Source organism: Garra rufa, chromosome 25 (assembly GCF_049309525.1).
Source record: "Garra rufa chromosome 25, GarRuf1.0, whole genome shotgun sequence".
Taxonomy (NCBI): domain Eukaryota; kingdom Metazoa; phylum Chordata; class Actinopteri; order Cypriniformes; family Cyprinidae; genus Garra; species Garra rufa.
This window is the reverse complement of record NC_133385.1, coordinates 4,219,528-4,291,616: the sequence shown is the minus strand read 5'-3', so window position 1 is coordinate 4,291,616 and position 72,089 is coordinate 4,219,528. Positions and strand designations below refer to the sequence as shown.

Below are 72,089 nucleotides of genomic sequence, written 5' to 3'. Positions count from 1 at the left end.
ACCGATAACGATATATATCGCGATAGACAAGAGATCGATATCAATACAAAATTTGTTTGATAAAACGTTCGATATTTTGTATTCTTCGTCGGCCCGCCCAGCCCCCCTTTAACGTTCAGTTCATAGCGCCAGGTCACAACAGAAGTTAAGGTTATCTTTCCTACAGAACGGGTCCATGTTGTTGTATTAAACAAACTAAATAGCCTTATGTTATTTATCTTATTTACACGACGGCATTTGATTTCTGTCTCTACATGATCGCGCGTTTACAATGTCTCCTCACAGACGGGATCGCGGACTCCATTCATAAAAACGGACTTTACTATAGGGCGGAATGCCGGGGAATTCGTCGATTTTTTTTTGATGAATAAATTGAAAATGAATTGAAAATTGAAAAACTGAAATGCAAAAAGACCGTTTCAATAAGAATCCTGCATGTTCCGTTTGCCTCTATATGTATGAATGGAGGAGACACGTTTTATTTTCACTACACGCATACTGCACACGTGACGCTCCCGCTAATTTTTGGCCTTTGCATCTCACATGAACAGACAAACTCCAATAAATACATGTCCAAAGCTGCTGTGAGTGTCACTTTTTGTAAATTGTACCGTTTCATTAGTGAAACTAGCATCATTCATATACTGTATTACACACTGAAACTTCACGGCAACCTGTCAAAATAAAAGTACAATTTAACATGTAACAGAACAATATTAGTCTTGTATTACTGTACAGTATAATGTAGGTGTTTATATGTTCACATTTATATAATTTACATAAAACAATATATATGATAAAAAATAAAATAAAGTTACCACTTAATTGTTGAAAAAATACTATTATTATTAAACCTTTTTTTAACTGAATATAATTTTTCTTCTATGTATTAATTTTAACAGTAAAGCTCCGGTTTTTAAAAAAAATAAATCTGTGATTTTGCTTTCATTTGATTATCAGAAAAATTAAAACAAGAATTTCTGAAAAAAAGGCCCTATTGTTCAAAATGTTGAAAGTTTTGGACTTATTTTTTCACTTAAATAAATATTTTTGTTATTACACAAAGTATAGGCTAAAGTACCGGGAAAGAAGTAATGTTGGCTACTGGCAACCAGCAATCTGCAGAAAAAAAATATAATCAGCCAAGTACTTTGCAACAACCTCTGACCTGTGGTCAAGCCGTACTTCTGAGCCATACATTAGCTTGACCATTCACTTCATCGACTGTGAATGGGGTTTGAATTGAGGATTAAGAGATAATTAAGTGTATATTGTTACTGTAGACTTATATTTACAATTTAATTATTTGAGTTTTCCATGGTTGTTGACATTTCTGTCTAAATAACTGAGGGGATTATAATCAGAGGCAGGTTAAGTTTAAATAAAAAATGCTTGAGTGTAATATATTTTTCTCCTGGTCCTTATTTTAAATGGGTCATAAAAATATCAATAATTATCGATATCGACCGATATGAAACACTGATATCGTGATATAGTTTTCAGCCATATCGCCCAGCCCTATTGTGCGTGCAGGACTTTGTATTGTGCAGGATTCAGGATGTTATTAGACTGTGTTTGCTGGAGCCTGGCGGTTTGTAATGGTACAGTAGCTGATCTCACACATGGCTGAAGATCTCATGAATGCTGCATCTTCACGCACCGCTTTCTGTGCATTCAATTTCAAGAGATACGTGTGTGTTTGTGTTTCAGCGCAGTATTTTGCCACCACTATGGTGATTGTGGGTCTGTCTGTGATCGCTACGGTCCTGGTGCTGCAGTATCACTATCATGATCCGGACGGAGGAAAGATGCCACGATGGGTAAGACAAACTACATGACTGCAAAATTACAAATACTTGCATCTCAGAAAGCATGCATATGGTATTTTTATCGATTTTTAAAAAAAAATTCGGTAGCACTTTACAATAAGGTTCATTAGTTAAACATTAGTTAATGTATTAACTAACATGAACTAACCATGAGCAATACATTAGTTACTGTATTTACTAATCTTCATTAACGTTAGTTAACGAAAATACAGTTGTTCATTGTTTATTCATGTTAATTCAAGCTGCATTAACTAATGTTAACAAGATTTTAATAATGTATTAGTAAATGTTGAAATTAACATCAACAAAGATTAATAAATGCTGTATAAGTGCAGTTCATTATTAGTTCATGTTAACTAATGTGGCTAACTAACGTTAACTAAGGAACCTTATTGTAAAGTGTTACCAAAAATTCTATGGTTTTTTATTTTTATTTTATTGTTTAATTATATTTGCTACGAAAGCTGTGCGTTTTATTTAGTTTATTTTAAATATACATTATTAATGTTTATTCATGTTAAAAGCATTACATCACTTTATAATTTATTTAGTATTTTATTGTTTTATTCCATATATTATTTCTATATTTTAATTGTGTATTTATTTATTTTTTCTACACAATTTTATTTACATTACCAAAGCTTGTATTTATTTATTTGTTTGTTTGTTTGTATTTTAATTTGCTATGAAATATTTGTTTGTTAAATATTTTGTTTGTTTTAATGTTTTTAATTGTGAATTCTTTTATTTTTGCTACAAAAGCTTTACATTACCAATGAATGCATTTATTTATTTTTGATTGTTTGCTTATTTTCTTATTTATTTAGTATTTTATATTTTAATGGTGTTTATTTTTGTTTTCATTTTTTTTTACTAATCATTTATTTGTTTGTTTGTTTGTTTGTTTGTTTGTTTATTAATAATGTATATATGTTATTTTATTCAGTATACATTATTAATATATATATTTTAATTGTGTGTTTATTTTTAATTTATATTAAAAGGGTTTTACATTACCAATGCAAGCATTTATTAATTTTTAATTGTTTGTTTTACTTTTTATTTATTTTGTAGTTCATTATTTTAGTTAATATATTATTCATATATTTTAATTGTGTTTTTTTCTCCATCTTTTGTACACAAGCTTTACAAATCATTAATTTTTTTGTTTGTTTGTAATTTTAATTTAAGCTACGAAAGCACTGCGTTTGTTTATTTGTTTGTTTTGCTTTTTATTTAGTATTTTATTTGATATAATATACATTATTAATATATTTTAATTGTGTGTGTATTTTTAATTTAAATTAAAAGGGATTTACATTTATTTATTTTTGATTGTTTTACTTTTTTTAGTAGTTAATTAGTTTGGTTAATATATTATTCATATATTTTAAGTGTGGTTTTTTTTTTTCCATTTTTTGTACACAAGCTTCACAAAGCATTTATTTGTTTGTTTTGTTTGTATTTTTAATTTATACTACGAAAGCTTTGCATTTATTTGTTTTGCTTTTTATTTAGTATTTTATTTTATGTAATATACATTATTAATATATATTTAAATTGTTTGTGTATTTTTAATTTACTTTAAAAGGGTTTTACATTACCAATGCAAGCATTTATTTATTTTTGATTGTTTGTTCCTTTTACTTTTTATTTATCTAGTAGCTCATTATTTTAGTTAATATATTATTCATATATTCGTTTTTTTTTTTTGCATTTTTTGTACACAAGCTTTACAAATTATTTATTTATTTGTTTATTCGTGTTTTTAAATTTTGCTATGAAAATTTTGCATTTGTTTATTTGTTTGTTTTGCATTTTATTTAGTGTTTTTTTTAATTGTGTATGTATTTTTAATTTACATTAAAAGGGCTTTACATTACCAATGCATTCATTTATTTATTTTTGATTGTTTGTTTTACTTTTTATTTATTCAGTATTTTATTTGATATATTATTCGTATATTTTTGTTGTTGTTTTTTTGTACACAAGCCTTACAAATAATTGATTTATTTGTTTATTTCTATTTGAATTTTTTGCTATGAACTTTGCATTTGTTTATTTGTTTGTTTTGCATTTTATTTAGTATTTTTTATTAATATACATTAATAATGTGTTTTTAATTGAGTGTATTTTTAATTTTATGCATTTGTTTCACTTTTTATTTATTTAGTATTTCATTGTTTTATTCCATATATTATTTTATTATTTATAAGTTTTGCATTACCAAAGCTTGTATTTATTTATTTATTTAATTAATTATTTATCTGTTTATTTTTTTTTTTACAAAATTTTTTTTTGCTACAAAAGCTTTACACTGCCAATGAATGAATGCATTATTTATTTATTTATTTCTGGGGTTTTTTAGTATTTTATTATTAATATATTTTAATTGTGTTTATTTTTGTTTTCTTTTTTTAAATCAATTATTTATTCATTTATAACGTATATTATTTTATATAATATACATTAGTATATATTTTAATTGTGTGTATTTTTAACTTACATTAAAAGAAGTTTAAAAGGGCATTTATTTATTTTTGATAGTTTGTTTTACTTTCATTTTTTTTTAGTAATTCATTATTATTATTTAACTGTGTTTTTTCTCATTATTTGTACACAAGCTTTACAAAGCATTTATTTATTTATTTATTTATCTGTTTGTATTTTTAATTCTTGCTACAGAAGTCTTTGTTTATTTGTTTGTTTTGCTTTTTATATAGTATTTTATTTTATATAATATACATAATATATATATATATATATATATATTTTTTTTTTTTTTATTGTGAATGAATGCATTTATTTATTTTTCATTGTTTGTTTTTATTTGTTTAGTATTTTATTATTTTATTTCATATATCATTCATATCTTTTAACTGTGTTTATTTATTTATTTTATTTATTTATTTTTTGTACACAAGCTTTCAAATAATTTATTTGTTTATTTGTATTTTTCATGAATGGGTTTATTTAGTATTTTGTTTTTATTTTATACATTCATTAATATATTTTTAATTGTATGTGTATTTTACATTTTTGCTACAAAAGCATTTTTTATTTATTTATATCTATCTATCACATTTTATTTACATTAATTTATTTCTTCCAGTCTGTCAGACTCTGTATTTTCCCACTAAAGCGCTGAAGGTCAGCGTGTCTCTGGACGCGTGACGTGAATTAGATTGGACTGTATTCGGTCTGAACAAGACGACAGCTTTATACCAAATGCATGAGACGGGCCTAAGACTCGGCCTGTTTTCAAACAAACTTCGTCCAAATAACTCATTTGTCTTCTAGGCACAAGCTTAACACAGCCAACATCAAATATTAATTTCCATTTTTTGCTTGAAAAAGGCATCTTAGGCCTTCGTCGTCTAGAATTACAATAAATATTCCAGCAGCAATTAAGAGGAAGCAGCGAACGCCTCTGGGAAAGCCAACAGCTCTATGATGAGCTGCCATTGATTCAGTCATATTGACCGCTTCACTGACTTATGCAAATACATCATTAACAGCTTGTTAAGAGCTCAGCTCAGTCCAAACACACTAATTATTAGATACAAAAGTCTTTGTAGTGTTTGCATGGACTGCTGCATAGGTTTTCTGTCATCTCTCTTTATATCTAGCTATTATTTTATTTATTTATTTTTAATATTTAATTTTTTTAGTATTTTGTTTTTATTTCATACATTATTATTGATACATTTTTAATTTTGTCTGTCTATATTTTTATTTTTTATATTTGTATATTTTTGCTGCCATTACTTTACCAAAGCATTTGTATTATTTATTTATTTATTTATTTTTGTTTATTTAGTATTTTGTTTTTATTTCATACATTATTATTGATAAAAAATATTTTGTCTGTTATTTATTTATTTTTTATAATTTTATATGTTTGCTGCCATAACTTTACCAAAGCATTTATTTATTTTTGTTTTAGTATTTTGTTTTATTTCATACATTATTATTGATAAAAAAATATTTTGTCTGTTATATTGTTATTTTTTATATTTGTATGTGTTTGATGCCATAACTTTACCAAAGAATTTATTTATTTATTTAGTATTTTGTTTTTATTTGATAAATTATTATTGATACATTTCTAGTTTTGTCTGTTATGTTTTTTTATATTTGTATATTTTTGCTGCTATTTTATAGCAAAGGATTTATTTATTTTTTTAATTGTTTTGTTTTTATTTCATACATTATTATTTATATATTTCTAATTTTGTCTGTCTATATTTTTATTTTTTATATTTGTACATTTTTGCTGCCATAACTTTACCAAAGCATTTATTTATTTATTTTGTTTATTTAGTATTTTGTTTTTATTTCATTTATTATTATTGATACATTTTTATTTTTGTCTGTTATATTTTTATTTTTTATATTTGTATATGTTTGCTGCCATAACTTTACCAAAGCATTTATTTGTTTGTTTGTTTGTTTGTTTGTTTGTTTTAGTATTTTGTTTTTATTTCATGCATTATTATTAATATATTTTCAATTTTGTATTTTTGTATATTTTTGCTGCAATGGCTTTACATTACCAAAGCATTTATTTATTTAATTATTTATATTAATTTTTTTATTTTTTTACTTTTTATTTATTTAGTATTTTGTTTTTATTTCATACATTATTATTTTAAATGTTGTATATTTGTATACAACATAATTACAAATAATCACAAATTTGTATCTCACAATTCAGACTTTTTCCCCAAATGCAAGTTTCTATCTCACAATTCTTTTTCTCATAATTACGCATTTGTATCTGATTTGTATCACTGTTTATTTATTTAGTATTTTGTTTTTATTTCATGCATTTTTGATTTATACATTTATTGATATATTTCAAATGTTGTATGTTTGTATATTTTTGCTGCAATAACTTTATATTACCAAAACATTTATTTATTTTTTGTTTCATTTTACTTATTTATTTGTAACTTTTTATTTATTTAGTATTTTGTTTTTATTTCATACATTATTATTGATATATTTTACATTTTGTATGTTTGATATTTTTAATTTTGTATATTTGATAATTTTTCAGCAATAACTTTACCAAAACATTAATTTTTTTATTTTCATTTCATAATTGTATTTATTTTATTTTGTATATGTTTGCTGTAATAGCTTTACTTTACCAAAACATTTATCAATTTGGAATATTTAATGTTATTTATTTATTATTTATTTATTTTATTCATTTAGAACTTTTTATGATGGATGGATGCACTTTATTGGACTCCAAAATTTCAACACCCATTCACTGCCATTATAAAGCTTGGAAGAGCCAGGATATTTTTAATATCCAACTCCAATCGTCTTCATCTAAAAGAAGAAAGTCATGGGCTAATTTTCATGTTTGCCTGAACTATCGCTTTAAGTGTCCAAATACTTTTGGAGGCAGTGTATAAGTTTGTGTTTTGTCCTCCAGACTCGCGTTCTCCTCCTGAACTGGTGCGCTTGGTTCCTCCGCATGCGGCGGCCCGGCGAGGAGCGTATCCGTCTGGCATGCCACAACAAGCACACTCGGCGTGGGAGCATATCCAGCGTGGAGCTGTCCGTCAGCCAGGGGGCGCTACAGCCCAACAACATGCTCTACATCGGCTTCAGAGGCATGGAGGGCGTCCACTACGCTTCCTCCCACGACTCGCACAGCGTCCTCTGCAGCCGCCTCATGGCCTCCGCCGAGGAGGATGTGCTGTTGCCGGGGGCCACCGTGCCTACCCTTGGGGGCGGGGCTGCGATCGGGGGGCGGGTTAATGCTGGCCTTGTGGGCGGGGCTTCGGAAGTGGAACTGGCTAAAATCCTGGAGGAGGTGCGATACATCGCTAAAAGGTTTCGCGACCAGGACGAGGACGAGAACGTGTGCAACGAGTGGAAGTTTGCGGCGGCGGTGATCGATCGCTTGTGTCTGATGGCGTTCTCTATTTTCACCATCTTGTGCACCATCGGGATCCTGATGTCGGCGCCCAATTTCGTAGAAGCCATTTCCAAAGATTTCTTCACCTGATGCTCAGCGGTCTTGCCACAAGAACTTATTTTACTTCTTTCAAACATCGCTCAGCAGCTGCTGAGATTCTCTGCTTGGACCTGTTATGGTTGCACTAATAAAACATGCTAACTAGGGCTGAGCGATATATATCGAATTTGATTTAAGCCACATGATTTTATGCACTTTTTATTCATGTCTCACTATTTGCTACAGAGTTTAGTATGGAAGCCTGTTTCTGCCACTGAGTAAAAAACAAATAAAAAAGGTTGTTACGACTTTTTAATCTCACAATTCTGACTTTTTTCTCAGAACTGCATGATAAAAACGAACAATTCTCTCGCAGGTGCGATTTTGTATGTCACAATTCTGACTTTTTTCTCTCACTTGCGATATCGCAATTCTACCTTATTTCGCAAATGCGATTTTTTTATCTTGCAGTTCTGACTTTTTTACAATTGAGTTTGTATCACAATTTTTTTTCACAATTGCGAGTTTATATCTCGCAATTCTTTTTCAATATGACTTTTTTCGCAAATGCGATTTTATATCTTGCAGTTCTGACTTTTTTTACAATTCTGAGTTTGTATCGAAAAAAATTTTTCTCAAATGCGAGTTTATATCTCGAAATTCTGCTTTGCTTCGCAATAGCAATTTTATTTCTTGCAGTTATGACTTTTTTTTAATTCTGAGTTTGTATCAAAAAAAAAATTTCACAATTGCGAGTTTATCTCTCACAAAACAAAACTGGCAAATTGCCATGAGTTTGTGTTGCGGGTTTATATCTCACAATTCTTTTTTTCTCACAATTGTGAATTTGAATCTTACAATTCTGACTTTTTTGTCACAATTGCGTGTTTATATCTAGCTACTCTGACTTTTTTTCTCGCAAATGCGAGTTTATATCGCAATTCTGCCTTATTTCGCAAATGCGATTTTTTTTTATCTTGCAGTTCTGACTTTTTTACAATATTGAGGTTGTATTGCAATTTTTTTCACAATTGCGAGTTTGTCTCTCGCAATTCAGATTTTTTTCACAATTACAAGTTTATATCTTACAATTCTGACTTTTTTCTCACAAATACATGCTCATATTTTGCAACTCTGACTTTTTCTCTCAAATGCAATTTTATATATCGCAGTTCTGACTTTTTTTCACAATTGCGAGTTTGTATCTCGCAATTTGACTTTTTTGTCATAATTTTGAGTTTATATCTCAATTCTTTTTTCACAGTTGCAAGTGTATATCTCACGATTCTGACTTTTCTTCTTAAATTCTATAAAATTATTTTATATCTTGCATTTTTTTTTTTTTTTTTTTTACTGTTGCAAATTTCTCTCGCAATTCTGACTCTTTTTTTTCCTCACAATTGTGAGTTTTGAATCACAATTCTGCTGTCACATATATATAAAACATATATATACATATATATAAAAAAAGTTTGCATTTCACAATTCGGACTTCTTTTCACAATTCTTTATATATCACAGTTTTGACTTAACTAGAAATTGCATGTTATAAAGTCAAAATTTTGAGACATAAACTCGCAATTCTGAGAAAAAAATCACAATAGCCTCAGAATTGTCAGATAAAAAGTCGCAATTACCGTTTTTTTTTTTTTTTTTTTTTTATTCAGTGGCAAAAATGGGCTTCCACAGTTTAGTAATGTTTTACTACAGTGTTTTTATTTACAAATTGCTAGTTAAGTTTTACAAATAATTACAAAAAATTGTCAAGTAAGACCTTGAATTAAGTATACAATTTTGAAGTAAAATAAAATACTAAACAATTTATATATGTGACTCTGGACCACAAAACCAGTCATAAGGTTAAATTTTACAAAACTGAGAGATATACATCACATGAAAGCTCAATAAATAAGCTTTCTGTTGATGTATGGTTTGTTAGGATAGGACAATATTTGGCCAAGATACATCTATTCGAAAATCTGAAATCTAAGGGTACAAAAAAATCAAAATACTGAGAAAATCACCTTTAAAGTTGTCCAAATTAAGTTCTTAACAATGCATATTACTAATCAAAAATTACATTTGGATAGGTTTATAGTAGGAATTTTTCAAAAAATCTTCATGAACATGATCTTTACTTAATTTCCTAATGATTTTTGGCATAAAAGAAAAATCAATAATTTTGACCCATACAATATATTTTTGGCTATTGCTACAAATATACCCCAGCGACTTAAGACTGGTTTTGTGGTCCAGGGTCACATATTTTTTTTACATTGTGGCATTTCTGATTTATACAATTAGTGTTACTGTTAGTAGATTTGATTGATTGATTTATTAGTTTAAATGAGTTTCAATCAATAGAACACTAATTATTTATTTGTGCGCATTTTACTGAAGTCTCCGTGTGGCATTTGTACATTTATTAAAACGTTTTAATAAATGTGTAGTAAAAAGTATATGTAGGTCAGTATTGCTATTTAATATTTATTACATTTTGCATTGCAGGGTTATTATAATTAACAAAAATTAATACTATTATAAACAATTTTGTTAATTGAAAACTAAAAAAATAAATAAAATAGATTAAAAACTCAAACTTGAAGCACTAAAATGACTAACTGGAAATAACTTAAAACTAAAACTGGTATACAAATGTATTAAATATAAATAGAAAAATATAACAAACTAAAATGAGCTGAAATTAAACAAATTAGTTACAAATGAAAATTGAAAACTAAAAGTATTTTTTTTAAAAACATGCATACATATGAAAATCATTAAATGTCGTTGTTCTTCTAATTCGAGATTTTCATTGTATTTTAAACATGAAACATTTTTTAACCTGAGCAAACAATATTTTGTTAGCTATATTGCTCAGCCCTAATACTAAGTATGTTAACTTGTGGTTTTCATAAATGCATAAATGAACCAACAGGACTCAATAATGATAATCATAAATAATGATTCAGCAAGAGATCAACATGTCAGTTTGCGTTTGAGATCATTAAACTTAGATCTTTGCACAGTTAATGACTCATAAACCGCAATACAGGATTTAATTGTGATACGCGTTGTATGTTGGTTCTCTGTATAACTTTAGATGCACTTTCAATGACTGTTTTCATGTGAGTGTTGAAATGAAGTGTTTGTTGTGTTTTGTGTATAAATCTGAAACTGCTCCTAGTTTGAATTATTTTCTAAATTAATACAACTTTTTTATTATGCTTGTTTGCTTGTTTTTCAGGCCTGACAGACTCACAAATGTGCTGTTTTACAGGAAAACACTTAGTCATTTGACTCTGTGGTACATAAACACACTCTTAGATCAATATACACACACATACTAGAAGTATTTAAAGGGACAGTTCACACAATTTGCTAAAATGTCCTCTTCAAACCATTGCTTTTAGCTGAATTATGTCAAAATCCACTGTCAGATTTGTTTTATCTATTTTGGCTTTTAAATGGTTTTTGATCTATGCATATTCCTCTCCTGATTCAGACCAGATGAAACCATACAGGACTTTTTGCCGGAAACATTGATTTAAAAGTTAAAAACTTGTTAGCTTTTGACTTAACAAGATGTTAGTTGATGGACTGGAGTGCTTTGGATTGTTTGTGGATTATTGTGATGTTTTTATCAGCTGTTTGTGCACTCATTCCGAAGGCACCCATTCACATCCATTGGTGAGCAAGTGATGCAATGCTGCATTTCTCCAAATCTGATGAAGAAACAAAACTCATCTACATCTTGGATGCTCGTCTGCTCAGCTGTTTGTACTCTCATTCCGACGGCACCCATTCACATCCATTGGTGAGCAAGTGATGCAATGCTGCATTTCTCCAAATCTGATGAAGAAACAAAACTCATCTACATCTTGGATGCTTGTTTGCTCAGCTGTTTGGACTCTCATTCTGACGGCACCCATTCAGATCCATTGGTGAGCAAGTGATGCAATGCTGCATTTCTCTAAATCTGATGAAGAACCAAACTCATCTACATTTTTTGGGTGAACTATTCCTTTAAGTTTCAAACTTCTTATCATTCTGTCTTCTGGAAAGTAATTTTCCCAGTTTGAGCCTCGGTTTATTTTATGAATCTTTCCCAGCATCTCTTTTTCTTTCAGGTCTCCTGTGCCTGTACTCTTTGTGAACTCTGTATAAATAAATGTATTTTTCTATTAATACTCTGTGTTTTATGTGAGAGCCTTGGATAGGAGGCATTTCAGAAGCTTTTAGGTTATTGCATTTCATATCAAGTCCAAGTTTGTCAAATGCACAATATTGCAACTCACCAATGTTTAGGCTTAAAGGAGAAGTTCACTTCCAGAACTAAAATTTATGTTCATGTCTTTCTTTCTTCAGTCGTTAAAAAAAAAAAAAAAGTTTTTTGAGGAAAGCATTTCAGGATTCTCTCCATATAGTGGACTCCAATGGTGCCCCGAGTTTGAACTTCCAAAATGCAGTTTATATGCAGCTTCAGACGATCCCAGCCGAGGAAGAAGGGTATTATCTAGCAAAACCATCTTACTAATTATGCTAATAACATGTTAATCTTGTTAAAAACATGCTAGTAACTTCCATGTCATGTTAGTGACAGGTTTAGCATGTTAGCAATGTAGTAATCATGCTAGAATCATGCTAGCAAAACACGTTAATCATGCTAGAAACATGCTAGCAACACGCTAGTCATGTTAGAATCATGCTAGCAACACGCTAATCATGCTAGAAACATGCTAGCACCACGTTAATCATGTTAGAATAATGCTAGCAACACGTTAATCATGCTAGAAACATGCTACCACCACGCTAATCATGTTAGAATCATGCTAGCACCACGCTAATCATGCTAGAATCATGCTAGCAACACGCTAATCATGCTAGAAAAATGTTAGCACAACGCTAATTATGTTAGAGTCATGCTAGCACCACGTTAATCATGCTAGAATCATGCTAGCAACACGCTAATCATGCTAGAAACATGCTAGCAACACGCTAATCATGCTAGAATCATGCTAGCACCACGCTAATCATGCTAGAAACATGCTAGCACCACGTTAATTATGTTAGAATCATGCTAGCACCACGCTAATCATGTTAGAATCATGCTAGCAACATGCTAATCATGCTAGAAACATGCTAGCAAAACGCTAGTCATGCTAGAAACATGCTAGCAAAACGCTAGTCATGCTAGAAACATGCTAGCACCACGCTAATCATGTTAGAATCATGCTAGCACCACGTTAATCATGTTAGAATCATGCTAGAATCATGCTAGCAACACGCTAATCATGCTAGAAACATGCTAGCAACACATTAATCATGCTAGAAACAAGCTTTTAAAACTACTTTAAACTTCAAACTATTTCAGACTGAAAACCCTCAAACTTAACTTTTAAAACGTGGAAATGTTTTTTAACTTCTTAAACTTTTTCAAACTTTCTGGTCCAGCTTTCTCAAGCCAACTTAAAAGTTTGTCTTGACTAACTTTTTAAACTCAAACACTCTTTACAAAAAAAGGTAAAACAGCGATGTAGGGGGATTTTGAAGTTGAGGGAGAAAATGAGACACAACCTAACTGTCTTAAACCGGGAAAAAAACAGAGTTCAGGCAGAGCAAGACGAGTTTTTGAGGTTATAAGTATATAAATTGTAACTTTAGAAAAAAAAAATGATTGTTTCACTAGATAAGACCCTTCTTTCTCTGCTGGGATCATTTGAAGCTGCATTTTGGAAGATCAAACTCAGGGCACCATAGAAGTCCATTATATGGAGAGAAATCCTCAAATGTTTTCCTCAAAAAACAGAGTTTCCTTACGACTGAAGAAAGAAAGACATGAACATCTTGGATGACAAGGGGGTGAGTACATTATCTGTACATTTTTGTTCTGATGGTAAACCTCTCCCTTAAGTTTGAGCCTGTTTTCCTCACACAAATCTATCATGTGACACAGACTACTGTTATGATATTTAATGGTAAAGATGCAACCAAATTTATAACCATTCTGCATGATACACTCAGGACTCCTAAAGAATCTCACGGGGGAAAGAAAGCAGAGAGGATCCAGATTTTGAGGAAATCTGCCAGATGGAGCCGCGACGGTCGTCTGTTCTCCGGAATAATCCATCACAGCAGTTAAACAGGCGAGAAAGCTCACATTCACTCTGTTTGGCTCCATTAGCTCCTTCAGTTATTGTTCTGCACGACTCTGGTTTTATGGTCCTGCAGGAGAACGACAGAAACATTGAGAACGAGAGACTGGCAGGAGAACGAGTGATTGCTGAAACACTGAGATGGAGGAAAATCAAGGTCAGGGAACAGACTGGAAATATTGGCTCTGTCTGCTTGCCGGATGGATTCCAGGTTTTAGAAAAGCGTTTTTTTCTGCCGTATAAGCAGGTATCATTTTCAGCTGGCCAAGAATTTGTGCTCGGAAGAATAATTGTCGCTTAATTAAGTAGTTACGATTGGCATGAGGCCTGCAAAAATGGGCTCCACTAACAAAGTACCATAGTATTACCTTGTTTTACTCCACACAGGGGTGATATATATCGGATAAATCTAGAAAGATGGAGACATTACTGCTGTCTATTCAGCAAGGATGAGTTACAGTGATCAAAGGCGGCAGTAAAGACATCCGTAATGTAACAAAAGATTTCTGCTTCAAATAAATGCTGTTCTTTTGAGCTTTCTGTTCAAATAAAATGTGGCACACTTTACGTAAAAATACTCTGTTTTCAACTGATGATCAAATGTTTCTTGAGCAGCAAATCAATACTAGAATGATTTCTACTGATCATGTGACGCTGAAGACTGCAGGAATGTTGCTGAACATTCAGCTTTGATCACAGGAATAAATTTGATTTTACAATATATTCACAAAGAGAAAAGTCTTTTTAAATTGCAACTAGATAAAAAAAAGTTTGTCTGGACTTGAGAAATCCTGACCAGAAGGTTTAAAAAAAGGTGAAAAAGACTGAAGTTTAAAGTAGTTTTGAAGCTCAAAGCTTGATTGATTTGAAAGCAAAAGTCTGTCAGATAAATAGATACCTTAATGTTAGCATTTTATTAGCATGATTAGCATGTTGCTAGCAATTTTTACATGATTAGCATGTTGTTAGTATATGTTAACATGTAGTTGCCATGTTTCTAGCATGATTAGTAAGTAACTAGCACGTTTTAAAGTGATTAGCATGTTGCTAGCATGTTTAAACTAATTTATAATTTATAAATTTTCTCAATATATAATATAGAACAAAAAATTAATTAAAACAACACTATATATACAATGTACATATTTACAAAAAAACTGCTGAAAAATTAAAACAATAAAATTAATGAAACTGACTAAAATAAAAAAGAATACAGAATAATCTTATATGTAAAATAAAATAAAAAAGAAGAAAAACAATATTATACAGACATTTACAAAAAAACTGCTGGAAAAAATCACTAAAATAAAATTAAAACTTACTAAATTTAGAAAACGGTTAATAAAATTATTCAATTATTGTAATAGTATAATAATATTATATGAAATATTATTTGAATTACTACTACTACTACTACTTTATACTATTCTAATTATAATAGTAATATGATCATAAATATAAATATCTGAAATAAAATACTATACAATACTATATATACAATTTACATATTTACAAAAAAAAACCGTTGAAAAAAAAAGACAGACTTAAAAAAATAATATTATATATAAAAATATTAATTAATTTTAATAATAACAATCATAATAATATAAATTAATAAAAATAACGGAGAAAATGAATAAAAAGTATATATAAATGAAAATTTAGTTTTGGTTGTTTAGCAAGTTACTAACGTTGCTAGCATGTTTCTAGCATGATTAGTAAGTTACTAATGTGTTGCTAGCATGTTTTAACGTGATTAGCATGTTGTTAGCATATTAGTAACACGATTTTCATGTTGCTAGCATGTTTTAACATGATTAGCATGTTGCTAGCATATTACCAACACGATTTTCATGTTGCTAGCATGTTGTTGACATGATTAGCATGTTCTCGTAATGGTCTGAGTGGGGATCGAACCCGGGTCTACGGTGTTACTAGCAGCAGTTCTTACTGAATGAGCTGTGTCAGTGATTGAATACAGGTGAGCTTTAAGGAACAAGAGTCTCTAACGCCATCTAGTGTTGAGGAGTATAGGGCAATACCGCTGCGCCCCCTGGTGGCTTGGAGGACGTGATAAAGTGCTGAGACATTACAGGAATATTGTACAGCCTCAATAATAGAGATGTAGATCATAAATATTCTTCATGATTGTTCAGTGAGAGATCAATCCACACAAACCGTACGAACGGCAATATCCAGCTGTTGATCCTGATATGATTTCTCCTTCAGTTTTTCAGGCTTCATCAGGCTGTGGGAGACTCCAACAAACATGCTTGTGTTGCCATCCAGTGGATGATGGATGATCTACATTTGGAAACTTCTGCACTACTGAGTCTTACTCAGGTATAGTGTACAAAGAGATGGATGTTTTCAGCCGTAACACAAGATGGATGTCCTTATTAAGTATTAAGTAACATAAATGGCTTAGGATAAATTTAAACAGACCATGAACGAGTTCCAACTCACTTCAGTTGTTTTAAGTGTACAAACTATGCAAAACTGGCTTTTGTCTCTATATGGAGGACAGATGACTTAAGTATAATAAATAAATAAATGTAGTATAACACAAATGGCACACAAATAGCACAATTAAAAATGACACTTTTGACTAAATTATTCATTTATGCATATCTGCATTTATTTATTTATGCATGCATGTAATTATTAAATTAAAAAGTAAAAGTATTCAATAATTGTAATAATATAATAATATTATATATAAAAATAATAATTTATTTTAAAATTTTAAATAAGTTAATAAAAATATTACTAAAAATTAATTAAAACAATACTATATATACAATTTACATATTTATAAAAAAAAACTTCTGGAAATAAAAATGAAATAAAATGACTAAAACCGAAAAAAATAAAAAGAAGACATAATATAAAATTCCACGATAATTATAATAATATTGTATTTAAAAATAATAATTTTAATCTATAATTTGTATATTATTTTATTATTATTTTATTTATAATAATATAATTATAAGAATAAATATATTAAAGTAATAAAAATGTAGAACAAAAAATTAATTAAAACAATAATTTATATACAATTTACAATATGAAAATAATTGAATTAAATAATTTTATAATATTATTTAAAATAAATATAAATAACTTAAATACAAATAACTGGGAAAAAAGATTTGCAGCTCAAGAAATTAGTAAGAAAATACTATATATTATTATTATTATTATTATTTATTTAATTTTTTTACTTAAAGATACTTTTAAACAATTTTCTTTTTTTTCTTTTTTTTTTATTAAATATCACTTTCATAGGTTAAAATGTAATGGTTTGTGTTCAGGACAGCCACCTTCCAATTGAAAAAAAAACTAATAAATTATGATTTTATATATATTAAGCTCACTGATATTTTAAATATCATTATGGGTTTCAATAGATAATAAAAGGATCTTAATAAATATCTAAGATTTGAAATCTTAACTGCTTTTTAAATGCACAACAAAACATTCGATTTTCCACTTTATATTGCAAATTTTGTCTTTATATGGAGGACAAGAAATGACTTTAGTATAAATAAATAAATGCATAAATGTAGAAATGCATAAATAAATTTAAAACTAAATCAATGTAGTATAACACAAATGGTACAAAAATACCACAATTAAAAATGAAACTTTTGACTAAATTATTTATTTATGCATATCTGCAATTATTTATTTATTTATGCATGTGATTGTTTTTTTTTTTTTTTCACATTTATTTATTTCAGCATTTAATAATTTATTTATTTATTTATGCTTAAGTCATTTCTTGTCCTCCATACCTTTATACTATTTTACTTAATCTATGGAAGCCTATTTCTGCCACTGAATAAAACAAATTTATAATTTATAAATTTTCTCAATATATAATATATAACAAAAAATTAATTAAAACAACACTATATATACAATGTACATATTTACAAAAAACCTGCTGAAAAATTAAAACAATAAAATTACTGAAACTGACTAAAATAAAAAGAATACAGAATAATCTTATATATAAAATAAAATAAAAAAAGAAGAAAAACAATATTATACAGACATTTACAAAAAAAACTGCTGGAAAAAATCACTAAAATAAAATTAAAACTTACTAAATTTAGAAAACGGTTAATAAAATTATTCAATTATTTTAATAGTATAATAATATTATATGAAATATTATTTTAATTACTACTACTACTACTACTTTATACTATTCTATTTATTATAATAATAATATGATCATAAATATAAATATCTGAAATAAAATACTATACAATACTATATATACAATTTACATATTTACAAAAAAAACGTTGAAAAAAAAAAAGACAAAGACTTAAAAAAATAATATTATATATAAAAATATTAATTAATTTTAATAATAACAATCATAATAATAAAAATTAATAAAAATAACGGACAAAATGAATAAAAAGTATAAATAAATGAATGAATGAAAATTTAGTTTTGGTTGTGACAACTTTAGATACTTTTGAACCTAGCTCAAAGATTTTCAGCTCAAATATTTAGAATGAAAATACCAAATTGGAATTTTTTACTTTTTAAAAGAATCAAAAAAGATACTTTTAAAAACAAGTATAACGAATTGCAAGTACCCAATAAATTATGATTTTATATATATTAAGCTTAATGATATTTGAAATATTATTGTGGGTTTCAATCTTAACTGCTTTTTAAATGTGTTTTTTGATTGTGGGACAGCAGTTTGTTCCAATTCTGTAGAATGGCCCATAAATATAAATGAATATGAAATGTGACCCTGGACCACAAAACCAGTCTAAAGTCACTGGGGTATATTTGTAGCAATAGCCAAAAATACATTGTAGTGGTCAAAATTATTGATTTAAAGTTCTTAACAATGCATATTAATAAACAAAAAATTACATTTTGATATATTTATAGTAGGAATTTCACAAAAAAATCTTCATGGAACATGATCTTTACCTAATTTCCTAATGATTTTTGGCATAAAAGAAAAATCATATGAAAGCCTGATCAATAAGCTTTCTATTGATATATGTGACCCTGGACCACAAAACCAGTCTTAAGGTAAAATTTTACAAAACTGAGATATATACATCATATGAAAGCTCAATAAATAAGCTTTCTATTGATGTATGGTTTATTAGGATAGGACAATATTTGGCCGAGATACATCTATTTGAAAATCTGGAATCTGAGGGTGCAAAAAAATCAAAATACTGAGAAAATCACCTTTAAAGTTGTCCAAATTAAGTTCTTTACAATGCATATTACTAATCAAAAATTACATTTTGATAGGTTTACAGTAGGAATTTTACAAAAAATCTTCATGGAACATGATCTTTACTTAATATCCTAATGATTTTTGACATAAAAGAAAAATCAATAATTTTGACCCATACTATGTATTTTTGGCTATTGCTACAAATATACCCCAGCGACTTAAGACTGGTTTTGTGGTCCAGGGTCACATATGCTTATTTATCGAGCTTTCATGTGATGCATACATCCCAGTTTTGTAAAATTTAACCTTATGACTGGTTTTGTGGTCCAGGGTCACAAATGGTTCATGTCATCTTCAAGTTGTCTGTTTTCTTCAAGTCACAGTCTTAACTGGTTTTACATGTAAGTTCTTTAAAACATGTCGCATTGGAGGTTTTTGGAAATCACAAAAGTACAAAGGAGCTTAAGAGATTCATTTAACCCAGGTGAGTTTATTTCACACATGTCTGATGTTCATGAGGATCTTCAGTGGTTTCTCCGCTGTCATCTTCAACACCGCTGGACGAACTCTGACTCTGTCCTGACGTCCCTCCAGAGAACTTCACACACTTCGTAGACTTCTGTGACAGAAAAAAAACAGCCTTTTCATCCTAAATTCATTTTTGCTCTAATACATAATGCAGAACATTTTATTGTAAAGTTGTTATGAAAGAGAAGAGCGACTGATCTTATCAGACATAACAAAAAAGTTGGGCGGAGACTTAATTCTATTTGCCGATTGTTGATTGGATGTTGAGGTGTGGGCGTGGCACTCAGAAATAGAGGCGAACCTGAGCTTTCAGTAGATTGGGGAAAAATGGGGGCGGGGTTTAAGCAGAATAAATTATTGGAGAAGTCTGTCATTAAATGTTCAACTCTAACTCCTCCAAGAGCTTTAACGCTAAACTCCAACCTCAGCCCAGATCTTCAGACTGATCTGACTCCAGTTGCTGTATGTTTTCTAACTGATCGAACTTACAGTTTTCCTTAAAATGACGATTAAATCAAAGGAAAATCCCATAGACTTACACTGGCGGAATGTTCAAATGAGCCTCTGTCTATCTACCTCTCAGACTACAATCATGCTAATAGCTTGCTAATCATGCTAGTAACATGTTGATCATGCTAAAAACATAAGAACATGCTAGTAATATGCTAACATGCTAGTAACTTACAAATCATGCTAATAACATGTTAAATCTTAAAAATGATAACAAAATGCTAGTAACTAGTTAATCATGCAAATAGCATGCTAATCAGGTTAAAACATGCTAAGAACATGCTAGTAACATGCTAATCATGCTATTAAAATGCTTACATGCAAGTAACTTGGAAATCATGCTAACATGTTAAAATCTTAAAAATTATAACAAAATGCTAGTAACTAGTTCATCATGCAAATGACATGCTAATCAGGTTAAAACATGCTATCAACATGCTAGTAACATGCTAATCATGCTAGTAACTTGCAAATCATGTTAACATGTTAAAATCTTAAAAATGATAACAAAATGCTAGCAACTAGTTAATCATGCAAATAACATGCTAATCCGGTTAAAACGTGTTAAGAACATGCTAGTAACTAGTTAAATCATGCTATTAACATGCTAGCAACATGCTAATCATGTAAGAAACATGCTGACATGCTAGTAACTTTTTATCATACTAACAAAATGCTAGCACCATCCAAATTATGTTAGAAACGCGCTAGCAACATGTTAGTGTCATGCTAGTCATGTTAGAATAATGCTGTAAACATGCTTACATGCTAGCAACAAATGCTAACAACATGCTAGTAACTTGTTAATCATGCTAGAAACGTGCTATAATAATGCTGCAAATATGCTTACATGCTAGCAATATTCTAATGATGCTAGAAACGTGCTAACAACATGTTAGTAGCAAGCTAATAATGCTAGAAACATGCTAACAACATGTTAGTATCATGCTAGTCTTGCTAGAATAATGCTGTAAACATGCTTACATGCTAGTAACACGCCAATCATGCTAGAAACATGCTAACAACATGTTAGTAACTTGCTAATAATGCTAGAAACGTGCTAACAACATGTTAGTATCATACTAGTCATGCTAGAATAATGCTGTAAACATGCTTACATGTTAGCAACATGCTAATCATGCTAGAAACATGCTAAAAACATGCTAGTAACTTGCTAATCATGCTAGAAACGTGCTAACATGTTAGTATCATGCTAGTCATGCTAGAATAATGCTGTAAACATGCTTACATGTTAGCAACACGCTAATCATGCTAGAAACATGCTAACAACATGTTAGTAACTTGCTAATCATGCTAGAAACGTGCTAACAACATGTTAGTATCATGCTAGTCTTGCTAGAATAATGCTGTAAACATGCTTACATGCTAGCAACACGCTAATCATGCTAGAAACGTGCTAACAACATGTTAGTATCATGCTAGTCATGCTAGAATAATGCTGTAAACATGCTTACATATTAGCAACACGTTAAACATGTTAGAAACATGCTAACAACATGCTAGTACCTTGCTAATCATGCTAGAAACGTGCTAACAACATGTTAGTATCATGCTAGTCACGTTAGAATAATGCTGTAAACATGCTTACATGCTAGCAACATGCTAATCATGCTAGAAACATGCTAACAACATGCTAGTAACTTGTTAATCATGCTAGAAACATGCTAACAACATGCTAGTAACTTGTTAATCATGTTAGAAACATGCTAACAACATGCTAGTAACTTGTTAATAATGCTAGAAACGTGCTAACAACATGTTAGTAGCATGGTAGTCATGCTAGAATAATGCTGTAAACATGTTTACATGCTAGCAAAATGCTAATCATGCTAGAAACATGCTAACAACATGCTAGGAACTTGTTAATCATAATAGAAACATGCTAACAACATGCAAATCTTGCTTAAAACATGCTATCTATCTGACATACTGTTTGCCTTTAAAACAGTCAAGCTTTAAGCTTTAAAACTCCTTAAAACGTTTATCTATTTCAAAACGAAACCAGTCAAATCTTTTAAAATCTTTGAAAATTTTTCCAACTTTTAAAAACATTTCAAACTTTCTGGTCAGGCTTTCTCAAGCCAACTAGGTTTGTCTTGACAAGCTTTTTAATCTGGTTTGATTTTAAGACCATGTCTTTCCAAACCCGTATGACTGACTTTCTTTCATGTAGCTCCAAAGCAGATGTTTCCAAGAGCCACAGAGGTGAGTAAATGATGACAGATTGACATTTCTGTAAAAGTGGATTAGGATCTGACCTGTTTATTGCTCACTCCTCGAGGATAGCGTGCGATGTCGTCTCTCCTCCGCTCCACTTTTTCCCAGTCGCCTTCCCAGAGTTCCCTCCTGTAGTCGGATTTCTGCGTGGTGATTCGCTGGTAGATCGCCTGGTTTTCGTGAGTCACCTGAAGAAGCTTCTGTCTCCTTATCTCAGCGTTTAGACTGTAAAACAGGTTGTTGACATTGAATTTTATTCAATTATTATCATTATCTAAGAGTAAAACTATTACAAATGTTCTATTTTTTGTTCATTTAAAGAAATGTTACCTGAAATACAGTCAAATAAAATAAAATATACTACCAAGGAAGCATTTCTAATTATTGTTTAGTTAACTTGAAGTACTAAAATAACTAAAACTGAAATAAATGAAAATAAATTTACAACAAAAAAATTATTATAAAAAAACACTATGTAGACAAATTTACAAAAGAAACTCCTGTAATAAAAAATATTCAATACTTATAATAATATTATAAGTGAAAATATTTATTTTATTTTATATTTTCATGATTTTATTTATAATAATATTAATATAATCATATATAAATAACCAAAAAAAGTTATGAAACAATACTATATAGACATATTTACAAAAAAACTCACAAAAACAATAAAATTACTAAAACTGACTAAAATAAAAAACACAATACAAACTGGTTAAATAATATTTATTTTATACTTTTAGTATATAATTTTATTTTATTTATAATAATAATAATAATAATATCATAAAAAACAAATAATATATGTGAAAATTAACATGAATAAGTATAAAACATGAATAAATATTTTATAAATACTATATTTCAGTTATAAAAATAACTTAATTCATAAAAATATATATAAATAGAAAATGAATAAATATAAAATATGAATAAATATTTTATGAATGAAAAATATATTAATAGAAAATAAATATATAAATAAAAATGAATAAATATAAAATATGAATAAATAAATTAATAAAAATATATAAATAGAAAACAAATATATATAAATAAAAATGAATAAATATAAAATATGAATAAATAAATGAATAAAATATATAAATAGATAATAAATATATAAATGACAGAAAATAAATATAAAAAATATTAATAAAAATACTATATAGACATATATAAAGATATAAATGTCACAAAGCACAACAAAATTATAAAATTAAAAAAAAAGAAAACAGAAAATATAAAAGAAAAATCAAATGTTATTATAGTTTTATAAATAAAAGCTAATAGAAAAAAAATATATATATATAGAGAGAGAGAGAAATTTGGGGGAAAAACACTAGGGGAAAATCGCAAAAGCATGCAAAAAATACTATAACAAAATGTAAAACTAAAATACAAATAAAAATGTGTTTAAACGCAACACAAAATGACTAAAACTTTAAACTAAAATTAAAAAGAAAACAGCATACAAAAAAAAAAAAAATCAAAATATAAATCAAAATTATACAAAAATTCTAATGTTATTATAATTTTATGAATAAACACTAATTAAATAATAATTAAAAAAATGCATGCAACAAAATGACTGTAACTACCAAAAATTATGCAAATATGAAATTAAAAATAAAAACTAATTTAAAATATTGTAGCACATATTGGAAAAATAATATTAGTCAAACTTTTTTAAAGCAATGAAACAAACCATCAGACTATACAGAAACGCCACTGACACATGCGACGGATCCCTCAGGTGTGATGGAGAATATCTTATGTGTCTCTCAATAATTCATAAAGGCTTTGTCAACAGCCAGCATCAATGATTCAGCCGTCAGTTTGAGATCCGCAGATGACACGAGACGCCGCGGGAGAAGAGACACCAGAAACCCTTCTCAGATAAACAGCACCTAACCGTAACCAGGTCAGCGTCTTACTGTGTTAACCAGCTATAAACACACAAACACCTGCACTCTGGGTAATGGTTCCTGTGGTCCACGCGGCCTGTGGAGCGAGAGATAGAAGCCAGTCTGGACGCCAGAAGATGGTTGTCTCTCTCGATGATGGACATCCTCTCTTCCTGCACCTGAAAACAACACAAACTCAGTTAATGCACACGTTTGAGGGGTTTCAAATCTGCCCTCCAAAGGCAAAGCACAGTAACTACACATTTGGTCAAAATTGAGTTAGGGACTTTGTGACAACTCTTTTGTTTTGTGGCAAAGTCTCCTGTTTAAATTGTGTCCCGTTTCAGAGAAACAAGAGTGTCAACATTAGCTGGTGTAAAAACTTTAAAGGCATCTTCTCAGTTTCAGTGTGTAGTTACTGTACTTTGCCTTTGGAGGGCAGAAATGTAGTTATGGTTGGTAAATGCATCTATAAAGTGACATGAATCTGTTGTTATCGTGAAATTATTAATGTCAATTAGGCACCTGGATTTTCTTCAGTTTATGTTGAATATGTGCAGGTGTTTGGATGCCCTTGGTGTTGACGATGGGTTTGGCCTCTCGCACCTTAGAAATACATTCAATGATCAAAAATACTGCAAAAATGTCAAATATTATTGCATTTTAAAATAATTGTTTTCTATGTGAGTGAATATTAAAATGTAATTTATTTCTTTGATCAAATAGACAGATAGATAGCATGTTGTTCGCATGTTACTACACTTTTAATGCATCCTTGCTGAATAAAAGTGTTCATTTTACTTACACCAAACTTTTGAATGGAAGTGTATCATGATTTCCTCAAACATATGAATCAGCACAACTGTTTTCAACGGTGTTCTTTTAAATAAATACATTTTTTAAGTTAAAAATAAAATTAAAAGATGAACTAAAATTTAAAATAATTTAAAACAAAGATGAGAATATTAACCCTCTGGGGTTCTTCCCCGACCAGTCACACTCAGGGCCCTCACGGTCAAAAGTGACCGGAGCCCTGAAATCATTATTTCCTTTTTTTCAGTAAAATCAATCAAATGTATTTTTGTTCAATAATATTTTTTCTTTTTTTCTGTCGTGTTTTGACAGAATTTTATGATAATAATTAATATTTATGCTACAATTATGATCTATTTTTTGCCATTGAATATAATAGAATTTTTTTTAATATATATAATTTTTATTCTTTTTTAATTAATGCTGTATTTTAGTTTAAAGTAGATACCTGGCCTATAGAAAATAATTTTTTGAAGTCGGATTTGTGCCATCTGGTGGCGTAGTGAGCATAATTACCAGGCAATATCCTATTTTAACCACTAGATGGATGTAATGCTCTCTATAGAAGGATTTGTGAATTCTAGTTGTTTTTGCACATATTTGCCAATGCCTTTTCAGGTTGTGGATTTTATTATATAAAATTAGATTATCAAAGACTATTTTTTTATTATTTGCCAAGTTTTTTGTTTGTTTGATTGGTTTAACTGGTAATTTGAAGTGCCAGTTTTACTTTATAATACAGTCAAACCAGAACATTGCATTAGAAAGAGAAACAATGGAAAGCATTTTGTTACCCATTGTTTTAATTCTAACTGAATAAAAATGCCGTTCTTTCGGTCATACCATTTTTTTTTATTTTGTAACCTTTTTATAATGAACATTTTGATTTAAATAATTTTTTGTAAAATTCAATAAACAATAACTCTTATTTAGCACAGGAATTATGAACAGCAACAGCATGGGCAACAAAATAACAGCAAAAGTATAATTATCAAACATTAAATGGAAAATAGAGAAATAAAAATATTTTAAATATCATCCTAACCCTATTTACATTTTATGTGCATTCTTTTTTTACATATTCAATGAACAGTAACTCTTATTCAAAAGGCAACAGCAATTATGAACATAAATCTAAAATAACAGAAAAGTATAACAATTGTCAAATAGTAAATAAAAAAATAGAGGAAAAAAAAGTTTGTTTTAAATATCATTCTAACTATAATTACATATTATTTACATACTAATTGTGATTACAGATCAGGTTGTGACAAATCACAACAGAGTGTCTCCATATAGCACTTTGAGCAAATGATGCTTGTTTTGAAATCTTTTTTCCGTGTGTGTGTGTGTGTGTGTGTGTGTGTGTGTGTGTGTGTGTGTGTGTGTGACATGGTGTGTGACTTTTGGATTTTGGATCCAATGTCTCCCTTTTATTTGATTCATAGTCTCACATTCCTCTGTTACAGTCTCACCAATCTCATATTTCCCTGTGTGTGTGTGTGTGTGTGTGTGTGTGTGTGTGTGTGTGTGTGTGTGTGTGTGTGTGTGTGTGTGTGTGTGTGTGTGTGTGTCTGTGTGTCTATTTTGGAACTCTGATGGCTTACAGTCTCATGCTTTCATTGCTGTGTGCTTTATTTCTTACATTGATTGCCTCTATTTCACACATTTCCCAAAATTAGCTTTTGAAATGACACACATTCATTTGTGTGTGCGTGTGTTTTTGTGTGTATAAGTGTGTGTGTGTGTGTGAGTGTATTGTAGTGTTTTGCACTCTTGATGTTTTAGAGAGACACCCCTTCACAGTTGTGTGCTTTTTTTCTGGATTGTGGCTGATTTGTAGATTGTATGCACAAAAAAACTCTGTATTTTCATATTTTTGCCAATTTCCCATTCATTTCCTATGGCCGGTCATTTTGACCCGAAGACCCCGAGTGTGACTATTTTTTTTACGACCACTTAGACTTTTCCAATCCTGTCCCCAATTTTTTTGTGTGTTCATATACCAAGTACCATAAAAGTCACCAGGTTTCATACCATTCCGATGAAGCTACGATTTTTAAAATTTTTTTATTTAAAAAATTCCGGTCAAAAGTGACCGAAGAACCCCAGAGGGTTAAATATAAAATAGTAAAATTTGAATAAAATAAAATGTAAAACAAACTTATCAATAAATAGATATGAGATGGGACAGTTGAAAATTGAAAAAAAAGATAAAAGCATTAATTAAAAATAATGCATTAATTTAAATAAATAAATTAAAATACAAACTTCACGGGAATAAATTACATTTACATAGACAATGGTTATTTTAAATTGTAATATTTCACTATATTTATTTTTACTGTATTTATGAGTAAATAAATGCAACCTTGGTAAAGAGAAGAGACTTCTTTCTTCATTAACAAACATAATTATTATATAATTATTCTTATTGTATTTGTATTATTCTATCTAATAAATAATGATGCCGAAAGTTTAGCAATAAATGACGTGTTAAAATAATTGTCCAAATTTGTTATTAAAAAATATTTTTAAAATAAAAATAAAATGATTTGAGATGTAATAGTTGAAAATAAATCAAATCAAATAAAAACAAATACAATAAAAAATTATTTAAAACAAAGCAATACAATGTGAGATGACAATATTAAATATATAAAATATAAATATAATACAACAAAAACTAAGACATTAATTTAATTTAAATAAAACTGCATAAATATTGACACTGCTTCACAAGAATTTTTTTTTTTTTACATAAACAGCAGTTACTTTAAATTGTAGTATTTCACAATACTTATTTTTACTGAATTTTTGATTAAATAAATGCAACCTTGGTAAAGAGAAGAGACTTCTTTCTTCATTAACAAACGTAATTATTCTATAATTATTCTTATTATCTTATTGTATTTGTATTATTCTATCTAATAAATAATGATGCCGAAAGTTTAGCAATAAATGACGTGTTAAAATAATTGTCCAAATTTGTTATTAAAAAAATATTTTTTTAAGTTAAAAATAAAAAAAATAAAATGATTTGAGATCATTTAATAGTTTTAATAGATTTAATAGTTGAAAATAAATCAAATCAAATAAAAACAAATACAATAAAAAAAATATTTAAAACAAAGCAATACAATGTGAGATGAGAATATTAAATATATAAAATATAAATATAATACAACAAAAACTAAGACATTAATTTAATTTAAATAAAACTGCATAAATATTGACACTGCTTCACAAGAATATTTTTTTTACATGAACAGCAGTTACTTTAAATTGTAGTATTTCACAATGTTTATTTTTACTGTATTTTTGAGTAAATAAATGCAACCTTAGTAAAGAGAAGATACTTCTTTCTTCATTAACAAACATAATTATTCTATAATTATTCTTATTATCTTATTGTATTTAGCAATAAATGACGTGTTAAAATAATTGTCCAAATTTGTTATTAAAAAAATATTTTTTTAAGTTAAAAAAATAAATAAATAAATGATTTGAGATCATTTAATAGTTTTAATAGATTTAATAGTTGAAAATAAATCAAATCAAATAAAAACAAATACAATAAAAAAATATTTAAAACAAAGCAATACAATGTGAGATGAGAATATTAAATATATAAAAAAATATAATACAACAAAAACTAAGACATTAATTAAAAATAATGCATTAAATATTGCATAAATATTGACACTGCTTCACAAGAATAAATTTTATTTTACATAGACAGCAGTTACTTAAATTGTAGTATTTCACAGTATTTTTTTTTACTAAATATTTGATTAAATAAATGCAACCTTGGTAAAGAGAAGAGACTTCTTTCTCTATTAACAAACGTATTTATTAGCGTATGTCAGATGGTTGTGTGTATTCATTTTATTATTAGCGACCCCAAACTCTGTTACGGTTTCCACAAAAATATCTGGCAACACAACAGTTTTCATCATTATTAATAATAATCATAAATGTTTCTTTAGCAGCAAATCAGTATATTAGAATGATTTCTGAAGGAGCACGTGACGCTGAAGACTGAAATACTGATGCTGAAAGTTTAGCAATAAATTACGTGTTAAAATAGCCGTCCAAAGTCGTAATTAAGCGATATTGAAGACGACAAACCTTGCTGCGGTGGTCGTCGTATCGTGTCTGGTCCCATCTGTGCTGCAGGTATTTGTTGGTCGCGGGTTTCAGGGGCTGGTAGGACTTGTGCATCACTTGGCTTCTGTTCGACAGATGGTTTTTGGCTGGTTTCTATTTATAAAGCGGGCAGTTCGGGTCCTTGATGCTGGTTGGTCGACAGCAGTGTCATATTAAAAGATGTGTTTATCATCCTTAGCAACCTCAGCTTAGCGACATAAACTTAAGTGTTTTTGTTGGTAAAACTAACGGACCAGCGTGTTCAAAAGTAAACAATACACTGCAAAAAGTTTTTGCTTAAAACAAGTTTAATAGATGTTTTTTCTTACCCCATTGGCAGATTATTTTGCTTGTTTTAAGCAAAAACTCACTTAATTTTGACTTGTTTTTACTAAAAACAAGACAATATTTTTTACTTGTCTAGAAAATCCTTCCTGCTTCAAGAAGTTTTAGATATTTTGGCTGGAAACAAGACAAAAAATCTAAGTAAGAAAAGCATTTTTTGCAGTGTATAGATCAGTTATTTGAAGAACATTTTGCAGAGATTTTGCCTTTGTTGTTGTGTATATATATATATATATATATATATATATATATATATATATATATATATATATATATATATATATAAAATTTCAGCCATAATTAAACAGCTTGTTTATTTGAATATTTCAAAGGTTTAAAATACACTCAAATGGTTCATTTTATTACTATTTCAGCAAAATCAATAGTAAAGGTACCCATACTTTAACTATGGTATTTGTAGTAAAACTGGTTATTTAAAACAACAACAACAAAAACGTATTAGGCTTGTAGCCTAATAAAACCATAGTTCATTTTCTTAAGGGATGTGTGTTTGTGTATAGGCTCCGATCTGAATCAAATTATTCATGCTCCAAAGAGGCAATCAGAATCAAAATATTTGCGAACCAGCTCTAAAGTTCAGATCTAAATTAAATGATTTGTCATCCACGTTTTGAAGTCCCGATCAGAATCAAAAGATTTGCAAACCCGCTCCAAAGTTCTGATCCAAATCAAATGATTTGCGAACCTGCTCTGAAGTTTTAAACTAAATCAAATTATTTGTGAATCCGCGGCAAAGTTCCGGTCCAAATTAAATGATTCAGGACGTTCCAAAATCCCAATCTGAATCTGAAGTTTCGATCAGAATCAAAATATTTTCAAACCAGCTCCACGAACCCGCTGCAAAGATCTCAATCAAACATTTGCAAACCTCCGAAGTCACAACCGATATAAAATGATTCGTGACATGGTAAGTTCCGGTCTAAATCAAATGATTTGCGAAGCTGCTCCTAAATGGTTCGCAATACGCGATTTGAAGTTCCTATCGAAATCAAATGATTCACAATTTGTGTTTTGAAGTGCCATCTGAATAATGAATAATGATTCGTGAACCATTCAGATCCAGACTTCGAAGCGCAGATTGCGAATCATTCTATTCGCGAAATGATTCACGATTTGCGAACCCTGTCTGAAGTCCCGATCTGAATCAAAATATTCACAAAGCCGCTCCGAGGTTCTGATCTAAATCAAATAATTTGCAAACTGCGTTCTGAAGTCCCATCTTAATAATGATTTGCAAACTATTGAAATCCAGACTTCGAATCGCTGATTGTGAATCGTTCAATTCGTGAAATGATTCGCAAACCCTGTCCGAAGTCCCGATCTGAATCAAAAGATTTACAAAGCCGCTCTGAAGTTCAAATCTAAATCAAACGATTCGCGATCCGCGTTCCGAAGTCCCGAGCTAAATGATTTGCGATACAAGATTTGAATCAAATGATCCGAACCCTGATCGAAGTCCCGATCTGAATTAAAAGATTAACAAATGTGCTCTTAAGTTACAATCTGAATCAAATGATTTGTGATACGTGCTCCGACGTCCTATCTAAATAATGATTTGCAAACTATTGAAATTCAGATTTCGAAGTGCAGAATGCCAATCGTTCAATTTGTGAAATGATTCGCAAACCCTGTCCGAAGTTCCAATCTGAATCAAAAGATTTGCGAAGCCGATCCAAAGTTTCAATCTAAATCAAATGATTCGCGTTCCGGAGACCAGATCAAAATGATTCGGATCTGAATTTTACCTAACACTGTTCGGGAGGCAGACACAATCTGTCAGTTTAAATCTAGATTAAAGACCCATCTCTTTAACATGGCCTACACTTAATACATTTTCCAATCCAAATCCGTTAAAGGATTGTTAGGCTGCATTATTTAGGTTAACCGGAACCAGGGACACTTCCCAAAACACCTGATGTACTCGTTGCATCAGAAGAAGAATGCCATCTACGCTAATACTAGTATCTTTCCTTCTTATTCCGAGGTCACCGTAGCCACCGATCATGTATCCAGATTAGTGTTGGGCGATATGCTCAATTTTCATATCGCCCTATCGTCAGCCTGAGAGATCGCCGATACACGATACTATCGTGCTAATTTAATTAATTATCTATGTACTAAATTCCTTATTCGTTTTGTAAAGGTAGACTTTTCTCTTGACATATGGTTAAGTTGTGCGTGTGCAGAGCGCTGACTGTAGGTCTGCCGGAGTTGTTCAAGTTACTTTCGGTTTCATTCTCTGCTATCGTCAGTGAGTGAGTTGTAAATGTGCGTGCCAGAATGTAAATGAATGATTCTTTCTTTACCCGTCATATTGCTATAATGTTACCGCTGTATGTCTGACCGTTATCATGAGGGTGATGTTGTAGTTCAGTTCATATTGAATGCGGAGAAGTGATGCGCGTGTAATTCACGTGCGTATGTTTAGCGCCATTTGATCGCATCGTAATTCTAATTAACACCTACAGACGTTACTGAGATGAATGTTTATGTTTACTATATACAGACTGATTATGATACATCGTAATTAATTCAGCCTGAACCAGGTTTTACTACCTCTGTTATCCTAATGACTGCAATGCAAATATAATATAACACTCCCTTTAGAATCAGTGAATCTACCACCGTACTGTATGATGAAAATCTCCCATTCTCACTGCACGAGGTGCGTTAAGGCGCTGTGGCCTCTCTATGCGTGTGTTTATACCGCGGCAAGTTTCTGAAGCATCCTAGAACAGACTCTCTGTGCTGCATTGCTAAAGTTAAGTTCTTTGTTGACGGATAATAATAATAATCGTCTAACTATCGTCAAAGGCATCAGCAACAGGCGATATCTCTGACTATCGTCGATACACGATACTATCGTCTATCGGCACAACCCTAATCCAGATCAGACGTTCACTGCAGTCCCCCGGATCCAGTCTGTACCCATCAGCACCTAGAGATATCCTTTACAGCCCTGAATGTCAGCAGAGACCACATCAACTAGATGAGCCCCAGAGACAGATCATCAGTGAAGACCCCATCACCTAGACGGCCACCGACGCAAGACTGCGAAAACCAGATGAGTCCTCTCCAATCTGATTTTGTGGCAACTTGGAACTCTTGCATCTACATTAATATTAGTCTGTTTGTTTCTTATTCCCAGGTCACCATAGCCACCAGATCCAGTCCGTACCCAGATCAGATGGTCACTGCAGTCCCCCGGATCCAGTCCAAACCTAAAGCAAATGGTGGATCAACACCTACAGCCGAATGTCAGCGGATACCGTGTCAACTAGATGAGCCCCAGGGACAGATCATCAGGAAAGAACTCCTACCCTAAACAGCCACCGGCACAAGGCCATGGGAACCAGATGAGTCATCTCCAATTTGACTTTGCTGCAATATGGAACTTTTGCACTTTTATTGACATTTTATCTTATTATTTTAATACTGTAAGGTTGCTTTGACACAACTTGTATTGTAAAAAGCGCTGTATAAATAAACTTGACTTGACTTGACTTGACTTGAATCAAATCATTTGCAAACCATTGAAATCCAGACTTCGAAGCGTTGATTGTGGATCGTTAAATTCAAGAAATGATTCGCGAACCCTGTCCGAAGTCCCGATCTGAATCAAAAGATTTACAAACCATTGCAATCCAGACTTCGAAGCGCTGATAGTGAATCGTTAAATTTGCGAAATGATTCTCGAACCCTGTTCGAAGTTCCGATCTGAATACAAAGATTTACAAAGCCGATCCGAAGTTTAGATCAAAATCAAATTATTCACGATCCCGCTGATTCGCAGCTGATTCAAGGTTTCAAAAAAGCGCAGTTTCATCCACCACAATGTGTGCTTTTTTAAAAAACATTACAAGTTAGGTTGAAATTGGAAAATGAATGGCCATCGAAGTCATGAGTTTGAATCAATCGGAGCGGTCCCAGCGTAAATGACTCACTCAGTTGAATCAGTTTGTCTGTTCCTTCGCTTTTCGCGTCTTCAGCCATGTTTACATGACACTGTCAGTACCACTACTGGCTTAGCTTGCTAGTTTTATGACTGTTTTATTAACTGTGAAATAAGCAAAAAAGATATGATGTTTACGATATGTTGAAATATCAATTTTTCCATTCCAAAGATAACATCCAACACAAATCTACAAACATATTCAGGTGAGCTAACGTTAACCGGTTTTATGTTAACTAGTAAAAACACCCCATTTATATGATGAGCTGTATCTCAAATTACGTGTTAAATGTAAACATTGTGCATTATGATCGAGTTTGTTGCTTAATTCACTGTATTTGAAATTCAACTATTGACAGTTTAAAGGCGTAGTTCACTTTCAGAACAAAAATGTACAGATAATATACTCACCCCCTGGTCATCCAAGATGTTCCTGTCTTTCTTTCCTCAGTCGTAAAGAAATTGTTTTTTTAGGGAAAAACATTTTTAGGATTTCTCTCCATATAATGGACTTCTATGGTGCCCCCTGAGTTTGAACTTCCAAAATGCAGTTTAAATGCAGCTTCAAATGGCTCTAAACGATCCCAGCCGAGGAAGAAGGGTCTTATCTAGCGAAACGATCGATTATTTTCTAAAAACATTCACAGTTTATATACTTTTTAATCTCTACACAGAGTACACACAGAGCTAGACAAGACACGCATTTGAGGTTAAAAAGTATAGAAATTGTAATTTTAGAAAATTAAAGATCATCATTTCGCCAGATAAGATCCTTTTTTCCACGGCTACGATGGTTTAGAGCCCTTTGAAACTACATTTTGGAAGTTCAAACTCGGGGAACCATAGAAGTCCATTATATGGAGAGAAATCCTGAAATGTTTTTTCCATAATTTCTTTACGACTGAAGAAAGAAAGACATGAACATCTTGGATTGCAAGGGGGTGACTACATAATCTGTACATTTTTGTTCTGAAAGTGAACTACTCCTTTAAGAGTAAATCATTTGAAAGCATCCAGTCATCTGTTCATGTTCATCATGTTCAATTGATCAATATATATTGTAATAAATATTTGCTAAATTAGCGTTGTATCTGATTGTATTATAGTTAATGTGTAAAAAGAGCAAATGGGAGAAGCAGATGAGCACAAAACAGCAAAACAACAGAGTCAAATCATTTTAAACTTAAGACCTCAGGACTCAGAATAGTTCAGGATGTGTTGTGTGGTATTGAGTTGTCATTGTGAACACTGGTCTGATATTCCCCGCCTCCAGAGACGGAGCTGTTACCATGGCATCACGGCTCACCTGTACCTGTACCTGCACCAACATCCCAGCAGAAGAGATCAGGTGTCCATGAAGTCCAACCGTTCACAGCCCACTGACTTCCCTGAATGCTGTGAAGTACACCAGAGACAGAGCATCTGTCACAAGAGGCACAATGGGAATACGATGAAATAAATAGGGCAGAGCAGGGCTAGTTGCCACTTTTTTACCTCAGTGAATATTTAATAATTCCCAGTGGTATGTGTGCATGTGTATAATGCATATTAAAGGTAGACACTGCAGGCAAAAACACAGTTTTTTCATTCATCTGTCAAGTTTGAGATTTTGGGCTTTTTGGTTTTTCATAAAGTGTTTTTTTTTTTCAGACTGGTGGAAAAAATCCTAAAAACACTTATAAGTGTTTCTTTTATAGCACTTTATCTATTTGTGTCAATAGGTTTCAATTACAATCCATATTTTTTAAAAGCCATTTTCTCAAAACGAGTTTTTTCTGCTACACTGAACCATAAATGTGACCCTGGACCACAAAACCAGTCATAAGGTTAAATTTGACAAAACTGATATTTATACATCATATGAAAGCTCAATAAATAAGCTTTCTATTGATGTATTCTATTGGTTTGTTAGGATAAGACAATATTTGACCGAGATACATCTATTTGAAATCAGAAATCTGAGGATGCAAAAAAAAATCAAAAAGACTGAGAAAATCACCTTTAAATTTGTCCAAATTAAGTTCTTAACAATGCATATTACTAATCAAAAATTACATTTTGATAGGTTTACAGTAGGAATTTTACAAAAAATCTTCATGGAACTTGAACTTTACTTAATTTCTTAATGATTTTTGGCATAAAAGAAAAATCTAAAATTTTGACCCATGCAATGTATTTTTGGCTATTGCTATTGCGACTTAAGACTGGTTTTGTGGTCCAGGGTCACAAATCTCCACTTCAGTAGCACTTTACATTTTTATTCCTGACTATATCCTGAAGTTTTTTAGAAAGGGATTTGTTCATATATGATTTGCTTGATTTTATACATTTAATTCCCCCCAAAATTGTAAAAAAAAAAATCATAAAAAATCTATTGTTTTCTGTCTGTTCTAAGTTTTATCTGAGTTATGAAGTGACAAAATAAAAACATTTGATTCTAATATGTCAAAAAAAATTAAACAAGAATTTTGAAACTGACTTTTATACTAGAAATGTAGCGCATATTTCATTAAACAATGTCTCATTTGCATATTCAAACCTAACATTTTTTAGAAAACTTGTAATACAACGCCTTAAATGCTGATTTATTGTAAAAGATGACTTTTATAAAAGAGCAATTCATATTTCAAAACAATCAGTCCTTTTAATGCACCATATTGTCGCAAAAGGTCATAAATTGATTGAAACTAAACCCCCCAGAAAATGTGACAACTAGCCCCGGTCTCTTTTCTGCAGTCTAACTAGAATAGTTTGACATCTATCTTCAGCTGGTTCAAGATGTGATTCAGCTGATGCTTAATTGCTTGAAACAGCTGAATAAAACAAGTCAGTGTAAATTGGATTTGTGAACTGACTGTCTTTCCTCCTGAATAGGCCAAATTGAAATAGAATTGATCCAGAGACCCAAGGAAGTATCGACAGGCGCTGATGTTGTTCCTGTTCCTCTTGTGACCACCAGATGGCGCAATTCCCCCATCTCTTGATCTAAAGGTAAGCAAACCAGTGAGGTTTGCAGAGTCTTAGAGAAAAGCACCAGCCTTTCCTGATTATAACGCTGCATTTCACAGCTTTTCTGTGAAAACGTGCCGTTTAGCCGCGTAACTGACATCTGCTCGGCAGACAGCGTCAAAACGGCGTCAAAAGGAAAGCATTTGAGGTATTCTGCCACGTTGTTTGTTAAAACGGTTGCAGGGAAAAACATTTAAGTCAAGTCACATACAGATTGTTTCAGAGCAGCTTCATATTGATAAACTGGAAAATAACAGTGTTCTCGTTGTAAAATTCATATTTTGAAACAAATTTAATTTTAGCTGATATTAGTTTTATTATTCAGTTCAGTTTTATGGAAGCTGGTTATACTATGGAATGAAAAAATAGTAAATTAAATTCGCTACATTTAAATGTTCACAATCTGAATTCTCTGCATTTCTGACTTTTTTCACAATTCTGAGGTCACATCTCGCAATTCTAACCTTTTCTCTGAATTCTGACTTTACAGGTCGCAGTTCTGGCTTTTTTTAGCTATTCTGTTTTTATGTTTATGTCTGGCGAATCTGAGTTTTTTTTATTGCAGTTCTGACCTTACATCTTGCAATTCTGACTTTTTTCCTCATAATTCTGACTTTACATCTTTCAATTATTTTTATTATTCTAATTCTGACTTTTCACTCACAATTCTGACTTTTTTCTTGCCATTCTGACTCTTTCATAACAATTCTGAGTAATCGTCTCACAATTCTGACATTTTTCTCATAATTCTGACTTTTTTTGTGCAATTCTGACTTTTTTTCTTGCAATTCTATTTTTTTTATTATAAAACTCTGACTTTACATCCTGCAATTCTATTTTTTTTCCTGCAATTCTGACTTTACATCTTGCAATTATGCTTTTTCTTGCAATTCTAACTTGCAATTCTGACTTTTTTCCCTCATAATTCTGACTTTACATCTTTCAATTCAGTTTTTTTTCCCAATTCTGACCCTACATCTTGCAATTCTGATTTTTTTTCTTGCAATTCTGACTTCTCAATCTCAATTCTGAGTTTTTGCTGTGTTCTGACTTTACATGTCACAATTCTGATATTTTCCTGTAATTCTGAGTTTACGTCTTGCAATTTGGACTATTTTCTTGCAAAAGAAACACAAAGTGAAAGTCTTTTCAGTCCTCTCAGTTTAAAGACAAATGAGTCCCAAATGACTTTTGAGTTTAAAAGAAGAATAAAAAGAGACTTTTCTGGAGTCGTCTTAGATATTTCTCTTCAGGAAAAGTCTCCAATAATCTCACAAATGTCTTTTCTAGAGTGTGTGCTGATCTTGTGAGTTTATTGATTCTTTGGCAATATTGCATGGTAAAAAAGTACTTTGAAATACTTTACGTTTCAAATGAGCACTAAATGTCTCAGACTGTGCTCTAATTTTCCAAAGTACTAAAATCTGCAATCAAAAGTCAAAAATTTTGATTACAGATTGTCTAGCACAACGTCACCATTTCCTTTTCTTCAAACTGAACTTCTCATGTGATTTCTGTCTCTACAGTTTCTCTCACATGGAAAATGTGGTTTTGACAGCTTCAGCATCTGCTGTTACCACAGCATACAGCATCACACACGCTCACGCTGACCTATAGAGGGAGTGTTTTCACTGCTCTGTGATCTCTGCTGAATGGAGCGTGTTTGAGGACGATTAGCTGGGCGTCTGTGTACTGATGTCAGCTGATGTCAGCCACTGTTTTACCAGCATCATAAAGGTGCTTCTGCAAACACACCTCGCTCGCCTTGTGTTTGGAGAACAAGCCTTGAGAAATGCAGTCATTCTGAAGCACATCAGATTGAAGTGACGGCAAAATCATGCTGTGATTGCCAGTGGCTTGTGATTGTTAGAGGCAGATTAAAACACCTATTTAGTGAGTTAAGTAGGCAGCATTTTAAGGCATCTTAGGTGCTTCAAAATTTAGGTAGCGTAATTATGCTGCCTCATAAGATACGTTTTGGCCAAATTATAAAACAGCACCGCATGCATTTGCCAAACCCAGAATACATCGCAACAAGCTCAGTAAAGAAATACATCTAAGATGGCGGGCACCTTTAGAAAAACACTAAATTGTAAAATTAATTAACTCTTTATTAATACTTCTGTCTAAGCGAAGCATTTTTGGATCACAGACTTATGAGACTTCATGTCAGTTAAGATGCTGCCTTAGAAACTGCTTTTGTAGATTTTGGAACAGAGCCTTTCTTTTCTCTTGGACTCTGTGTTTTTTCACCTTGCCATAAAATCAATTGTTAGGTCCCTCCGACTGCTGCTCCTCTGTGTGTGTGTGTGTGTGTGTGTGTGTGTGTGTGTGTGCTGGTGAATAAGCTGGTAATTCCTCCTGAGAACAGTAAATTGCCCACCAGCAGATACTCGGGGCTTCAACCACCAAAGCAACCACCCACAACACCCTAGCAGTGCCTAGCAACCACCCACAACACCCTAGCAACCACTATGTATACCCTAACAATGCCCTAGCAACCACCCATAATAACCTAGTGACTACTACCCAAGCAGCACCCTAGAGACTGACATGACCATCTTGAAATCACTATGAACACTCTAGCCATGACCTAGCAACCAGAAACCATAGGAATGCAATACGACCGTAAACTTCTTAGCAACACCCTAGAAACCACTATGAACACTCTAGCAACCACTACCATAGCAACCACTAAAACTTCTTAGCAACGCCCTAGAAACCACTATAAACACTTTCTAGTAACCACATTTAATACCCTAGCAACGACTAACTTAGCAACCACCACAAACCATAGGAAACCATAGGACAAACCACCGCAAACTTTTTAGCAACACCCTAGAAACCACTATGAACATTCTAGCAATGCCTTAGCAACCACCCATAATACTCTAGTGACCACTACCCTAGCAACACCCTAAAAAGCGACATGACCATCTTAGCAATGCCCTAGAAACCACTGTGAACTCTCTAGCCATGCCCTAGCAACCACCACAAACCATAACAATACAATAGCTATTGTTATGAACACCAAAGCAGTGCCCTAGCAACCACTACCATAGCAACCCCGACAGATTTCTTCTATGAACACTTTAGCAATACCCAAGCAACTATCCATAATGCTTTACACCACCCTAAAAATGACAAGAACATCTTAGCAATGCCCTAGAAACCACTACGAACACTCTAGCAACGCCCTAGCAACTATCCATAATGTCTTACAACACCCTAGAAACTGACATAAACATCTTAGCAATGCCCTAGAAACCACTATGAACACTCTAGAAATGCCCTAGTAACCACCCACAACACCCTAGCAGCTACTTCTATAGCAACGACCACAAACTTCTTAGCAACACCCTAGAAACCCTTTATGAACACTCTAGCAATGCCCTAGTATTCACCCACAATACCCTAGCAACCACCACAAACCATAGGAATGCCATAACAATCACTGTGACCACTCTAGCTATGCCTTAGCAACCACGCATAATACTCCAGCAACCACTACCCTAGCAACCACCACAAACCATAGGAATGCCATTGGACCAACCACCGCAAACTTCTTAGCGACACCCTAGAAACCACTATGAACACTCTGACAAATCTCTAGTAAAAAACTATAATACACTAGCAACCACTACCTAACCAACCACCACAAATCATAGGAATGCCATAGGACCAACCACAGCAAACTTCTTAGCAACACCCTAGAAACCACTATAAACACTCTGGCATTGTCCTAACCACCTATAATACCCTAGCAACCACTACATTAGTAACCACCACAAATCATAGGAATGCCATAAGACCAGCCACCACAGACTTCTTAGCAACACTATAGAAACCACTATGAACCCTCTGGCAATGCCTTAGTAACCACATAAAATACCCTAGCAACCAACACAAACTATAGAAATGCACTAGCAATCACACACAACAGGAACAAATAGGAACCCCTGGTGATCTCCATAAACACCCTAGCAACCGAACATGTTGTTGTTGTTGTTGTTGTTGTTGTTGTTGTTGTTGTTGTTGTTTTTAATGGTTTTTCTAGCTGTTAAGGAGACGTTCAGGTCCTGTGGTGTAGATGAAGCAGGGTTTCTGATTACAGATTAGTGTAATTTGGTCTCTGATGTGCGTCACGTGATTGTAGTGTGTCCAAACACACACACACACACACACACACACACACACACACACACCGAGAGAGCTGGAGTGTTTTATAGACACTGCTATTACAACATTGATTGTGTCAAACGGAGCAGCCGTGGCACACTGGGCCGGACAAAAGCCCTGCTCTCTATTGATTGGATAAAAGTAATAACTGACAGGCGATTCCCTGTGTTTAATCTATGTCCTCATGCTGACCCGCACACTGCAGCCCTGCCTCCTCAGCCAGGGGTCAAAGGTTACAACAGATATTAAAAAACAATCGCAGCCGCCCCCGGGGCAATTTGTCCGGGTCAGAGGGGTGTGGAGCGCCGGAGACAGAAAGCGCTGATTCTCCATCTGTTTGCAGGAGATCCAAGGAAAGTCGATCACATTTGTTGCTCATCTGATCTCAGGTCAGATATATCCCTTCATATATTACTCATCATTACCATCGTGACTGCTTACATTCATTATGGAATTATGTGTGTGTGTACGTATATATATATATATATATATATATATATATATACATAGATAGATAGATAGATGTGTGTGGTTACTATTTTTATATTGTTAGTAGTAATTGATTTTGATATTAGTATATTAGTAATTAAAATAAATCATTTGTTACTAAAATATATTTGTTATGATGTAATGATTGTGTCATAAAAATGACAGTATTTTTTATTTATATTTTGTTTAAAATAAAGTAATTTTTAATATAATTTAATTTAATTTTAAAGTATTTAAAGTAATTTAAATACAATGCCAGTGAAAAAAATGCTGTAATAAACAATAAAGATTGTAATAATAATTAATGTGTTTAAGAAAAAATAGAATAAAAAAATAGTAAAAATGTAATTTAATTTAATTTTTAATTTAAAATTAAGTAATTTAAATAAAATGACATTGAAAATAAAACAAATGCTGTAATAAATAATAAAGATTATAATAATAGTGAATGTTTAAAAAGAAATAGAATTAAAAAAAATTATAAATTTTTAAAATGTAATTTATTTTAATTGTAAAATTATGTAATTTAAATAAAATGCCAGTGAAAATCAAAAATGCTCTAATAAATAATAAAGATTGTAATAATAGTAAATGTTTGTATAAAAAATAATAATACAATTTTAAAATTTCATTTCATTTTAAATGTGAAATTAAGTAATTTAAATAAAATGCCAGTCAAAAAAATAAAAGCTTAATAATAATAAATACTAAAGATTGTAATATTAGTGAATCTGTTTAAAAAAAAGAAATAGAATAAAACAATGATACAATTTAAAAAAATTGTATTTAATTTCATTTCATTTTAAATGTAAAATTAAGAAATTTAAATAAAATGGCAGTGAAAATAAAAAATGCTGTAATAAATAATAAAGATTGTAATAATAGTGATTTTTTTTAAAGAAATATAATAAAAATTCTAAAATTCTAAAATGTAATTAATTTTAAATTTAAAATTAAGTAATTTAAATAAAATGCCAGTAAAAATAAAAAATGCTGCAATAAATAATAAAGATGGTAATAACAGTAAATGTTTGTAATAAAGAAATAGAATAAAAAATACATTTTTGTATTTAATTTAATTTTAAATTTAAAATTGAGCAATTTAAATAAAATGGCAGTGAAAATAAAAATGCTGTAATAATAAAAATTGTAATAATAGTAAATGTTTGTAAAAAAATACAATTTTAAAGTATTTTCTTTTTCAATTTGATTTAATTTTAATTGTAAAATTAAGTAATTTTAATAAAATGCCAGTGAAAATAAAAAATGCTGTAATAAATAATAAAGATTGTAATAATAGTGAATTTGTTTAAAAAAGAAAATAGAATAAAAATAATAAAATTCTAAAATGTAATTCATTTTAAATGTAAAATTAAGTCATTTAAATAAAATTACAGTAAAAAATGTTGTAATAAATAATAAAGATGGTAATAACAATAAATGTTTGTACTAAAGAAATAGAAAATAATAAATTTTTAAAATGTAATTTTTGTATTTAATTTAAATTTAAAATTAAGTAATTTAAATAAAATGCCAGTAAAGATTGTAATAATAGTAAATATTTGTAAATAATAATTGTAATTTAAATAAAATCCCAGTGGAAATAAAAAAATCTGTAATAAATCATAAAGATTGTAATAATAGTAAACGTTTCTAAAAAGAAAAAAAAAGAAATAGAATAAAAAAATAATACAATTCTAAAATGTATTTTTTTTTCTTTAATTTAATTTGCTAAATAATTAATTGTAAAATTAATTAATTTAAATAAAATAAAAATGCTGTAATAAATGCATAAAATGCGTAAAATTATGCATATTTATTTTATAACTATATTTTGATTAGTAAGTTAACTATTTATTATTATTTAATCATTACGCATTTATTATAACACAAAATCATTACATCATTACATAAAAATAATATTTTGAACGTGGCCTAAACCTGGATAGGCTTGTTGTTTTTGGCCTGGGAAGCGGACACAAATGTTTCCCATGATGCACCAGAAAATTGAAGCATGAAAGAAATCTGATTATGTGTTGAATCAGGCATTGGAAAGACTGAATCGGGCTCCGCTACAGATTCCTCAGGGATGAGGACGCTCTGTTCATTTGTCTTCAGTGTTTTCTGATGAAAATATCCAGCTGCTCTCCTTCACGCGCTCTTGTTGTCTTTCTCTGGATTGATTTTCCAAGCAGTTGGCGTCGTGATCCGCTCCTCTCCGTCTCTCCTGGTTTTTCCAGGCTGGGCGTTTTGCCACAGGGAGGAGGTCAGAGTCGACGAGAGCCGCTTTGTCCTGCGTTTAATCACCTGACGTCTCTGGAGGAGAATGAAGTGTGTGAGAGAACGTCTGTCTGTCTCACGTTTCTCCTGTAGAGACTGATTTAATGCGGAAACAAACTCCTCTCAAACACTCAATTTAAGAGGAGAGTTTCCTATTACAGAGTTATTGTGATGCATTATGACAAGGTCCAAATAGATTTGGTCAGATATGGATGCTTATAGTGATATATGGTATAGTACAGTACAATATAGTACTATATACTATGATAATGATGTATATTGATGCATAGGGCTATATAATGTGGTATAATCATCTACACCCAAATTTTTTTTTACTTTTTTTGTTTTTAATCCAATTAATTTATTTATTTTTGAATATTTTACAACAGATTGTTTTTTTTTTAATTCATCCAACATACAACAGACCATTTTAAAATTTTCAGATATTATGTTGTTTATTTATTTGTATTTTTTATTTGGTAATTTATTGATTACAGTGGTTGATATTCATGCAACATGCAAATAAGAAATATTTTTATCATTTACTTTGTGCAGCACATGATTTTTTGAAAATTCATGCTACATATAACTGAAAAACTAAATAAAAAATTTTTTTTATTTATTTATTTATCAGTTAATTTATTATTAAATATTTAAATTAATTATTTGCTAGGATTATTTTTTAATGCAACACAATATAAAATTATTTTTATATTTCTTATTGTTTTAGATGGGCTTGTCAATCTGCAAGTTTTAGGTTGTTGTTGTTTTTTTGTTTTTGATTGATTTGTTTTGTTTGTTTATTTTTGCAAATTATTTTTTTTTATTCATCCAACATACAATAGATTTTTTTTTTAGTTCAGATATTTTTAGATGGACTTTTCCAGCTGTAATTTGAATGTTATTTATTTGCTTTTTTTATATTATTATTATTTATTTATTTTTATTTTTTGCAAAAGAGAAAGATTTTTTTATCATTCAGATTTTGTTTAGATGGACTGTTCAAGTTGCAAGTTGTGTGTTATTTATTTATTTATTTATTTACTCATTTATTTACTCACTTATTTATTTACTTATCATGCTACATATAATTAAAAAACTAAATAAAAAAAGTTATTCATTAATTAGTTTATTTATTTATTTATCAGATAATTTATTTTTAAATATTTTAATTAATTATTTGCTTGGATTATTTTTATGCAACTACAATAGAAAATTTGTAACATTTCTTGTTTTTCAGATGAGCTAGTCAAACTGCAAGTTTTAGGTTTTTACATTTTGTAATTATTTTTGCAGATTTTTTTTATTAATGCATAAAATAGAGTAAGTTTTTTTCAAATTCTGATTGGTTGTTTTTGTTATTTGTTTGTTTACTGATTTTTTTTTATTCATCCAACATACAATATATATTTTTTTTTAATTGAGATATTTTTAGATGGACTTTTCCAGCTGCAATTTAAATGTTATTTATTTATTTATTATGTATTATTATTTATTTTTGTATTATTTATTGAGCAATTTTTGTTTTTACAGCAATTTTTTTATTTATTTAGGCAACATACAACAGAAAAGTATTTGTCTATTTGTAAAATATTTGTATACAAAAAAAAATGTATGTACTTTTTGCAGCAGGTGATTTTTTTATTCATCCAACATACAACAGACAATTTGTAAAAGTCAGATATTAGACAAACATTTAAATTTCTTAGTAATTTAATTTTGTCATTTATTTATTGCAGTGGTAGATTTCTTTATAATTATGCGACATACAATAGAAAAAGATTTTTATAATTCTGTTTTTTTTTTACATTTTGAAACTGCAAGTTATATATTACAATTTTTTATGTATTTTTTACTTTTTTGCAGCAGGTAATTTTTTTTAATTCATGCAAAATGGAATTGAAAAATAAATTGTATAGACAGACTTTTCAAACTTCAAGTGTATTTATTTATTTACAGTTATTTAAATAGCTAAGGTGATTTTTTTATTTTAATGCAACATACAATAGAAAAATATTTTTACATTTCTTAGTAATTGTTTAGTAATTTAAATTATTTCAGTGGTAGATTTCTTTATAATCATGCAACATTCAATAGAAAAAGATTTTTATAATTCTGTTTTTTTTTTACATTTTCAAATGGCAAGTTATATGTAACTATTTTTTATGTTTTTTTTTTTTTTTTTGCAGCAGCAGCAGATGATTTTTTTTTATTCGTGCAACATAGCAATTAAAAAATAAAAAATTTCAATGATGTTTTTTAGATAGATTTTTCAAACTGCAAGTTATTTGTCTATTTATTTATGTATCGATTTATTAATTTCTTTTTAATTATTGAAATAGTTTTTTTATTGTAATTTATTTATTGCAGTGGTAGATTTCTTTATAATCGTACGACATACAATAGAAAAAGATTTTTATAATTCTGTTTTTTTAATTATATATTACTAGTTATGTATTTTTTACTTTTTTGCAGCAGATGATTTTTTAAAATTCATGCAACATATAATTGAAAAAATACATTTTATAGATAGACTTGAAGTGCAAATTATTTATTTATTGGTTTGTTTATTTATGATTTTTTTATTTTTAATGCAACATACAACAGAAAAAGATTTTTGCATTTCTTAGTAATTTCTTAGTAATTTAATTTAGCAATTTATTTATTGCAGCGGTTAGTTTCTTTATATTCATGCAACTTACAATAGAAACATATTGTTATATATTTTTTTATTCATAATTCAGTTTTTTCAGATGGACTGTTCTGTTCAAACTGCAAGTTGTAAGTTATTTGTTATTATTTTTTCAAAATTTTTTATTTACTTTTTGCAGCAGATGATTTTTTTTAATCATGCAACAGAATTGAAAAACAAAATTTTAATTAATTTTTTTTAGATGCATTTTTCATATTGAGTGTTATTTATTTATTGTTTTTGTTTATTTCTGCCAACAGAGAGTACAGAGAGGAGGTTAGAAAGCTGAATGAGGTTTTAATAAAAACTAACAACGTTTACAACAAAACACAGTTCAGGGAACTTCTCAATACATACAAAAAGAACAGAAGACAAATAAACAAAACTTATCTTGACGGGTATACAGAAATATACCAAACAAACAGAAGGTTTGGTAAATAAGGAAAAGAAACGGGTTCAGATGGTCAAACTGGCAGGCTAGTAACAAGCTTTTAGCAGAGGATGGGAAAGAGTCTGGTAGTTAGTGTGTAGAACAGACAATGAGGGAATGAAAGTCCAGAGCTTTTATGCAGGAAGTATGATGATGAGCGGCAGGTGCAGGTGGTTAGAAGGCGGGTGATTGGGATCGTGCAGGTGCAGATGATGAATCTGACGGTCCTAGTGGTTGCGTGACAGTTTCTTTATTTTTAATGATTTTAATACATTTTTTGCTAGGATGATTTTTTTTTATTTTAATACAACATACAATACATTTTTTTTTTTACATTTTTTTTTTTTTTTGAATGGACCAGTTAATCTGCAAGTTTTAAGTAGTTTTTTGCATTTTGTATTTATTTATTATACAAAGTTTATTTTTTTTAATTCAAATTTATTTATTTATTTAGAATTGAAACTACAAGAAAATAAACAGATGGCCAAAAAACAACTAAGTTTCTCTGGTTGTGTGAACGGAGTCTCATTCAGGGCTGAAGACTTTCACTTCACATAACAGAGTGTGAACCAGCAGCATGAGATCTAATTGATGTGCTTCATTGTCTGACACACGTTTTCTCAGCAGAAACATCTGAGAAGATCTCTCTGAAACTCAGTTTTCATTGCTGGAAGCTTGAGTTTGAAGTGAACGTGAGAGGATTTGTGTGTTCATCTGTGATCAGCTGTAGAGCTGCGTGATTTGCCAGAGCAGATGGGTTTTTATCAGTTACCCAAAAAAACCAGAGAACTTCTGGCACTAATTATGTCCCGTTGTGTGGCTCGTTACACCTGTCTCTCTCTCTAGAACAGAGCCTCTGACGGCCGTTAATGGGGCACAGAAGAAAGATGAAGCAAGAGTTTGTGTGTGATTTACGGCGCTCCTCAACAAACCACACGCCTCTTCACCACATGTTAATCTGTTATAATTGAAACTCAGAATTCAATACTTAAGCAAATCTCAACAATTTTAAAAGAAGAAATTATACATTTTGCTGTTTTGTTGTATTATTATAAAGTTGGCTTGAAAAACTTACTGTTATTATTATTTTTCTTACACGTATAATTCTACAAACTCCAAACTCAGCCCAGATCTTCAGACGGATCTCACCAGGTGTGCTATATCTTTTCTAACTGATCGGACTGGGAAAATCCCATAGACTTACATTGACAGAATGTTCAAATGATCAACACTATTCAAACAAAACTCCCACAATCCCTTCAGACTCAATCACACTTCCCTTCTATGTACTATATTTATAATCCATTCAAACTCATTCAAATTAACTTGCTAATTATGCTAGAAACATGCTAATCACGCTAGCAACATGATAATCATGCTAGAAACATGCTAATAATTTGCTAATAATGCGAGAAACATGCTAGTAACATGCTAGTCATGCTAACAACATGATAATCATGCTAGAAACATACTAATAACTTGCTGATAATGCGAGAAACATGCTAGTAACATGCTAGTCATGCTAACAACATGATAATCATGCTATAAACATACTAATAACTTGCTGATAATGCGAGAAACATGCTATAAACATACTAATAACTTGCTGATAATGCGAGAAACATGCTAGTAACATGCTAGTCATGCTAACAACATGGTAATCATGCTATAAACATACTAATAACTTGCTGATAATGCGAGAAACATGCTATAAACATACTAATAACTTGCTGATAATGCGAGAAACATGCTAATAACATGCTAGTCATGCTAACAACATGATAATCATGCTATAAACATACTAATAACTTGCTGATAATGCGAGAAACATGCTAGTCATGCTAACAACATGATAATCATGCTATAAACATACTAATAATTTGCTAATAATGCGAGAAACATGCTATAAACATACTAATAACTTGCTGATAATGCGAGAAACATGCTAGTAACATGCTAGTCATGCTAACAACATGATAATCATGCTATAAACATAATTTGCTGATAATGCGAGAAACATGCTAGAAACATGCTAGTCATGCTAACAACATGATAATCATGCTAGAAACATACTAATAACTTGCTGATAATGCGAGAAACATGCTAGAAACATGCTAGTCATGCTAACATGATAATCATGCTAGAAACATACTAATAACTTGCTGATAATGCGAGAAACATGCTAGAAACATGCTAGTCATGCGAACAACACGATAATCATGCTAGAAACATACTAATAACTTGATAATAATGCGAGAAACATGCTAGTAACATGCTAATCATGCTAACAACACAATAATCATGCTAGAAACATACTAATAACTTGCTGATAATGCGAGAAACATGCTAGAAACATGCTAGTCATGCTAACAACACGATAATCATGCTAGAAACATACTAATAACTTGCTAATAGTGCGAGAAACATGCTAGAAACATGCTAGTCATGCTAACAACATGATAATCATGCTAGAAACGTACTAATAATTTGCTAATAGTGCGAGAAACATGCTAGAAACATACTAATAACTTGCTGATAATGCGAGAAACATGCTAGTAACATGCTAATCATGCTAACAACATGATAATCATGCTAGAAACATGATAACTTGCTGATAATGCGAGAAACATGCTAGTAACATGCTAGTCATGCTAACAACATGGTAATCATGCTATAAACATACTAATAACTTGCTGATAATGCGAGAAACATGCTATAAACATACTAATAACTTGCTGATAATGCGAGAAACATGCTAATAACATGCTAGTCATGCTAACAACATGATAATCATGCTATAAACATACTAATAACTTGCTGATAATGCGAGAAACATGCTAGTCATGCTAACAACATGATAATCATGCTATAAACATACTAATAATTTGCTAATAATGCGAGAAACATGCTATAAACATACTAATAACTTGCTGATAATGCGAGAAACATGCTAGTAACATGCTAGTCATGCTAACAACATGATAATCATGCTATAAACATAATTTGCTGATAATGCGAGAAACATGCTAGAAACATGCTAGTCATGCTAACAACATGATAATCATGCTAGAAACATACTAATAACTTGCTGATAATGCGAGAAACATGCTAGAAACATGCTAGTCATGCTAACATGATAATCATGCTAGAAACATACTAATAACTTGCTGATAATGCGAGAAACATGCTAGAAACATGCTAGTCATGCGAACAACACGATAATCATGCTAGAAACATACTAATAACTTGATAATAATGCGAGAAACATGCTAGTAACATGCTAATCATGCTAACAACACAATAATCATGCTAGAAACATACTAATAACTTGCTGATAATGCGAGAAACATGCTAGAAACATGCTAGTCATGCTAACAACACGATAATCATGCTAGAAACATACTAATAACTTGCTAATAGTGCGAGAAACATGCTAGAAACATGCTAGTCATGCTAACAACATGATAATCATGCTAGAAACGTACTAATAATTTGCTAATAGTGCGAGAAACATGCTAGAAACATACTAATAACTTGCTGATAATGCGAGAAACATGCTAGTAACATGCTAATCATGCTAACAACATGATAATCATGCTAGAAACATGATAACTTGCTGATAATGCGAGAAACATGCTAGTAACATGCTAGTCATGCTAACAACATGGTAATCATGCTATAAACATACTAATAACTTGCTGATAATGCGAGAAACATGCTATAAACATACTAATAACTTGCTGATAATGCGAGAAACATGCTAATAACATGCTAGTCATGCTAACAACATGATAATCATGCTATAAACATACTAATAACTTGCTGATAATGCGAGAAACATGCTAGTCATGCTAACAACATGATAATCATGCTATAAACATACTAATAATTTGCTAATAATGCGAGAAACATGCTATAAACATACTAATAACTTGCTGATAATGCGAGAAACATGCTAGTAACATGCTAGTCATGCTAACAACATGATAATCATGCTATAAACATAATTTGCTGATAATGCGAGAAACATGCTAGAAACATGCTAGTCATGCTAACAACATGATAATCATGCTAGAAACATACTAATAACTTGCTGATAATGCGAGAAACATGCTAGAAACATGCTAGTCATGCTAACATGATAATCATGCTAGAAACATACTAATAACTTGCTGATAATGCGAGAAACATGCTAGAAACATGCTAGTCATGCGAACAACACGATAATCATGCTAGAAACATACTAATAACTTGATAATAATGCGAGAAACATGCTAGTAACATGCTAATCATGCTAACAACACAATAATCATGCTAGAAACATACTAATAACTTGCTGATAATGCGAGAAACATGCTAGAAACATGCTAGTCATGCTAACAACACGATAATCATGCTAGAAACATACTAATAACTTGCTAATAGTGCGAGAAACATGCTAGAAACATGCTAGTCATGCTAACAACATGATAATCATGCTAGAAACGTACTAATAATTTGCTAATAGTGCGAGAAACATGCTAGAAACATACTAATAACTTGCTGATAATGCGAGAAACATGCTAGTAACATGCTAATCATGCTAACAACATGATAATCATGCTAGAAACATGATAACTTGCTGATAATGCGAGAAACATGCTAGAAACATGCTAGTCATGCTAACAACATGATAATCATGCTAGAAACATACTAATAATTTGCTAATAGTGCGAGAAACATGCTATTCATGCTAACAACATGATAATCATGCTAGAAACATACTAATAACTTGCTGATAATGCGAGAAACATGCTAGTAACATGCTAGTCATGCTAACAACATGATAATAATGCTAGAAACATACTAATAACTTGCTGATAATGCGAGAAACATGCTAGTAACATGCTAGTCATGCTAACAACATGATAATCATGCTAGAAACATACTAATAACTTGCTGATAATGGTAGTAACATGCTAGTCATGCTAACAACATGATAATCATGCTAGAAACATACTAATAACTTGCTGATAATGCGAGAAACATGCTAGTAACGTGCTGTTCATGCTAACAACATGATAATCATGCTAGAAACATACTAATAACTTGCTGATAATGCGAGAAACATGCTATTAACATGCTAGTCATGCTAACAACATGATAATCATGCTAGAAACATACTAATAACTTGCTGATAATGCTAGAAACATGCTAGTAACATGCTAGTCATGCTAATAACATGATAATCATGCTAGAAACATACTAATAACTTGCTGATAATGCGAGAAACATGCTAGTAACATGCTAGTCATGCTAACAACATGATAATCATGCTAGAAACATACTAATAACTTGCTAGTCATGCTAACAGCATGATAATCATGCTAGAAACATACTAACTTGCTGATAATGCGAGAAACATGCTAGTAACATGCTAGTCATGCTAACAACATGATAATCATGCTAGAAACGTACTAATAATTTGCTGATAATGCGAGAAACATGCTAGAAACATGCTAGTCATGCTAACAACATGTTAGAAACATGCTATCTAGCTATCTATCTAACATTAAGGACCTACTCATTGTCGAAATCATACTGTGGATTTAATACTGTCACATGGAATTGATGTTAATGGCGTTGAAATTCTGCAGCAAAGTGATGATATCTCAGATCATTATCTAATCTCGTGTAAACTCCAGATAGCTAAAACTGTAAAATTAACTCCTTGCTACAAGTTCAGTAGAACCATTACTTCTACCACAAGAGACTGCTTTGTAAGTAATCTTCCTGAGTTATCTGAATTCCTCAGCATATCCAATAGCTCAGAAAAACTTGATGATGTAACAGAAACTATAGACTCTTTTTTCTAGCACTTTAGATACAGTTGCTCCAGTGCGCTTAAGAAAGATTAAGGAAAACAGTGTAACACCATGGTATAACGATCACACTCGCGCCCTAAAGAGAGCAGCACGGAAAATGGAACGCAGCTGGAGGAAAACAAAACTAGAGGTTTTCCGTACAACTTGGTGTGAATGTAACCTATCCTATAGAAAAGCATTAAAACTGCCAGATCTGATTATTTTTTGTCTTTCTTAGAAGAAAACAAACATAACCCTAGGTATTTATTCAAAACAGTGGCTAAATAAACAAAGAATAAAGCACAAACAGGCGTTGAATTTTCCCAACAGCACAGCAGTAATGACTTCATGAACTATTTTACTACCAAGATAGATACTATTAGAGATAAAATTGTAACTATGCAGCCATCCGCTACAGTATAACATCTGATAATACGCTAAAGATCTTCAGAGGAACAATTCCATGCATTCTCTACTATAGGAGAGGAAGAGTTGTATAAACTTGTTAAATCATCTAAACCCACAACATTCCATGCTTCCAGAAGTCATGGATCCTCTTCTGAATATTATTAATTCGTCACTATCGTTAGGATATGTCCCCAAAACCTTCAAATTGGCTGTTATTAAGCCTCTTATTAAAAAACCACAACTTGATCCCAATGAATTAAACAATTGCAGACCAAATTCGAATCTCCCTTTTCTGTCAAAGATATAGATAGAAAAGGTATCCTCACAATTGTGTTCCTTCTTAGAGAAAAATGGTATCTGTGAGGAATTCCAGTCAGGTTTTAGACCGTATCATAGCACTGAGACTGCTCTTATTAGAGTTACAAATGATCTTCTCCTGTCATCCGAACGTGGTTGCATCTCTCTATTAGTACTATTGGATCTTAGTGCTGCGTTTGATACTATTGACCACAATATTCTTTTAAATAGACTTAAAAAATATGTTGGCATTAGTGGTAGTGAAGAACAGAACTAGAATATAAAAAAGATAAAAAATGTATTTTTTATTTCATTTTAAATTTAAAATGAAATATATATATTTTTAAATGCCAGTGAAAATTAAAAAAAATAAAAAGAAAGAAACTTTAAAATAAATACAATTTTTTATATATATATTATTAATTTCATTTCATTTATAATTTTAAATTAAATAATTAAAAAATGCCATTGAAAATGTAAAATAATGCTGTAATAAATAATAAAGCTTGTAATAACAGTATGAACAATGAAGTATATTTGTACGACACATTATTTGAATGACAATTATTATTTTGTAGTGAAATATGACCTGCATATTTACGTCTGTTTTCCGAGTATTTACTTTTTCAACTTTACAGCGTTTGTGTGATTCAGTACTTATAGGGAAGTGAGATATCATGAATGCTGTCCGTAACGGATGTAAATGGTTTCTCTTTCATGTGTAAATCTGATTTTTTGTCCTGCTCTGCTTCATGTAAACTCACAGAAAGGACTGTAACTGATGTTATTAGGGTTTTATCCTCAATGACCCCTGAGTTTGGGGCCCCTGGAGGAGCGAATGAACGCATTCCTCCTGTCTTTCTGTGTCTCTCCAGGAGTTCATTTGCACTTGTACATGTTTGCCATTCATGCCTGGTCTCTTAGCTGACGGAGGCCCCCCGTTTTCTCCTTCCTGTCCGTTTTACCCTTTTTTAATCACTAATGTTTAGAGGCTCTTGTGGGTTGAGACGGGGCCGAGTGAGTTGTGAGTTGAGTACATCTGTGGCCCCTGCTAATCAAGACATTTACACTTCTCGTAAAGAAAATAAATTCTTAATGTCTGCGTAAACATCTTTTGGCATTACAGAACTACATCAGAGTTACTGAAGATGCAGTGGAAAATTAGTAATGCAAGGAAAAACCGTATTGAATATGCATTTTAGAAGTATCCTTTCGGACATTTATGGGAGGAGAGTATTTCATTTTCTCGCAATTCGAAGTTTACATCTCACAATTCGGACTTTTTTTCAAAATGTTGACTTTTTTCTCACGAAGAGTTTTTTTTTTTTCTTGCAATTCTGGGCTTATATCTAAAAATGTGTCTTTTTTGTCTAAATTCTAAATTTATTTTCTCACAATTCTGGCTTATTTTTTTGCCAATTATGAGTTTACATGTCGCACTTTCTGGAAATTCTGAGTTTATTTCTCAGAAAGTTTTTTTTTCAGTATGTGTCAGTGTGTATAGAATATTGCCATAATGTAAAAAAGTAAATGAATAAAAAATATCTTTAAAAAATTTTTTTTTAAAATGTATAAAAACTATTTTAAAATTATTTAAATTTTACATTTTTTAAATTCAAAATTAAATAATAAAAAATGGCAGTGAAATTTTTTTTTTGTTTTACAATTTTGACTTTCTGCTCCCAAGTCTGATTTCTTTTATCACAATTCTGAGCTTATATCTCAAAATGTGACTTTTTTTTGTCTAAATTCTAAATTTATTTGAGTTTACATGTTGCACTTTCTGGACATTTTGAGTTTATTTCTCGTAATTTCTATTTTTTTTCAGTATCTGAAGTTTACGTCTTGCAATTTTGAAAATTTTTCTCGCAATTCTGTCTTTTTTTTTTAAGTTTATGTGTGTAAAAAATGGCAGTAAAAAATAAAAAAAATAAAAAAGCTGTAATAAATAATAAAGATTGTAATAACAGTGAATGTGTGTAAAAAAAATAAAATAACAATATTTTAAAATGTAATTTTTTAAATTTAATTAATTTAATTTTAAATTTTAAGTTCATGTCTTACAATTTTGACTTTCTTCTCTCAATTCTGAATTTTTCTATCACAATTCTGGGGCCTCATTTATAAAGACTTGCGTAGAAACCATCCTTGATTTTATCTAAGAACTTTTCTGATTTGATCGTAAGAGCGATTCAGAGAAAACGAACGTACCACGAAATCCATGCGTACGCCAGTCATTCGGTTATAAATCACAAATGATCGTGGAATTGTGTGCAGCTGAATGTTCCGCCGTCGAAATGCCCCTGCTTAATTAATTAACATATGAAATGAGCTCATTCCTAAAGCAAAAACTCTGTGACAATGGCAAGTAAAAAGGAGCGCAAGAAATCAAATTATAGTGAGGCTGAACTATCTGCAATACCAGGCATTACCACAAGGAAACGGTCGTACGCCAAGCTGGAATCTGACGTGGAGATAAGTACTTTTCCACGTCAAAGACGGTTTTTATAAATCTGTACTTTGACGTGGATTTGATCGTACGAACACTCTAAGATCAAATCAGTGCGTAAGAAAGTTTTATAAATGAGGCCCCAGAACTTATATCTCAAAATGTGACTTTTTTTAATCTAAATTCAAAATTTATTTGAGTTTAAACTTTCTGGAAATTTTGAGTTTATTTCTCGCTATTTTTTCAGTATCTGAAGTTTACGTCTTGCAATTTTGACTATTTTTCTCGCAATTCAGTTCTGTTAAGTTTATGTGTGTGTGTGTGTGTGTGTGTGTGTGTGTGTGTGTGTGTGTATATATATATATATATATATATATATATATATATATATATATATTAATATAATAATATATAAAAAGTAAAAATAAAAAAAATAAAATAAAAAAACAATGAAGAAATTGTTAAAAATAATAATATTTAAAAAAAATATTATTTTTTTTTTTACTTTTTTGTCTTAATTCTAAATTTATTTGAGTTTTACATGTCTTTCTGGAAATTCTGAGTTTATTTCACGCAATTTTTTTTTTCAGTATCTGAAGTTTACGTTTTGCAATTTTGACTATTTTTCTCGCAATTCAGTTCTGTTAAGTTTATGTGTGTGTGTGTGTGTGTGTGTGTGTGTGTGTGTGTGTGTGTGTGTGTGTGTATATATATATATATATATATATATATATATATATTAATATAATAATATATAAAAAGTAAAAATAAAAAAAATAAAATAAAAAAACAATGAAGAAATTGTTAAAAATAATAATATTTAAAAAAAATATTATTTTTTTTTTACTTTTTTGTCTTAATTCTAAATTTATTTGAGTTTTACATGTCTTTCTGGAAATTCTGAGTTTATTTCACGCAATTTTTTTTTCAGTATCTTAAGTTTACGTCTTGCAATTGTGACTATTTTTCTCGCAATTCCGTAATATATTAATTTAATATTGCCATAATGTGAAAAAGTAAAAGAATAGAAAATATCTTTAAAAAACTAAATTTTTTAAATGTATTAAAATGAATTTTAATTTTAATTTATTTTAAATTCAAAATTAAATATTAAAATAATGACACTGAAAATTAATAAAAAAGCTGTAATAAATAATAAATATTGTAATAATAATGAATGTGTGTAAAAAAACAGACAGAATGAAAATAGATAAAAATTAATACAATTTTAAAATGTAACTTTTTAATTAAAAAATTAATTTCATTTTAAATCTAAAATTAAATAATAAAAAAATGCCAGTAAAAATGTAAAAAAAATGCTGTAAAAAAATAAGAACGATTGTAATAGTGAATGTGTGTAAAAATAAAAAACAGAATGAAAAAATAGATAAATTGTTACATTTTAAAATGTATTTTTTATTTAATAAAGTTAAAGTTGAAGTTATGTCTTACAATTTTGACTTTCTTCTCTGAATTCTGAATTTTTCTAGCACAATTCTGAGCTTATATCTTATTATTTATTCTTTATTATATATTTTCGGTTAATTCTGAATTTATTATAAATTATTTATATTTTGCAATTCTGACCTTTTTTACAATTTAAAGTTTTTTTTAATATATTGACCTTTACATCATACACGCTGACTTTTTTCTAAGAATGCTGTTTTTTTTTTTTGTCTTACAATTCTGAGCTTATATTACAATATTTACTTTTTTCTCGGAATTCTGAATTTGTTTCTCATGGTTTTTACTTTATTCTCATTATTATGAGTTTACATGTCACAAATAGATTTTTTCAGGCAATTTTTTCTCATAATTCTGATCTTATATCTCAAAATGTTGACTTTTTTCCTCTTAATTCTGAATTTATTGCTCACAATTCTGAATTTGATCTCGCAATTCAAATTTCTTTTTTTGTTGTTGATATTTTGACTTTTTTCCTTGCAATTCTGACTTTTTGCAATTTGAAAGTGATCATCTTGCCCACACATTCTTTGGTTTTCAGCATTTTTTGTGTATTTGAACCATTTCCAACAATGACTGTATGATATTGAGATCCATCTTTTCACACTGAGGACAACTGAGGGACTCATATACAACTATTACAGAAGGTTCAAACACTCACTGATGCTCCAGAAGGAAAAACCATGCATTAAAAGCCGGGGGTGAAATCTTTTGAAATTTGAAAATCAGGGTAAATTTAACTTGTTTTGTCTTCTGGGAAACATGTAAGTATCTTCTGTAGCTTCTGTAGGGCAGTGCTAAATGAAAAAATATGATATTTAGGCAAAATAAGAAAAATGTACACATCTTCATTCTGTTCAAAAGTTTTCACCCCGGTTCTTAATGCATGTTTTTTCCTTCTGGAGCATCAGTGAGTGTTTGAACCTTCTGTAATAGTTGCATATGAGTCCCTCAGTTGTCCTCAGTCTGAAAAGGTAGATCTAAATTTACAGTAACATTAGTTTTGTACTTGTCCATTAAATATATTGTGTGTGTTGATGTGCTGGTGTTGAGTGGAGCCTGTGCTCCACAAGCGCTGGAAGTGTTTTTACAGTTCTGGGGAAACACGGCCGACTTTAATGAGCCTTATGAGGCGTGTTGTGGAAATAACACTTTTATTACGCCAAACTTCCATTTCCCTCGATCCCTCGAGCTCCACGCAGTCCTGCCAGGATTCCTGCAGCAAATATAAACAATTACTCTAACAACATCACAAGGAAATCTCACAGCACACACACAAAACCATGCATGCAGAATAGTGCTAAATGTAAGAGAACAGAATATTCTGTTTATGACGAATGTTTTATGTTTGTATTGCAGTGTTTCTGGGATATCTGGTGGAAACCATTCATTAAAAAAATTAAAGGTAATTTAGACTTATCTCAGAATTCTGACTTTTTTTCTTTTATCAATATCTTATTCAATATCCCAGAATTCAGAGAAAAAAGCCTGAATTTTGAAAAAAAAATCAGAATTGAGAGATACAAAATCACAGATAAAAAGTCACTATTACCTTTTACTTTTACTTTAAATTATGTGGCAGAAAACAAAACAGAATTGCGAGATTTAAACTCAAAAATCAGAATTGTGCTACATTCATTTAGAATTGTGTGATTTAAATTTGCAGTTCTGAGAAAAAAAGTCACAATTTTGAGATATTAACTATTCTAAAAACGTCAGAATTGTTAGGTAAAATTAGAATTTAGAATTTTTATCTCGCAATTCTGACCTTTTTCTTGCAATTCTTGACTTTTTTTTTGCTATTTAGAATTTTTGTCGCGCAATTTCCGACCTTTTTCTTGCAATTCTGACTTTTTTTTTACTATTTAGAATTTTTATCTTGCAATTTCGACCTTTTTCTTGCAATTCTGACTTTTTTTTTTACTATTTAGAATTTTTATCTTGCAATTCTTGACTTTTTTTTTGCTATTTAGAATTTTTGTCGCGCAATTCCGACCTTTTTCTTGCAATTCTGACTTTTTTTTTTACTATTTAGAATTTTTATCTTGCAATTTCGACCTTTTTCTAGCAATTCTGACTTTTTTTTTACTATTTAGAATTTTTATCTTGCAATTCTTGACTTTTTTTTTGCTATTTAGAATTTTTGTTGCGCAATTCCGACCTTTTTCTTGCAATTCTGACTTTTTTTTTTACTATTTAGAATTTTTATCTCGCAATTCCGACCTTTTTCTAGCAATTCTGACTTTTTTTTTACTATTTAGAATTTTTATCTCGCAATTCCGACCTTTTTCTTGCAATTCTGACTTTTTTTTACTATTTAGAATTTTTATCTTGCAATTTCGACCTTTTTCTAGCAATTCTGACTTTTTTTTTACTATTTAGAATTTTTATCTCGCAATTCCGACCTTTTTCTTGCAATTCTGACTTTTTTTTACTATTTAGAATTTTTATCTCACAATTTCAACCTTTTTCTTGCAATTCTGACTTTTATTTGCAATTAAGAATTTTTGTCGCGCAATTCCGACCTTTTTCTTGCAATTCTGACTTTTTTTTACTATTTAGAATTTTTGTCGCGCAATTCCGACCTTTTTCTTGCAATTCTGACTTTTTTTTACTATTTAGAATTTTTATCTCACAATTTCGACCTTTTTCTTGCAATTCTGACTTTTATTTGCAATTAAGAATTTTTGTCGCGCAATTCCGACTTTTTTCTTGCAATTCTGACTTTTTTTTTAACTATTTAGAATTTTTATCTTGCAATTCTGACTTTTTTTTTACTATTTAGAATTTTTATCTCGCAATTCTGACTTTTTTCTCACCATTCTGACCTTCTCACAATTTTTTTTTTTCAACTTTATTTCTCAAAATTTATTTCTGACAATTTTAACTTTTAAACCTATAAAAACAGAATTGCAAGATGCAAACTTGAAATTCAGAGTAAAAAAGTCAAAATATTCATTATTCATTTAGAACTGCAAGATGTAAAATCAGAATTCTAAAGAAAAAAGTCTGAATTCTGAGTTTGTATCTTACTATTCTCTCCAAATTGGGATAAAAAGTCAGAAAAAAATCATAATTTTTAATGTTTTTTCCCATATCTAATATCTCTTTCTGTTCAGAGCGTCATTTTTCAAAGATGTCTTCATCATCCTCATCCGAGGAGTTTTTAACAAGGGGTTTTACAGACTTAAAAAAGCTAAAAATAAAATATAATGAAAATGTAAATAATAAAAAAAAAAAACTAAATAAAACTTATGATCCTAAAATCAAATCAAATCAAATAAAGCATAACCTGCAATTCTATATAAAGTGGTTTGGAAAATAGACGCATGGATAAAAAAGCAAATTAAGTAAAATAAAATATAATAAAACTAAAGTAAAATAAAACACATCACCCTAAAATAAAAGTAAAAAAAAAAATAAGGTGGTTTGGAAAATAGATGCATGGATTAAAAAAAAAAATGAAGTCATAATTTTTTATGTTTTTTTCCATATAATATCTCTCTCTGTTCAGAGCGTTGTCTTTCACAGACATCTTCATCGTCCTCATCCAAGGAGTTTTTAACGAGTCATTTTACAGACTCATCAAAGCTCAACAGTAATTGAATAAACTCTCTCTTTTGCAGATGATAATCGTCACCTTTTCAATTAAGTCTCTGTGTTGAGTTTCCAGGTGTGGCGTGGTCCCGTGGAGGAGCGCGGATGAATAAATGTCATTTAGACTGATTGGCTCAGCGGTCGTCTCTGCTGCTAAAAGCGCAAGCGTCTTTATCTTGTCAGCAGCTCACCGCGGTAAAAACAGCAAGTCGCTAGTTCGAACATCTCAGAGGGAGGTGAGTTTTATAGCTTTATGTCATGTTTTACGCCATTTATCCAAGGGTTTATTGGGGAATAGCCTGCTACCATTTTACCCGTGTTCGTTTTATATAATATACAGTGCCCTCCACTAATATTGGCACCCTAAGTAAATAAGAGCAAAGGTGACTGTGAAAATAAATCTTCATTGTTTATCCCTTAGATCTTTCATTCGAAAAATTCACAAAATTCTAACCTGTCATTGAAGCTAAACGATGGAAAATGGGGGGAAATCTCATTATGAAATAAATGTTTTTCTCTAGTTGACGTTGGCCACAATTATTGGCACCCCTAAAAATTGGTCTAAGTAAAATATCTCTAAAGTATATTCCCATTAATATTACATTTTTTTAGCACACCAGGGTGGCTAGGAGTACAGTGCACAGCATAAATGAGTACACTTAACAAATTGAGCATTTACTCTTCACTTGAAAGACATATGTGACCCTGGACCACAAAACCAGTCATAAGGTTAATTTTACAAAACTGAGTTTTATACATCATATGAAAGCTCAATAAATAAGCTTTCTATTGATGTATGGTTTGTTAGGATAGGACAATATTTAGCCGAGATACATCTATTTGAAAATCAGGAATCTGAGGGTGGAAAAAAATCAAAATACTGAGAAAATCACCTTTAAAGTTGTCCAAATTAGGTTCTTAACAATGCATATTACTAATCAAAAATTACATTTTGATATATTTACAGTAGGAAATTTTACAAAAAATCTTCATGGAACATGATCTTTACTTAATTTCCTAATGATTTTTGGCATAAAAGAAAAATCTATAATTTTGACCCATGCAATGTATTTTTGGCTGTTGCTACAAACATACCCCAGCGACTTAAGACTGGTTTTGTGGTCCAGGGTCACATATTAGGATTCTTTGGAGGTATAATGTTCCAACAGGCCTGCTTGAACAATTACCAAAGAAGAATGTCAAAATGATTTAGCAAATTAAGATTTTCCTGTCAAAGTGATAAAATGTGTTGCAAAAATGAGTACACCCTCCTGAAAGTTACTAAATAAAACCAAAAAGTGTAGGTTTAAAGCTATTTTTGATCAACCGGTAAGTATACTGAACCAAAACTTCTAAAGACAAATAATTTCCTGACAGTTAAAGGCGTTTTATAGCCTACTGAATCATACACAGACTTAATGCTGTCAACAATGAAACCACTTGGGAGAGAACTGCCTGAAAAGAGGACAGTGGTACAAGAGGAATACCAAATTATTGTTTTAAGTGTGGAAATATAGCAGAAGTAGCACTGACATTCAAAAACAATGGACTTGTGACAAGGCTCCTGAAATAACCAGGTCTTCACTTTAAGTTTTCATTTAACGATGAGTGAATTTTTGCTACAAAATGAGGCGGAGAAATACCATGTAAGAGTATCAGAGCCGGCAAAAGCTATTAAAAGAGTGACACTTTATCTCACAGAGAAGCAGCCAGCAGAAGTGACTTGCATGGTTATTGTCAGCACTAGAATTACCTGCTGTAGCCAAAGCACAGTAAACTCATTTAACCTCTTCCAAGGCCCATATTTACAAAATATAGACAGTGTTGTTTTCGTCGACGATGGCGATGACGAAATCATTTCGTTGATGCCACTTTTTTTCATGACGATAACGAGACGATGACGAGATAAATGGCTCGTTGATGACTAAAACATGACGAGACGTGTGTGAGTTTTCGTTGATGAGACGAGAATAGACGAAAATGTTAGTGGGTGGTCCGTCAGACGTTTAAAATGCATGACATTTCCGCTTATTGTGCATGCCAATTAAAACTTAAAAAGTATCTGACGCTATGGCAAGCCGTTTTAGCATTAAATAATCTTTGCTATACTAGTATGGCAAGCCGTTTTAGCATTCCATCCTTTTTTGTCTTTTATGTTCTAAAACATTCCTTCATTATTGCAATTATTGGTGAAAATAGTCGATCCGGAAGCTCACATTGTGTTGAACTATAGATCTGCTATTTTCAGAACTTATAAGTGACACTACCCAACAGCAAAATACTTACTGACCTACATTAATTTGTTAAAAGACTACTTTTTTCCCTTTTTTTGACTAAAACTAGACTAAAACCTTTTTGACTTTTCGTCGACTAAAATTGGACTAAAACTATCACATATAGAAGTGACTAAAATTTGACTAAAACTAAGAAGCATTTTAGTCCAAAAGACTAAGACTAAATCTAAGATGGTTGTCAAAACAACACTGTTCTTTTGCTGACATATAATTTTTTTTTCCCATTTAGTACTGCCTTTCGTTAGCAACAGAAGATACTTGCATGTTTCCCGGAAGACAAATTAAGTACAATTTACCTTGATCTTCAAATTCAAAAAGTTTTCACCCCCCCGGCTCTGAATGCATCGTGTTTTCTTCTGGAGCATCAGTGAGTGTTTGAACCTTTTTTAATAGTTGTGTTTGAGTCCCTCAGTTGTCCTGAGTGTGAAAAGATGGATCTCAGAATCATACAGTCACTGCTGGAAAGGGTTCAAATATGCAAAAGATGCTGGAAAATGAATAATCTGCAGGACCTGAAGGATTTTTTCTGAAGAACAGTGCTCAGTTTAACTGTTCAGAACAAACAAGAGACTCGTCAACAACCATCACAAAACAAAAAAACAATCGTAGATCATCCAGGTAACCACACACAGTAATAAAAACTAAGGTTTTGCAGGGGGTTATTTTAATAATTTCAGCTATTATTTTGTATTGTGGACTATATGTAAACATCTTTGATGTAAAATATCTTACTCAGGACAGTACTAAATAAAAAACAACATGCATTTTGAATGATCTCTCTTATTTTGTTAAAATTATTCACATTTTCACAGATTCTACAAGGGATTCCCAAACTTCCGCATGCCACTGTATTAAGTACTAGAATATTATACATTTGCTGAAATACATATAGGGTGTACTCATTTCTGCAATCCATTATTTAAACAAAATTGGCTAATTTACTTATATTACAGGAAATATTGGCATATATTTTGTAGTTTTTATTAAGTATATGTTTAATACATTTAAATACTGCCATCTTTCCATGAATTATATTAGTGATCATTAAGAAAATACATCTTTTATATATATTGAGAGGGGCTGTACTCATTTATGCTGTGCACTGTATAAAAGCCAAATTCCATTAATCATCCATCACAAGGAGTAAAACCAAAGAACCAAATTCTGATGTGCAGAACAAGTTTGTTGAGCTTCACAAAATAGAAAGTGGCTGTAAGAAAAGAGCTAAAGCACTGGAAATCCCCATTTCCACCATCAGGGCCACAATTAAGAAGTTCCAATCAACTAAAGATGTTACAAATGTGTGTCTATATCATCCTAAAGCACGATAAGGAGGAGAGTTTGAGGGGCCAAAGACTCTCCAAGGATCACAGTAGGAGAATTGCAGAGAATTGTTGAGTCTTGGCGTCAGAAAGCCTAAAATAAAATGATTAAACAGCCCCTACATCAGCACATGTTGTTCCAGAGGGTTTCAAGAAAACCCTCCGGGCTTATCCAAAAATAAACTCCAGCGTATTCACTTGTTAGACATGACTGGAACTTCAAACAGGACTGGCTTCTATGGTCAGATGAAACTAAAAATGAGCTTTTTGGCAGCTAGCCCTCCATACCCCATTAGAAATACTGCTGGGTCTTTGGTGTTCTTGTTTAGATACATGGCTTCATGGATTCTATCAAATACCAGCAGATAAAAAATTAAAACCTGACTGCCTCTGTTGGAAATCTTATAATGGGCCACGGTTGCATCTTCAAGCAGGACGATGATCCAAAACTAACATCAAAAGCAACACGAAATTGTGTCTCTGAGCACAGAATGAAGCATAGCCATCCCAGTTCCCTGATCTGAACCCTGTAGAAACTGAAGAGAAGAAGCACCAACATGAAGCTGGGAAGAGATAGATTCTGGAGAATCGAGAGAGATTCTTTTTGAAGAAATGGTCTCTGATCTCTTGTCAGGTGTTCTCCAAACTCATTAGACATTGTTGGAGAAAACTCAGAGCTGTTATCTTGGGAAAATGACGTTGCTATAATTGGGTGCCAATAACAGTGGCCAACGTGAACTAGAGAAAAACATTTATTTCATAATGAGATTTCACCTCTAGGTTCCATCGTTTTACTTCAATGACAGGTTAGAATTTTGTGAATTTTTTGAATGAAAGATCAAAAGGATAAATGATGCAGAATTATTTTCACATCCACCTTTGCTCATATTTACCAAGGGTGCCAATATTAGTGGAGGGCTCTGTAAGTATATATGTGACCCTGGACCACAAAACCAGTCATAAGGTTAAATTTTACAAAACTGTGATGTATATATAATATGAAAGCTCAGTAAATAAGCTTTCTATTGATATATGGTTTGTTAGGGTAGGACAATATTTGGCCGAGATACATCTATTGGAAAATCAGAAATCTGAGGATGCAAAAAAATCAAAATCCTGAGAAAATCACCTTTAAAGTTGTCCAAATTAAGTTCTTAACATTGCATATTACTAATCAAAAATTACATTTTGATATATTTACAGTAGGAATTTTACAAAAAATCTTCATGGAACATGAACTTTACTTAATTTCCTAATGATTTTTGACATAAAAGAAAAATGAATAATTTTGACCCATGCAATGTATTTTTGGCTATTGCTACAAACATACCCCAGCGACTTAAGACTGGTTTTGTGCTCCAGGGTCACATATAGTGAACGTGAATTTTCATCTCTGTCTTAAAACATTTAAACTGCCAAAGGTTAAGAATTACAAAACGTACAGAAAGTTAATGGTACAGTCCATAAAAATAAGTCTGTCAGGTGTTTTTCAGACATTGAAAGCGTCAGCTAAAGCCACTGAACTGTAACAGCCGTCTCGTTTTTCTCATGTTTCTGTCGAAAGCGAGAGCTGGCAAGCAGAGTATCATGTTCTAGATACTGCCTTGTTCATTTTTCCCAGAGGCTTTTACCCAGATGACCTTGACCTTCAGCTTGCAATCCCAGCGCGTTTTACCATGGGACAAACACAGGCTCAGGGACACATCAGACAGGTGGAAGAACACTCGCTTTTTTCATCGTGCAATGGAGAGTGATAAAACATGATTTTTTTTGGCTATTGTGCGTGTTTGAAACTGCCAGCAATTCATAAAGTAAACTAAAATAGAATTGTATTCAATTAAATTAAATATATGACCCTATAGCGCAATGGTTAGAGGAAATAAAATAAAATAAAGAATAACCTCTATATAAACTGGTTTGTAAAACAGTTGCATGGATTTAAAGAAATATATATATATATATATATATTATATTATATTTTATATTTTTATTTCTCCATTTATTTTATTATCCATTTTTATTTTTTGCCATCCATCCATTTTATTTTAGCCATTTTTTTCATTCATCCATTTTTTTTTCTTGGCTTTGCTGTTTATTTTCCTTATATATATTTCTAGTATTATTATAAATGATCCATCAAAACACTATTTTATTTGAATAACTTTATTTTTTATTTTATTTTTATACATCCATTTTTTTTTACTTTTTTTTTTAAACATTTTTAACATTTATTTAGGATTAAAAATGGATTAAACATTTCTCTAGAAAATACAATTATGGAAGTAAAACCAGTTGCAAATGTTGTTTTATGTTGGCTGTTTTTATTAGAATGACCCTTTCTATGATACATCATCAATAACAATTCACTTTAAAACCAATTGCGAAGCTTAAGCATTCACACGAACGTCCCAAACCACCTTTTGAAGCAGATGCAGTTTGCTGATGTTCACCTGAGAGAACTGCTGTCACACAAAATACACAAAAAGCCAGTCAAAAAGCTCCTGTGCTTGTGTTCTCTCTCTCCTCCAGCTCTTTCTGTGCTCCAGCTGTTCTGCGGTGCACACCATTATTTATTCATGAGCCTCTCTCTCCATATTCATGTTTTGTGTCCAAGGTTATCTGTGAAGTGTGAGGAGGGAATTGACTTCAGCTCAAAACACTCTCTGCAGTCTTCAAGAGCTCAGGTCCGTTCACATACGAACATTACATTACTGATGGATCCGTGTGTGTTGCTGCCTAAAATATGCTGTTTTCACCTTAAAACCAACATCTAACTGCACTCACAACACATTTTGTTCCTATAATCTGCTGCATTTTTATGTGAAACAGGATATTCACTGTTAAAAAAATGTCAGACAGGATTTTTATTTCATGAGAAATCTGTTTGGATGCTGAAAAGTGTCTCTATATTTACATCAGTGAGAGGCAGAGCAATTTATGCTATTATTTTGATCAAATATTATATTTTTTAGTTTTTATTTGAGTTCATGTCCCATATGTAGAGTTGTGGGTTTTTATTTTATTTTATTACATTTTTTTGTATTACATTTTTATTTTTACATATTTTATTTTTTGCAGTGGGTTTTGTTTTATTTTATTTTATTTACATTTATTTATTTATTTATTTATTCATTTTTATTTTACTTTTTTTTTTTTTTTAGAGTTATTGTATTATTATTGTTATTTTCTCAATTTTGTAATTTTCATCAATCAAACCTTTTCCAAACCGCTTCTGCTTTATGCATTTTTATTTTTACGTTTTTTATTTTTCATCTGTCCATTTTATTTTATTTTGTACATTTTTATTTTTTTAATCAATCATCAGTCCTTTTCCAAACCACTTTCCCTACATTGATTTTAATTTATTATTATTATTATTATTATTATTATTATTTGTACATTTTTATTTTAATTGTCTTTATATTTCATCCATCATATTTTATTTTTGCAGTGTTTTATTTTATTTTAGTTCATACATTTATTTATTTAGTAATTGTATAATTTTCATCAATTCTTTTCCAAACTGTTTTCCCTGCATTTATTTTATTTTATTATAATTATTTTTATTTTTATTGTTAATTTTTATTTTTTTAATGTTTTATTCATATTTAATTTTATTTATTTATTTATTACAGTTTTTATTTTTTCATCCATCCAACCATTTTCCCTACATATATTTTATTTTATCATTACATTTTGTAATTTTTTTATTTTTCATCCATCATATTTTATTTTATTTTAGTTTAGTTTTTACATTTATTTATTTATTTTTATTTTTACATTTTTTATTTTTCATCCATCATATATTATTTTTGCAGTGTGTTTTATTTTATTTTACTTCATACATTTATTTATTTATTTAGTAATTGTGTAATTTTCATCATTTCTTTTCCAAACTGTTTTCCCTGCATTTATTTTATTTTATTTTAATTATTTTTATTTTTTCCAGTTAACGTTTGGAGAAACATCTCCTTCTTCTCTAAGTTTATTTATTTATTTTTGTTTTGTTTATTTAATGAATTGATTATATAATATAAATGTATACAATGCATACCACAAATATGTAATAATATAATATGTAATAAAGTTGAAAATCTTAGTGATGCATGAATGGCTTTCACTCATTTAACGTCAAGTAAAATCAATAATGACTGCTTTGTTGCACAAATTCCCTTAGTAAACATTTTGTTAACGGTAAGTCATGTTAATTAAGAGTCTACAAATGGTAGTAACACATCAGTTAATGTTGAACTTGTGTACGCTTTACAATAAGGTTCACAAAATTCATTAGTAAGTGCTTTGTTCAATATAAGCAATGATAGTAAAGGGCCTATGAACATGAATAACACATCAGTAGATGGTTTCCTTTTTAGAATTGCTTACTAGTAAGCCAAATTAATGCCTTGTTATTAAATAAAGTTAATAAGGTACACACAAGCTTTTGTACCTTTAAGATGGTGAGTTAGAACTGTTTATCCTTACTGTGTATCAGTATCACACTAAATATGCACAGCAAGTCTACATTACCAAAAATTAAATAAAGCTGTTTGCCATTATTGTTCATTAATAGCTCATGTTAACTAATGTTAATTAATTAAGCTGTTAACGTGAATAGATGCGTGTAGGTCAACATAAACTAGGATTAACTAATGCTGAACAGAGTTGTTGTTCATGCTTAGTTCATGTTAACTAATGCATTAACTAATGCTAATTCATACAACCTTATTGTGAAGTGTTACCCATTTTATTATTACATTTTGTACATTTTTTATTTTTCATCCATCATATTTTAGTTTAGTTTAGTTTTTACATTTATTTATTTATGTATTTATTTTTCATCCATCATATTTTTTTTCCAGTGGGTTTTTATTTTATTTTAGTTTTTACATTTATTTATTTTTATTTTTACATTTTTTTATTTTTCATCCATCATATTTTGTTTTTGCAGTGGGTTTTTATGTTATTTTATTTTTTACATTATTTATTTATTTATTTTTATTTTTGCATTTTTTATTTATCATAATTTTCATAATTTTATTTATTTATTTATTTTTATTTTATTTTTTTATTTTTCTAGTGAACTATTCCTTTTTATTTATTTATTTTAGCTTGCATCATTATATTGGCTTGCATCATGACTGTATATTATAACATGATGTAACAGCTTCTATCTTCAAGCATTCTAAACTGATTTGAAGTAACACGTGCCATCATTCTGTCTGCAGGATCATGAGTGCACTCGACCATCGAGGAAAACCAATGCAATATTCATGCGTGTTGTGGCTGTGTCCAGCTCAACCCATCCATTCCCGTCCATCGCCTCTCGATCAGCACTATCTGCTGTGTATGTTATTGTGTTACATGTTTTATTTATATCAGACAGGGATCAATTCTGCTCAATGTTAATTCACTTTGTCTGAATTACACCAGAAGGAGCTGGAAGCTGTTTTATATTTGTACCAGCAGGAGATTGAGATGACAGGTTTATTTCTAGGATCATTTCTACACTTTTAGCCTCATTTCTGTTGAATTGATATTATAAAAAACAGATAAAACCAACCTAAAGGCCTGATCAGACCAGCGTGAGTGTTTGTTCTGAATTCCTGTGAATTCAACCACTTACAGGCAAAAGCAATAAGATTTTTTCTTAAACAAAAAACAAAAAGTTATTTAAGGAATAGAACACCCAAAAAAATAATAAATATTTACTCACTCTCAGGCCATTTAAAATGTAGGTGAGTTTGTTTCTTCATCAGATTTGGAGAAATGTAGTATTACATCAACCGCTCACCAATGGATGTGAATGGGTGCCGTCAGAATGAGAGTCCAAACAGCTGATAAAAACATCACAATAATCACAAAACAGCTCTAAACAAATATGTGGGTTGATTTTGATGTGGGAGACAACTAAAGAAAGTTAGACAGATAGATAGATAGATAGATAGATAGATAGATAGATAGATAGATAGATAGATAGATAGATAGATAGATAGATAGATAGATAGATAGATAGTCAGACAAACAGATGGATGGAAAGACAGATGGATAGACAGACAGCTAGATGGATAGACAGATAGATGGATAGATAGACAGACAGATAGACGGACGGACAGACAGGCAGATAGATAGATAGATAGATAGATAGATAGTCAGACAAACAGATGGATGGAAAGACAGATGGATAGACAGACAGCTAGATGGATAGACAGATAGACAGACAGACAGGCAAATAGATAGATAGATAGATAGATAGATAGATAGATAGATAGATAGATAGATAGATAGATAGATAGATAGATAGTCAGACAAACAGATGGATGGAAAGACAGATAGACAGACAGACAGATAGATAGATAGATAGATAGATAGATAGATAGATAGATAGATAGATAGATAGATAGATAGATAGATAGATAGATAGATAGATAGATAGATAGTCAGACAAACAGATGGATGGAAAGACAGATGGATAGACAGATAGACAGACAGACAGGCAAATAGATAGATAGATAGATAGATAGATAGATAGATAGATAGATAGATAGATAGATAGATAGATAGATAGATAGATAGATAGATAGATAGATAGATAGATAGATAGATAGATAGATAGATGGGTGGACAGGCAGATAGATAGACAGACAGACAGATAGATAGATAGATAGATAGATAGATAGATAGATAGATAGATAGATAGATAGATAGATAGATAGATAGATAGATAGATAGATAGATAGATAGATAGATAGTCAGACAAACAGATGGATGGAAAGACAGATGGATAGGCAGACAGCTAGATGGATAGACGGACAGACAGGCAAATAGATAGATAGATAGATAGATAGATAGATAGATAGATAGATAGATAGATAGATAGATAGATAGATAGATAGATAGATAGATAGATAGATAGATAGATAGATAGATAGATAGATGGGTGGACAGGCAGATGGGTGGACAGGCAGATAGATAGACAGACAGACAGACAGACAGACAGACAAATAGATGGACAGATAGATGGATAGACAGACATACAGATAGATAGATAAATCATAAATGACAGATAGATAGATAAAAGACAGACAGACAAATGGATAGATAGACAGATGGGCAGATAAACAGACAGATGATAGATAGATGGATAGTTAGACATAGATGGATGGATAGACAGACAAATAGATAGATAGACGGATAGACAGATAGACAGACAGACGGATAGATAAACAGACAGATGGATTGACAGACAGGCAGATAAACAGACCGAGGGTAAAATTCTGTCCTCATTTACTCACCCTCCATTGTTCCAAACCTATTTGAGATTCTTTCTTCTGTTGAACACAGAAGAAGACTTTTGGAAGAGCAAAACAGTTGCCTGTAGCTATTGCCTTCTCCATAGTATTAAAGTCAATGGGTGCCGTCAAGTTTTTGCCGTTTGTTTCCCAACATTCTTCAAAATAACCTCTTTTGTGTTCAACAGAAGACACTCATACAGGTTTAAAACAATGTGGGTGAGTAAAGGATGACAATTTTAATTTTTTGGTGCACTGTCCCTTTAAGTTTTCAGCTCACCCGTGTGTGTGTGTGTGTGTGTGTGTGTGTGTGTGTGTGTGTGTGTGTGTGTGTGTGTGTGTGTGTGTGTGTACCTGATATTCATCACGTTGTGGGGACCAAAT

At 30.8% G+C, this 72,089-nt stretch overlaps 2 protein-coding genes across 2 annotated transcripts in view; one reads left to right on the top strand and one right to left on the bottom strand.

The window, feature by feature from the left end:
- LOC141301036 (neuronal acetylcholine receptor subunit alpha-7-like) overlaps positions 1–7,857 on the top strand; it is a 9,610-nt gene extending 1,753 nt beyond the window's left edge. The window contains exons 2-3 of the mRNA XM_073831289.1: positions 1,711–1,820; positions 7,279–7,857. Coding sequence (XP_073687390.1) covers positions 1,711–1,820; positions 7,279–7,857 — 689 coding nt within the window. The remainder of the gene's footprint in view (positions 1–1,710; positions 1,821–7,278) is intronic.
- An 8,267-nt stretch (positions 7,858–16,124) lies between these two features.
- LOC141301035 (sperm axonemal maintenance protein CFAP97D1) lies at positions 16,125–29,420 on the bottom strand. The gene is made up of 7 exons (XM_073831288.1): positions 29,328–29,420; positions 24,909–24,989; positions 24,444–24,562; positions 22,512–22,695; positions 21,535–21,537; positions 19,694–19,813; positions 16,125–16,265 (listed from the first exon to the last, which is right to left on the bottom strand). The coding sequence occupies exons 1-7, from the start codon at positions 29,418–29,420 to the stop codon at positions 16,125–16,127; spliced, it is 741 nt and encodes a 246-aa protein (XP_073687389.1).
- Positions 29,421–72,089: the final 42,669 nt, after the last annotated feature.

What these genes read in the sequence shown, in the direction of transcription:
- LOC141301035 (XM_073831288.1), bottom strand. Translation starts at nt 29,420, where the DNA reads ATGCACAAGTCCTACCAGCCCCTGAAACCCGCGACCAACAAATACCTG. An exon ending in ACGACGACCACCGCAGCAAG is followed by an intron (nt 24,990 to 29,327) that starts GTTTGTCGTCTT and finishes TGTATTTCTAAG; the next exon opens with GTGCGAGAGGCCAAACCCAT. An exon ending in AACCATTACCCAGAGTGCAG is followed by an intron (nt 22,696 to 24,443) that starts GTGTTTGTGTGT and finishes CCTGTTTTACAG; the next exon opens with TCTAAACGCTGAGATAAGGA.